Here is a 72,089-nt window from a genome sequence, read left to right as displayed (position 1 = left end):
GAAATGAAAGATTTACTCCCCATGGTGCCATCTCGCTTAGGCATATGATGAGGGTATTTTCAATCTTTGAGTCCAGGCTTGTAATTACAAATACTTATTTAAAAAAAAAAGGGACATTTAGAGCTACCTAGGGGATTGATCCAAAGCTCATCGAAGTTAGTGGAAAGACTCCAGTTGACTTAAGTGGAGTTTAGATCTGGTTGCTCTAGATTTATGTGCCAAACTGTATGCCCTCAGGTTTGGATATGTTCCCCTTAGAGTTTTCTAATAGCTCGACATAAACTTTTAAAAATTACTTCAGTCTAAAGTCTTCTGACTTCATTTTGTGGGTTACTGGGCCGTATGGGACTTGCAGTTTTTGCCTTGAATTCTCAGTAAATTTTCATATATAAATAGTCTGTATTTAGTGTGATATAAAGTTCCATTTGTTTTGTTTTTATTTGTAGTCTACATCCTAGAGTGAGAAACACTAGGCACATGTGTTAAGTGCATTCAAAATCAACTTTAGTTGGAATAGTGAGTGAGCAAAACAGTGTTTCATTCACATTTTGTTCATGTTCACAAACTCTTTTAAATAGTGGGGCATTATTTTAATTCAGTTATCCTGCATGCTGCAGTCACTATACATACATGGACACTGTCCTGCTGAGCTGAGCTTACCATCTAAGGCCCTGATGTCCCAAAGGGCTCCAGGGAGACATATCCTAGTATTCTCAGGGACTTCCATTGATTTTAATGGGATTCTGCATACTCATTAGGGTTTAACTTTGTAGATCTCTTTGGAAGATCAGGCTCTAAATTTAGATATGTGATTAGTGAAGGAAGCAAACAGTATGGGGAAGATTAGCGTGAACTGCTTTTCAGAGTGAAAACCAGGACACTTGCATTGGGAGAGATAGGCAGTTCAGAGGATATTTTTTGTACTGTCATGGAATTAAACCTTGGAGGATTTTAACAGCAGTGGAAGGGTTAAAGTTGTACTGATGAGGAAGACATAGGGTTGTCTGGGAGGATGTGGTGGCAACATGTGATAGGCCTGCACATGTGCTTAGTCAGCCTGCTGTCAACTTAACCAGAAACATAGTGACAAATGGTAAGCAACAAAAATGATCGAGGGATGGAGGGAATGATTTATGAAAAAAAGAACTAAATAAGCATACGCTAGCTCATTGTGGAGGGAAGGAACATAACGTCTGAATGAAAAGGAAAATAGGGAAAATAGGGCTATGGTCTTCACTTTTGTGGCCACGAGATTGAAGGAGTGTTGGAAGCCCTGGTAACATAGAACCACCCAGGGCTCACCAGATCTAAAACTAGACATTTTCTAGATACTTGTCCTGTAATGCAGTCTGGAAGGTGTGAAGAGTGCTCACTGACAGAACAGTTTGCTGAGGCAGGAGCTCTCTACTCAGCTGTGCTCTCAGTAATTCCTGGAGAGAAAGTGTTCTCATTTTGGGATGCTGATTTGACTCAGCTCTGACAAGGAAAGTAAAATTGGAGGATAAGGAAAGTAAGAATGAGGAATAATTCAACAAGTAGAGAAAGGGAGGCCTCATATGGTTGAAGTGTTCTGCTCTGAAGCACTAATGGTACAGAAAAAGACTCTGATTAAAAGGACAGCTCATTTTATTACATGGACAATGATTTTGGCCTGAAGACTCACTAGTTGTTTGACATCATTACAGAACTGGTGTTCTCATGTTTGTTTTATGGTTTATGTTTAATATGTCACTTAATGGACCCACTGATTATACTTATATGGAGCACATAAAGTTATCTTATGTGTATTGAAGTGCTTTATGGCCACTTACTAGCACTTAGCAGTATTAGTTGCTTGCACTATTAGTGGTTATATCCTTTGACTTCAGGTTGTGAAGTACTGAACAATTGCCAAGCTCTTCTTCCCCCATAATGAAGAGCAATCTGGTTGACACTTTGATTTCCTTGTGTCAATTTGAAGTGACAATTCAACTTTGCTCTGCCTTACTGCCCCCGGGGGGAGGAGGTGCCCGATATTATAAAAGACATTTACGTTCACTTTTATATGTAGTGTTGGAGAGGATTTAGTATTATCTTTAGTTTTCTGCATGGATAAAACATGACTATTAGTTCTAATTCTAAGCTGGAGATGAGTCTCATGTATCTATAAGGCCATCTTGATGGCCAGTTTTCCATCTGACTCGGATTCCAACCAGAAAAATTCAGAGGCAGATCATCCAGATGCAAACCCATAAGCTTATTTTGCAAATCTTTAGCATTTAACTGCAGCATTTGAATTTCAAGGAATGCTTTATCCAGGCTTAATTCTTTTAATAATAATAAAAAAAGGTTTGTAATCTATGTACTGCAGTGTCAAGTAGCAGTTTTATGTATAGCTGCAGGTTATGTGTTCTATTATAAGAGAATTGAGATATGATAGCATAAAAGATTATATAGCATATTGTATCAATAAAAGGATACTGAGGGCAGAAGCCTTTCTGAGATTCCTCTTTTAAAATGCAGTTTTATTACAAAAACTGGTTGGAACTTCATGGATTTTTCCTTCACTAGAGTAGCTGAGATCCTTTTAGACAGATATGTGTGTCCATTTGTCTGGAGTCTTTTGAAAATAAGCAATTTAGAACATCCCAAGAAAACCCTGCACAGATAATTTCTCTGTGTTTCTGTGCCTCACACAACAGACCTACTTTAAAAGAAAAAAATTGCTCTTATAATAAAGTAAATAAAAAAAAACCCAAACAAAAAGCCCAGTTTTAAGTCCCTCTGACCACATGATTGCACGTTAAAAGCAGAAAAAAATAAGGCAATGAAATACATGTTTTATTTTGCCCTCAATGTTAGTAGTATAGACATAAGCAAATTGACTTTTCAAACCTTGTTTTCACGCTGGAGTTTAGCTGCAATCAAGTCCTGTATATTTTCTTCATGCGTGCATGCATCCAATTTACAAATGCACACTTCTAATTGGTGATACATAGCTGCTGGGTCAGGCAAAGGTCTCAGAAAGCAAGATACTCATTAAACAGTTATTTGATATTGTTTTCTAAGAAAGAAAAGAGGAAAAATCAGGGAAATTGCAACCTTTGTTACTTTATAGCAATGAAAATACTGGGAACAGATTACAAACAAACTGGTAAATCATGCAGAGGATTACAAGAGAAGGAGAATAAAAAGCTAATGAATGAACAAAAAAAACCCTAACTTTTACTTGAGGCTGCAGCCTGGCACCAAAAATCATATTAATTATAATCTTTAGCTTTTGTTTACTGCTTTTCATTTGTAGATCTTAGAATGCTTTTTAAAGGAGGATAAGTTAAGTATTGTTACTATTTTACAGGTGAGGAAACTAAGGCACATAGCTGCTGTGACTTGCTCATGGTCTGGGAACAGAACTCAAATCTCTGAAATATGGTCAAAATTCATAACTAATATGTTTTCCTTTTATTTAATAATGCTTTTAATAATGTTGTGGGGCCCTGCCAGCCACCCCTTTTCATTTATACCAACATGGCTACAACTCAATCATCTCTGATTTTAACTTCAGTGATTATACATATGGTTCATGACACACACAAAAGAAGTAGAAGAAAAACATAACTACTTTTTTGAGATGTTTGCCCTATTAACTCAACTATATTTCTTGAATTCCAGAACCCAACAACAACAACAACAACAACACAGAGAGAGACCAAGTAGGCAGAGAGGCGCAACTCAACCCATCTTGCTATCTGCTGGATCTTTGTAGACTACTTAAGAGGACCCAGATCATACAGTTTCCCTCAGAGACCCTGAACTTTTAAGCAGCACCAGGAAACCCCTCAGAATTTGCAGTGATAGCTGGTAGTTTTAACACAGTTTTCAATAAACTACTGTTATGATGATAGGAGCTAGGACAAAATCCTCAGTTAGGCGGGCCTATCTTAATTGATTCCCTTTCTCTCTGTCTCTCACCAGTGCACTCAGGAGTGATTTGACCATGTCACAAGTCAGGGTATTATAAAAGCATGAACAAGAGGATATACCTCCTCATAATTTCAGGCTGTTCATCCACTCTGGGTGTACGTTTTTGGTTCTAGTGAGTAGTGTTACTACAAGACAAGTCTAAAGTAGTTGCCACTTATAAGTGGAATGTATGACATGGGGGAAATCAAATCAGAATGATCTGAGGAATAATCAGAGGTCAAATAAACTGCTGCTATTGATCTCTAGTTGTTCCAGAAATGGCTTCATGTAAAATGGTAATTGAGCCTTCTGAGCCTGGAAAAATATAGGTCATGTACTAGAGGCCAGTTTCCACATCCCAACCATTCTGGACTTTTCTCCTCTCCCGCATGGTTCACTGGCCTCCTGTGTAGCTTGTGAGGGACTTTCTCTTAAGCTCCAGGAGAATCATAGTATACTAGGGTTGGCAGAGACCTCAGGAGGTCATCTAGTCCAACTCCCTGCTCAAAGCAGGACCAACACCAACTAAATCAACCCAGCCAGGGTTTTCTCAAGCCTGGCCTTAAAAACCTCTAAGGATGGAGATTTCACCACCTCCTTAGTTAACACATTCCAGTGTTTCACCACCCTCCTTTTGAAACAGTATTTGCTAATATCCCCCAACCTAAAACTCCCCCACTGCAGCTTGAGACCATTGCTTCTTGTTCTGTCATCTGCTACCACTGAGAACAGTCTATCTCCATCCTCTTTGAAACTCCCTTTTAGGTAGTTGAAGGCTGCTATCAGATTCCCCCTTTCACTCTTGTCTTCTGCAGATTAAATAAACCCAGTTCCCTCAGCCTCTCCTCATAAGTCATGTGCCCCAGCCCCCTAATCATTTTTCTTGCCCTCCACTGGACTGTCTTCAATTTATTCATATCCCTTTTGTAGTGAGGGGACCAAAACTGGACACAATACACCAGGTGTGGCGTCATCAGTGCCGAATAGAGGGGAATAATTACTTCCCTTGATCTGCTGGCAATGCTCCTACTAATACAGGCTAATCTGCTGTTGGCTTTCTTGGCAAAAAGAGCACACTACTGACTCATAGGATTGAAAGGGACCTCAGGAGGTCATCTACTCCAACCCCCTGCTCAAAGCAGGACCAATCCCCAGATTTTTAATCCCAGTTCCCCAAATGGCCCCCTCAAGGATTAAACTCACAACTGTGGGTTTAGGAAGCTAATGCTCAAACCACTGAGCTATCTGTCCCCCATATCCAGCATTTCATCCACTGTAATACCCAAGTCCTTTTCTGCAGAACTGCTGCTTATCTGGTCAGTTCCCAGCCTATAGTGGTGCATGGGATTCTTCCTTCCTAAGTGCAGGACTCTGCACTTGTCCTTGTTGAACCTCATGAGATTTATTTTGGTCCAATCCTCCAATTTATGTAGGTCACTCTGGACTCTATCCCTATCCTCCAGCATATCTACCTCTCTCCCTAGCTTAGTGTCATCTGCAAACTTGCTGAGGGTGCAAGTTAACCCATCATCTAGGTCATTAATAAGATGTTGAACAAAACCGGCACCAGTACCGACCCCTGGGGCACTCTGCTTGATACCGGCTGCCAACTAGACATTGAGCCATTGGTCACTACCCATTGAGCCCAATGATCTAGCCAGCTTTCTATCCACCTTATAGCCCATTCATTCAATCCATACTTCTTTAACTTGCTGGCAAGAATACTGTGGGAGACCATATCAAAAGCTTTGCTAAAGTCAAGATATATCAAATCCACTGCTTTCCCCATATCCTCAGAGCCAGTTATCTCATCATAGAAGGCAATCAGATTGGTCAGGCATGACTTGCCCTTGGTGAATCCATGTTGACTGTTCCTGTTCACCTTCCTCTCCTCCAAGTGATTCAAAATGGATTCCTTGAGGACCTGCTCCATGATTTTGCCAGGTACTGAAGTTAGACTGATCAGTCTGTAGTTCCCTAGGTTCTCTTTCTTCCCTTTTTAAATATAGGCACTATATTTGCCTTTTTCCAGTCGTCCAGGGCCTCCCCAGATTGCCACAAATTTTCAAAGATAATAGCCAATGGCTCTGCAATCATATCAGCCAGCTCCCTCAGCACCCTCGGATGCATTAGGACCCATGAACGTGAGCATGTCCAGCTTTTCTAAATAGTCCTTAACCTGTTCTTTCACCACTGAGGGCTGCTCACATCCTCCCCATACTTTGTTGCCCAGTGCAGCAGTCTGGGAGCGGACCTTGTCTGTGAAGACTGAGGCAAAAAAAACCATTGAGTACTTCAGTTTTTTCCACATCATCTGTTACTAAGTTGCCTCCTCAATTCAATAAGGGGCCAGCACTTTCCCTGACCTTCTTCTTGTTGCTAACATACCTGTAGAAACCCTTCTTGTTATCCTTCACATCCCTTACTAGCTGCAACTCCAGTTGTGCCTTGGCCCTCCTGATTACACCTCTGCATGCTCTAGCAATAGTTTTATGCTTCTCCTAGTCATCTGTCCAAATTTCCATTTCTTGTGAGCTTCCCTTTTGAATTTAAGCTCACCAAAGATTTCACTGTTAAGCCAAGCTGGTCACCTGCCATATTTGCTGTTCTTTCTGCATATTGGAATGGTTTGTTCCTGTGCTCTAAATAAGACTTTTTTAAAATACAGCCTGCTCTCCTGTACTCCTTTTGCCCTCATATTAGCCTCCCAGGGGATCCTGCCCATCAGTTCCTAAGAGAGTCCAAGAATGCTTTTCTGAAGTCCAGAGTCCATATTTACATGACACCAAAGGAAGTAATAAGGCAAAGAACCCTCTTGGTTAGAAAATCTTTTAGTCCCAAGGCTCCTGAATTTTATCTGAGATCTATGTACTGAATATCAACCTGGTCACAGACATGACTTGTCCATCATAAGCCCTTTAGTCATCAAAAACTTTTCATTACTACTGTTATCATAAATGTCAAATGCTAGAATCCTACCAAACTGGTAAAATTCCTTTATTAACAATGCAATTATTCCTGATTTATTATAATTAGAAAGTAGGTGTGCATAAATATATAACTGATGATATCTGTGGACCCATTATTTAGTTTCTGCTGCTAACACAAAAGACCTTTTCTCATGCAGTTGAAATCCAGGGTCAATTACATTTTCATCAGAATAATAAAAAATGTTTTCTTTCCACAGTGGCCACTAACAGTCTGTACGTAGTTATCCCCATCACCTAGTGGACTAAATACACTGTGGACTAGATTCACAAAAGGACTGAGGCATTGCAACACTGAGCTTCCTAGTCAATGAGTGGATGAACATAGGAACCTCAGAATGGGATTCACAAAAGCCAACATGTTAGGGGGTCCACACCTAAGCCAGTCAGTGAGAGATACCAAGGAGAGAGGTGTGTCCTAAGCCTTGTCTCTCTTAGGGTGTTTGGCACCTAAGTGTGGGCTGGAGGGAGGTGTCTATCTCTACTTGGGATGCTCAGCTGCAAATCCTCTCTTGGAGTCAGGCACAGGGGGCGGGGGTGTGTGGTATGAGAATAGCCTCTCCCCGATAACTCTTAGCCCAGTGGTTAAGGTACTCACCTGGTATGTGAGAGTCCCCCAGTTCAACTTCCCCAACACCAGGGGAGGAGAGAGAAGGGATTAGAATAGGGATCTGCCACCACTGAGGTGAGTGCCCTTGCCTGAGTCAGGGCAGATCCCTATTCGTATCTATTGACCAATGGGCTATTCTGATGTGGGATTCCAACAGTCTTTCCTGCTGAAGCAGTTGCACTTATCATTAAATAATTAGAGTTGTTAGGTCATTAGAAAAGGAAAGCGCAAATGACGATGACTCCATAACCTGGTAATAAGAGCCCTCCTCTTGGATGTGGAAGATCCAGAATCCAGTCCCCCTTCAAATCTCTCTCTCAGTTTTTTGAAGGAAGTGTCTTATGTGCCTGATGCCAAAGAGGGTTCACAGCTGACAATCCTAAGAAAAGATAGGTGCCTCTTTTTACCTCAGACGTAGGCCCTGAATTCATTGGGAGGGATACACAGAAGTCAGGCAGAGCAATGACTCTTCCCCTGGTTTGTGCATCACATTGGGATGTAGTCATCCAGAAGTCTAGAGTGGAGTGGCAGTGCAGAAACATAGGTGCCTAGTAAGCTTTTACTGGGAAAACTTAAGGCATCAAGTGAGTTTAGGTGCCTATATCATTTGGTGTTGGGAATGCCAGTGGTGCCTGATTTGGGGATTTAGGCAATTAAATTGGCAGTTATTTGCCTAAAATTACCTAAATTAACACTAGTGGAAATTATTCTTTCATTCAGTTGATTTGTGTTTTAACATCAACTCTCTCTCATGCATATGATCATGGGAAATTGAGTGGTTCTTTTACATGCATGCCTTTTTAAAATGGGGATCAAAGACAGTACTTTTCATTTCTTTCATGGGAATCCAGCTGAGGTATATGCTGATAATTTATTTGCTATTTCTGCCCACCACCTACACTAGGAAGTACTAGAAAATTGCAGTTTTATTTTTGCAGTTTTCCTCCGGCTCTGGAATACACTTGAAAACATTTCAGAAATGAGTGTGATATTTCTAGACATTACCAATTGACACACTGTAACAGGCCATTACAAAAAACTGACTCACTAGAAGAAACAGTTTCCTCCTCAGATCTTTGACAGGAGTCTCTGCAAGCTAAGTCTACCTGAAATTTAAAAATTTATTCTCAGTTTGTGAGATCTATATATAGTTTCAGGAGTGATTAAAGATTCCCAAATGATACAATATAATATTTAAAAAACTGTTGTTATCCTAACAAAGTTAAATCTAATTATAAAAACAGGGTTATCAGTGCCATACAAAAGTTGCTTTGCACAAAGGAGCGAGGCTGGCCCACATAAAATTTATACTTAACTATGTTAGTGTAAAGTGTGTAACATTGATTCATTCATTTTAATTGATCAATTATTGATACCAAGTTTCTCACTGAATTTCAGATACCGTGAGCTAAAAAGTACAGACTCAACATTTATAAATCATTGTTTTATTAACTGAATTTAAAAATATATAAGAAATTCCATAAAAATGGATTATGATAAATTGTATAAAGTTCAATCATATGAATTGAACATACGATGTAAACACATTTTATTACCATTATTTATTATTTCAGGAGTGTCTAAACCATCAGTCAGCATTCGGAGCCTTATTGTGCTGGATACTTGTGACGGCCCTTGCTCAGAGTTGGCTGGTAGCGGAGCACTGAGTAGTGGTTAGGGGTTAGGCCAGTGACTTTCAGAGGGTTTGTTGGTAGGCCAGTGACTTTCAGAGGGTTTGTTGGTAGGGGAGCCAGGGCCCTCCCATTTCACCAGGCTCTGAATAAGAGCCGTTTGAGGACTATCAGTTCTTTGCCAGCTAGGGAGGATTAAGTCCCAGTGTTGCAGTCTGGAGTGAATCAGCATGAGGGCTCCTCCTGGGGTATGGCTCAGTCTCCTGGGCCAGCTCAGTCCAAAGCTTTCCCCTGCTGGGGTAGTCCAAACAAAAATAAAGGGGCTCAATCCAGTCCAGAGTTCATATGAGAGGGAATACTTTCCTCTCAGGCGTCTCTGCAGCAGGCCCTCCCTTCCCTCAGGGAGGGGCCTTTGGGCACTTGTTTTGGGAGAGATTCTGCACTCCCTCAGTTCATCTCCCTGGAACTGCTGATAGCACATCTACTCTCCTCCCTGGTCTGCCCTCAAATAAGCTGCTCTCCTGCCTGTTAGCTTCTTCTCCAGTTGGTGCATTTGTTACAGGTTTTGGTGGTGTGGGGCTGGATCAGCCCAGAGTAATTCCTTAACCCCTTGTTACTCAGTGTGGGGTTTATACGCCCCATCACAGTACTGTACATGCACATAATGATCCCTTATCCCAAAAATTTACAGTCTTAGGCCCTAATCCTGCAAATAATGAACATGTGCGTAAACTTTACAAACTGAATCTTAACTGAAGGTTAAGACACATCACATCCTGGATATTTTACAGGAGGGGAGTTCCTTTGGGTTTTAGTCTTAGAACCCTAAAAGTTCTGTGTATGGCCCCATAGGTATGTCCTGTATTGCCTGATAGGTACGTCCTGAAGAGACCAGTTATGTCCATTCAACTTTACAGAGTAAGATTTCTCAAAGTAGTCAAATTGGTTAATCTTAACACATCCAGGAAATGTCTGACAGGGGAGATCATGGTCCTTCAAGTAACAAAGTGTAGTATTTTAGTAACAAATAATTCTGCTCTGGAGGGTGTCTGAGGTAAGAGCCCTTCCCATCACAAAGCCCTATTATATTTTTTACTGAAGTAATATAGTCTCATATACTTCACCAAATTTATCCCTGAACTTAATTTGGATTTTCATAGATCTTAATATCTCATCCCGCCTTCTTTTTGTCCTAATCCAAAGCCTCTCTTAGAATATAAGTGACATAATTTAGCTGTTCCTACAAACTAAAGTATGCAAAGTCTATTGCTATTCATTGCTAGATGTTGGGGTAAGATGTTTCTAAGGGTATATCTACACTACCCTCTGGATCGGTGGGCAGAGATCAATTCAGCAGGGATCGATTTATCATGTCTAGTCTACTCCTGTGCTGCACCATGTAAGGCGCAGGCAGAGTTGACAGAGGAGTGGCAGCAGTCCACTGACCATGATGAAGACACCACGGTAAGTCGATCTAAGTACGTTGACTTCTGCTACGTTATTCACATAGCTGAAGTTGCGTAACTTAAATCGATTCCCCCCTCACCTTGTCGACCAAGGCTAAAGCTACAATCGTGGGATGGATGAAGGCCTACTTATCTAAATCATACAAGCCTCTTTTATGGCTTTCCACAAGAGAGTTTTAGGGTTAATTCTATGTAGTGCAGAGCTGTTTTATGTTTGTACATCTGTTCTTTTACTAGGTCCCATAAATTGGATCTCTCTTCTTCAGCTGAAGCCACCTTTGGGAGGACACTGTTACAGGTAGGAAGAGAAAGCTAAGTAGAGAAAATATTTCTTTATTTATTTTTTTCCTGTCCCTCCCCTCAGTAGTTATTAGAGCTTTGGAAATGATAGTTCTGGAGAATTCTTGCTAGAGGTATCTGTCTGCATGGTCCACCCTCACAAACAAACTTTATAAATCCGCCCATCTGGAGGTGGAAGGCTACTTCTCTATTATGAGGACTAGTAGTTATGAATTTTATGGTTTAGAGAAATTGGCAGGTAAAAGGACATTTCCTTTTATTCTACATTATTCCAGCAAGGTGATTTTGGCACTGGCATGGATCTCTCAATTCTTTATACAGATCCATTCTCAATTTTCTATTCATTCTTGGTCAATGAAGAGATTGGGGCTGTCAGTGGCAGTTCAACCAAAAACAATCCTAAAACTTGACATTTAGAAGTGTAAATAATTAGTTGGCGACATATTATTTTAATTCTTAAATACCTTACCCACTAATTTCTTGCTAAAGCAATTTTCACACAGCTGCGCACAAATGACACACATTAAACCCAAAATATCCATTTAATGGCTCAGAGTGACTTGTTATGTGTGTATATATATATATATATATATATATACATAAAAACCTCATCAGTAGGTGTAACGACAACTAATTTGTAAACCTAATATTAGTTTACATTTATGTTTTCCTACCCAAAAACTTAAATGATGACTCCTTAGCTTATAATGTAAAATTAGTTAATTCAAGCCTTTTTTTCCATGAGACGCTGTCAGTTTCATGCAACATCACAAATGCTGTGTTATGTGAAAATGCAAGCATGCCTAGAGATTTTTCACATATAATCTCCTGCATGTAAACATGGATTTTTCCTAAAATAGTGCTTTGCTGAAAACATAATAAGTGTTCCAGTCTCAACACTGATTTTTTTTTTCCGCAAGATCATCTATAATTACTTGGGATGAAACTTTTTGATAAAACACAAATAGGTGCTTTGTAATTAACTCATATTCAACTTTTTTATAACTTGAGTATGTACTCTTTGAGAAGCAGTAAACTAAAAATGATCAAACATGAACTGGGAAAAAGGAAATATGCAACTCCTCAGATGGATCTAGCAGTTAGGTAGATTTCTCCATCTTGGTTTGCATGGTCCCTCTCAAAACTGATGGAAATTTCCATTTATCTAAAAATGCTATTATTATAGTATTATAATAGTATATTATATTATTATAATAGTATAGTATATTTATTATATGGGAGGGAAGGATAGCTCAGGGGTTTGAGCATTGGCCTACTAAACCCAGGGTTGTGAGTTCAATCCCTGAGGGGGCCATTAAGGGAACTGGGGTAAAAATCTGGGGATGGTCCTGCTTGGAGCAGGGGGTTGGACTAGATGACCTCCTGAGGTCCCTTCTAACCCTAATAGTCTATGATTCTATGATAGTAGTCTCCTTGCTCTGATATCAGCACTGTCTTCCCTTAGAGTCCAAAACATCTTATTGTCACTCTTTCTTCTTTATCTCGATAAGTCTTTGTTACCAGTGGAAGGTGCCCTTAGTTTTCAGCAAAGTAGACCAGTTCTTGATCTCTTATCCTGTCCTAGTGTTTTCAGCCTGGAGGAATCCATTAATTGAAGGATTCTTTTATTCATCTTTGGTGGGTGGTCCATTGCCTGGTTCCCTTTTATTAAATGGTGATTGCAACCAACTAGAATACCAATTCCACTTCAAGAGAAGAGCTTCTAAGGACCCAATGGAACAAAAGTGATGCTTCATGCATAATCTTTTCACAGTCCAATAAAGAATCAAGACATTTCAATTGTGACTTTATATTTTGAAACTTATAGTTACTGTAGCTTAAATTCCCAAAACCTGAGGTCACAAACTTTGCACATGCTATTGAGTTAAATCATATAAATTCTCTTTTTGGGATTTTACAACTCAATTAACAAATGGAAGCATCTGCTGGATTTTTCTGGGTATGCCTTATTTTGGCATCCACAGCTTCCCAGTCTGTGTAACTTGCGTATAATTAATTAAGAGTTCTGTAGGCCCCACAGCATTCTGTAACGACCCCAACTAACATGATGCAACCCTTTGCTTTTTCTTATATTGTAGTATTTCCTCTTTGCAATGTTCATTTTGAAGACTTCTGGTGTTATGTGTAAAATCTCTCCATATTCATACCCTGATGATTTTATAAATTTATCAAATCAGTCCATTATACAAGTAATATAAATTCACTTGAGTCATATCTGGTTAATATCTTTTTATACCTTTGCTTATGTTCTGGAATCACTTGTCTGTATACATTTAATCAAGCACATAACTAGATTCTCTAGCCTTTCACCTCCTTTTTACATCCTTAACTTGGATTTACCTTGGGTATTTTCACTTCAGATTGGCTTTGCTACAAAATTAATTAAGAATTTCATCTGGTCTTTAATATAACATACGCGATAGTTTTGATACCTTTGTTCATTATGTCTCAAGGATGTTCATTAATTAACATTTAATATTACACAGGCTATCTTGTTATGGTTACTTAGCAACAAAACTGTGTCTTAAATTCTGTCACCGTCACATCACAGAATCTGTGCTCAGAATAATTTAAATAGCCATAAACCTGTAAATGTGTTAAGTCTTTATAAAACATTTCAGATGCAGCAATACTTTGAATCAATCCTATCCTATCCAGGTTCTTATGCTGTTTATACTGCCCTCACCACCAGTATCTGAGTTTCATCCTGTGCATTAAGCAGTTGTGACTAACATCTGTCATGTTTGGTTCATTAGTTGTCTCATCGTCTCCCCCTGGGGAGAGTTGTGTGTGCAGAGTAGGGCTTTGTTTTATTAAGGCTTTTTTTCTTTTAATTTCTTATATGTACACAGTACTATGTATTTATATTAGAGAAGATAGGTTGAAGAAATCCACCTTGCACTTGGAACGGAAGGTGGTGAGGCTTTACCATGGTCTTTAGTTCCAGCCATCCTGAAGAAAAAAATATGGCAATATCTTTTGCAGCTGTGTTCCTACTGGGCCTGGTCTCATATATTAATTACCATGGATTATTATGTTATTATTAGTGTTTATTTTGAGAATATTCCTGTCACCTTTGTACCAAACAAACAAAAAACAAAACAAAAAACTATTGTAAAGCTTAGGCGCACACATTTATTCATCTAAATCTTTCAGCAGGCATCATACAGATTAATGTCACTCATTTTTGGACACCATTTTTCCACAGAAATATGGAAGACTTTCAGAGCTGGAGATCTGCCCTTTGGAGAAAATGAATGTAGATCAGGAATTAGATCAGTTCCCAATTAATTGCTAAGACTGAAGTCAGTCCTTCATATGCACAGCTCAGTCAAAATGTTGGTGATCCACAGCATAGGTTTTTAGATAGCATGTGAATCTAAGGGACAGATTTTCAAAATTACACCCACAAAATATATGCATACATTTACTGTACACAGAGAATCAATATGGCACAGACATGTTTTTTGTGGCTTACCTATAATTTTTATGAAAGAAAAGCTAAGTTTGTTTTTTTTAATATGTGCTTCCTCATATTTTTATTCCTTTGGCTCCAAGTGGTGCTCTAAGTATCTAAAACTAAAATATACATCTCCATTACTCGTGTGGTTTCATTTGTCTTTCACTATGGAACATATTGGCAAAAATTACAAACTGGAGCTATTAAAGCAAGGACTGTCAATGTATTAAAGAAAAATTGGGATCAGCTTTCAGATACTAGAGAAAACAATATTAGGAGAAATGGGAAAACAAGAAAGAGAGAGGGAGTCTGGAACAACAGCCCTTGGTCTTCTTTTTTTCCTGTTTCATGTTCTTATTTTCTACTGAGAGTTAAATTCATGAATTCATATTTGTCAGAATTCACATTAGGCCGTTGACACTATATGTCAGCTTTCATAATTCCATTTTTCTGATATCTCTTGTAACGTGCACCCCATTGCTTTTTGGACAGAGATTAAGACAGAAATACCTCATACCTACCTATTGGAACATTGCCAGATAGTGTTTCCTAGTCATATGGCTAAATTAGTTACTGAAAGACTTGCAAGTACCGAGGAATGGAAAACCTGCCTTATGAAAGGAGACTCAAAGAGCTTGCCTTGTTTAGCCTAACCAAAAGAAGGCTGAGGGGGGATATGCTTGCTCTTTATAAATATATCAGAGGGATTAATATTAGAGAGAGAGAGGAATTATTTAAGCTTAGTACCAGTATAGACACAAGAACAAATGGGTATAAACTGGACACTAGGAAGTTTAGACTTGAAATTAGACGAAGGTTTCTAAGCATTAGAGGAGTGAAGTTCTGGAACAGCCTTCCAAGGGGAGTAGTGGGGGCAAAAGACATAACTGGCTTTAAGACTAAGCTTGATAGGTTTATGGAAGGGATGGTATGATGGGATAGCTTAATTCTGGAAATTGATCTTTGATTATCAGCAGGTAAGTATGCCCAGTGGTCTGTGATGGGATGTTAGATGGGATGGGATCTGAGTTACTGCAGAGAATTCTTTCCTGAGTGCTGGCTGGTGAGTCTTGCCCACATGCTCAGAGTTTAGCTGATCGCCATATTTGGGATCAGGATGGAATTTTCCTCCAGGGCAGATTGTCAGAGGCCCTGGAGGTTTTTCGCTTTCCTCTGCAGCGTGGGGCATGGGTCACTTGCTGGTGGATTCTCTGCAGCTTGAGGTCTTCAAACCACAATTTGGAGACTTCAATAACTCAGACATAGGTTAGGGGTTTGTTATAGAAGTGGATGGGTAGGGTTCTGTGGCCTGCTTTATGCAGGAGGTCAGACTAGATGATCATATTGGTCCCTTCTGACCCTAAAGTCTATGAGTCTATGAGTCTAAGGGAATACACCGTAGTTACATTTTTTTAAAAGAGCTGGTATACATTTTTCAAAATCACCTAAGGCCAGGTCTAGTGTAGAAAAATGGTGCATGTTGACATTCTGAAAACATTTTTCTTGGTGTAGACATGGCCTAACTGACTTAGGAGCCTAAGTCCATAGACTTCAGTATTCTAGAAAAATATTACCCCATGCATGATTACCACAGAGATGAGGTAGATGCCAGTGGGGCTGGTATGCCTGCTGGTAGGGCTAACTCCACCCCTCTGGCCCTGAATCTTGTATGATAAGGGAGACAGTTTTTAAAAGGAAGGAAGTTGCAATAATCAGGGTCGAGGAGGAACAGGATTGCCCTAAGTGACACACTTTAGGAATGACTCTTGAAGCCATGGAGGGAATTCTTAGCCAGGGAGACTTTCACACTGACCCTGAGGAAAGTACAGTGGTCTTCCAAGTGAGCCTGACTTAGAGGCTCAGCCAGAGGGATTTCCCCAACCACTCCCTTTGTTGGTGTTGGATTGAGACTTCCTGCCCCCTTCTTTGCTGGGGCAACAGAGGAGTATCTCCAAATATAATGGGGTTTGTGATTTTCATTTTGATCCCCCATCTGAACAGACTTAAGAAGGCCCACAAAGCACCTCCCTTGCATATAGCAAGGAAGTGGGGCCTGTGCTGGGGCCACATAGTGTAGATAACTGGGTGTGCTCAAGTCCTCCTCTTGCCGGCACAGAGTGCCCGAGGGTGGCAACGGTTGGGTCCGTTGTCCGGTGTGCTTCGCAACCAATAGAACACACCAGGGTGGAGAAGTGACCAAACTTTATTTGAGCTCAAATAAGATGCCTGGAGCCACACAGGACTCAGATCAAGCATGCCAAACAAACAGGCACTAACTATTTATACTGGAACCAAAACTGATACACATTATAACATGATCTGTCACTCACACAGTCCCCACCCAAGGCTAAGTCTGCCTAGTAACAGTTCAGTTTCCCGCCCAAAGGTTAAATCTGCCCAGCAACTGAGGGAGTAGGAGTAGCCCCTCCCAACAAGGGCAACCTGAGGTTGGAGTAAAACTCAAAATGGAGAAGCTGGTGCACTATGGCTCAGAACAAGAGAACTTCATCGGCTTTCATGGGCTTCCATTCTCCCGAATTACCTGGGTTATACCAAGTGCGTCCCCAACACTCCCACCCTCTCACTATTACCCCTATGTGTTTTAAAAACTAATTTAAAAACTTGGGTGAGGGGCACTAGTAATAGTGCCTTTTCCCTTCCTTGTATATGGTTTCTTTGTGTATTGCCGGAACCCTTCTTTTTTAAAAAGATATTGACACAAAACTTGGGTGTGGCTGAGCCTTCTTTTGGGGTAGGATATGAAGAGGAGGCAAAGACATCTTTGTAATTCCCTGAGCTTAGCTCCAGTGCAATTCAGAACAGCAGCAGAAGGAATGACATGGCCCAGAGTTGTATTAAAGCAAATGAATAATGTGCATTTTAAATATTTAAAAGCCTACCATGGTGGTGTACAAGAACATTTTTGTATTCATACTAGAACTATATGAATCTAGTACTTCCAGTCTTCCACAATACTTCCAAAGATTGCTGCTGATAGTATTTATCCAATATGACCCTAACTCTGGACTGTGCCTTAAATGTTTTGTATGGCACATATAATGTTGCAGAAGGAAAACATACATTGAAGAATATATAGGGATTTGAAAAATTACACTGCAGTCTAAAATGACTCTGCAAAATAAAGTCCAATGTATTTACCATAAAAGAGAATAATGAATCAATCTATAGTATAGCATATAATTTATCAACATTAGCCTTGGACAGTGCATCAAGCACAGTATGATTGATTTAAGTGTGTAGATTTTTAACATTTTGAACAGGTGGCCAACTTATAACAACAGTTTAAACTTTTATAGCATCTTTTCATGCTGAGGTAGCTCACAGTGTTTTAAAATTACATTAAAATTAAAATGTAATCTATCCTGCAGAGATAATAGTTAGCTGACGTCAGTGAAAAGTCAGTGAAAGCTAATCAGTCTTAAGTGTAGACTTAAATAAGGGAGAAATAGGGACATCATGGCAATGAGTTTCCTCCAAGCAGATGCAAGGTAGTTGAAAGAGCAAACACCTTGAGTGACATTTCAGGAGCGACGATTCAGAAGCCCATATTAGTTGACCTCTTCTACCTTCCAGTAAGGAGACTCAAACACAGGCTTTGTCCTTGTTTGCATAGGGATGAGGAGTTTGAAACACGTTTGGAAAGCTAATTGTGGCCTGGGCTGTCCTAAAATGCAGCCAACAGCTGCCTGTTCCCTTTCCCTTTAGTGAAGAGAGATAATAGACTGAAGAGGAAGGATAGTCCTTCAGTTAGGGTGCTTGCTTAGGCTGTGGGGCATGTGGATTCAATTCCCTACTTCGTACCAAACTTGCCCCTGGCCAAGTCACTTCCCCTCTCTGTGCTTCAGTTCCCTATCTGAAAAAAGGGGGAATCTTTTTCTTCTTAGCGTATGCACAACGTGCCTCAGCTGGTATGTAACCAGGATTCATCACCAAATGTGGTCCACTGATTGGATCAGTAGCTTATCTGACCTGGCCTCCAAAACGAGGATAATTATACTGGAGCGTTGTGAGCGTATATACCATAGAGAAGAGAGTTCTGATGAATAAACTTGCTTTTGTCTAGCAAAGAGACAAGCAGAAGAGAATCTTATGGTTTTGTGCATTTATTATTGGGGAAAAATATGTAAATGTACATGCAGATGAAGTATAGCCCTCCGGTTCTTGTCAAGCTGCCAATGTGGGCATTCGTGTTGCAAAGTTTGGGCACCCTGTAGGGCTTTTATGTCAGCCTAAGCACCTTGTTAATATTATAAAACTTGACTGATAATAAGTGCAATTAGGTCAAGATTGAGGCCACACCAGTGAACTGCCTAGCGCCAGGATTCTTGACTATAGAGAATGCTATACACAGAACGATCAAAGAAGAACAAGAATGTATTATTAGAGAGATGATTGAACCAGCAATCAACACTTAAAAATTCTGGGACATTTGTACTTCTGTCATCAAGACAGAACAGCAGAAGCAGAGCAGGGTTTATCTTCAAATCATACATTGAAAGAGAGTCAAAAGAGGCAGAAATACTATTCATTTTCCTGGTTTGAATACAAAAGTGTTCATGCATCACCTCTGTGATAGGTTTTAAAATATTTCAAATGCACATTATCCATTTGCTTTAATAACTTGTCTTTGGTTACATATACATTAAATAACTATAAGTGTTTTTTAATAACTGCATCATGTAAGAAATAAATGTGGGTGCCCTGTACATGCTAATCACAATGACAGAACGGCAGATAACATGTTAAACTGGGTAAAACTGTTTGTATCAATTTTGTCTTTTGAAAAGCATTTATAGCAAGTTAAATTAAAATACTTATTAAATGTCAGAAGTTCTAATAAGTGACTGATATCTAATTAATGTGCCATGTGATAATTTTAAAATGTTAATTAATGCCTCAAAACTCAATAAGTGGTACTTGACCTGTTGATTTATATCAGAAAAAAAATACAATAATTGTCTCCTAAATAAAATGCTTATAGCACTTCATTTAAAGTGTTAGCATATAGTGTTGACATAGTGGCAGGCTGATTTAACAGAAGGCCTTAATGTAGGGATAAACTATGAACTTTTGCTTCCTGGCTTGATGGAGAATAAGCATTCTAGCTTTCTTGTTTTCTTCTAAAGTTATATGGGGAGTTCATGATTTTGAGTGGACGGAATTATAATCACAGGCTAGAGCATTCTGTAATTCAGGCAGTCAATATGCAAATGTATTCATAGAGCTCTGCCAATGCACATCAGACCTAAATTGCAATATGCCCACTGTCTCTGTACTGAGTATCCCTTGGGTAGATTGACAATGATGATGTGATGGGGATGAATTTCTGTTGCTTACTGAATCAGACCACCAAAGTATTGGCTAGAAAAGAAGACTAGTCCAGAGATAGCATATTATACTTAAACGTGGGCTGACTTGGATTCAAATTCCCTCTCTACCACTGCCTTCCTGCGTGACTTTAGACAAATCACTTACTTTATCTGAGCCTTGGATCCTACACCTCTAAAATGGGGATTATTCATAGATTCATAGATTCTGGGATTGGAAGGGACCTCGAGAGGTCATTGAGTCCAGTCCTCTGCCCTCATGGCAGGACCAAATACTGCCTATACCATCCCTGACAGACGTTATCTAACCTACTATTAAATATTTCCAGAGATGGTGTCATGTTATAATTCCCCACTCTGAACCTTAGCGTCCAACAGATGGGGTACCAGCATTAATTCCTCTAAGCTCAATTACCACCTTAGAACCTGTAGCGCTGCCACCAACCAGGAATTCCAGTGCTTGGTACACTCTGGTCCCCCCAAAACCTTGCCCGGGGACCCCCAAGACCCAGACCCTCTGGATCTTAACACAAGGAAAGTAAACCCTTTCCCTCAGAGTTGCCTCTCCCAGGCTTCCCCTCCCTGGGTTACCCTGGAAGATCACTGTGATTCAAGCTCCTTGAATCTTAAAACAGAGACGAAAATGCACCTTCCCCCCCTTCTCTCTTCCCCTCTCAGATTCCCCCTGAGAGAGAAAGTAATCCTAACACTGAGAGAAATTAGCCTCTCTCTCCCCCTTCTCTCCTTTCTCCCCACCAATTCCCTGGTGAATCCAGACCCAGTCCCCTGAGGTCTCACCAGAATAAAAAAAAAAAAAACCAATCAGGTTCTTAAACAAGAAACTTTTATTTAAAGAGAGAAAAACAGTAAAAATTATCTTTGTAAATTTAAAAAATGGAATAGGTACAGGGTCTTTCAGCTATAGACATTGGGAATACCCTCCCAGCCTAAGTACACAAGTACAAATTAAAATCTTTTCAGCAAAATACCAATTTGAACTCCTTTCAGCCAAATACACATTTGAACTCCTTCCAACCAAATACACATTTGGAAATAAAAAAAAACAACCATAAGCCTAACTCGCTTTATCTACCTAGTACTCACTAGTGTGAACTTATAAAAGCCTGTATCGGAGAGATTGGAGAGAAATCTGTTGCACGTCTGGTCCTCTGAGCCCCCAGAGGAACAACAACCAAAAACTCACAGCACACACAAAAACTTCCCTCCCTCAAGATTTGAAAGTATCCTTCCCTCCCTCAAGATTTGATTGGTCCTCTGGTCAGGTGACAGCCAGGTTCACTGTTCTTGTTAACCCTTTCCAGGCAAAAGAGATACAAAGTACTTCTGTTCCATTAACTTTTAACTATCCGTTTATGACAGATGGAGATTCCGCAGCCAAGCCTTCCCTCTTCACAGGGGCATTCTGAAGATAAATATATTAAAATTGCCTGGTGCTCAGATACTGTCATAATGGCGGCTGTATAAGGTCTCAGATGTCCATTTGTAACTAGAGATGAGTGACATTATTCGTTGTGAAGAATTACCTTTTTGTCCTTGCAGAGTAGTCACACAAAGTTTATTATTTCCTCAGATTGATCTCTTACCGTCATTGAGTAATTTTATTGCACTTTTTTATTTTATGGATTAATTACTAGCAGTTTGATGTCAGTATTCAGTACCAGAAACCCTTTATTTAATGAACGCTGATTTTTATACAACTTCCTGTTTATCTAGAGTTATTGTTTTTTTCTCCTCTAGTCCAATAGTTGGTTATTGTATTTCCCATTATTATGAGAAACTCTCATTTTACAAATTTTTGGTCCTCTCCTGAAACTTTTGTAAAATCAAGACTATCAGAATTTTGTTCTGTGTTGCTTAGTTATGATTGTGTGATGGGGTGTACTCCTTACACTGACTCTCCAAGGACCAAGTTAGGCCAAGTGGGGTCCCATATCAGCCCAGTTATGGGGAGATTCAGGCTGGAGAAAGGCTAATTAGAAGAAATCTCACCTGTGAGGGTAAGGGAGAAGGGCAGCGGGAGAAGAAACATGGTAGGAAGAATCCAGGGGTGAGAGCAGTAGGGCTGGTTGAGATGAAGATCTTAAACTTTTCACTACAAGGCCTTGAACTGGAACTCAGAGTACAGGGTGAGCTTGGGTTTCCCTACCAGCCCCTGCAAAGTGATGTTATTAAGGAAAGGTGGATATGAAGACTGCTGCAGTCCCTGCTGGAATGAAATATTCAGGGCAGCAAGCATAGGATTGCCAGATGCTGCTTGTGGAAAGAAGCTTTGAAAGATGATTTCGAAGGGGAAAACACTGAATGACCTGGCCAGATGGCTGAGTCACAAAGAGGAAACTTGCAGCTTTTGGTGTGGGCAAGGGCCACAGTATGAAAAAGAGACAAAGTGACAGAGTGCAACTGCAGAAAGGGGGTGGTGTCTGGCAGAGCTAATCCTCAGAACCACCAGGAGGAGTTGCCATTCAGCAGTGAATAGGGCAGCCCCATCACAAATTGATTGACATGTACTGTTTCTTTTTCATTATGGGATCCCTCCTGCCCGTAAGCATATTCACATGTGCACATTTTCAAATCTGGCTTCTTTGAATATCTTGCTCATGTGAGTTTTCAGGTTCATTTTTCCAAGAACATTTAAGTTGGAATTTGGACTCAAAGGTCTGTGTCCAGTCCTTACTTAAAGAAACCGTTTGTTTTTTCCCTGGGTTTTATATAACATGAAGCTTATATAGTTTCTCAGTATGAGCCTAATTCTATACTATGCTGCGTACTTGTTACATAGGTAGTTCCACTGAAGCCTTCATAGTAAGGCTCTACTTAAGATGAGTAGGGGTATGAGAATCAGGCCCTATCTGAATGTTCTGAATGAATGGCGAGCTACAGCATAATCAGTGCAGCTCATTTTAAGTTGAACAGTACAACCTAATTACAGAAGCACCATATAAAAGGAATTTTCTAAGTTAAGGATCTTTATTAACCTTATTATGACAGTATGAGACACGTTCCAAGTTCCTATCCCTATTGGAAACATTCTCTTTCCTGGAGTGCTAATGTGTGTTGGCTCCCACACAAAATTCCCTATAATTTCCCTTTTTTTTTTAATAATTACCCTTGATACAACACCTCTGAACATTCAGAATGCTTGATTGCCAAACAAAATATTGTAAAAAGGATTCACTTGTAAAATGCAGTAGGCTTTCTCAGCTACAAAATATCATAACTGAAGTCAATGGAGTTACTTGGGCATAAAAAAGGTGTAAAGAAGCAGGGAATTAGGCCCTCAGGTAGCGTTATACATGTTAAGAAATAACTGCTCTGAACAACTTTGCACTGTTTGAGTCACTAGAGGATCAGCTTTTTAGAGACAACAATAAAATTAATTCCTGGCAGAGATATGTGCCATGATCATAACTTCCACAATTATAGCAAACAATGGTTGTTTCGCCTGGATTGATGTCCTTGGAGTTATGACCTTGTGTCACTGAGAGAAGCATTCAGCAGTGTCAATGACTGACACTGGCAGGCCTCCCCTGTAAGGAATCCTAAATAGTACAGCCACCAGCAGCAACAGCTACTAATGGAAAAAAATGCAGAAAAGAAACAATCTCACCACTGCCCCCCAGTCACTAAAGGAAAAATGGAACATTCATTTAATTTAGTTCTAAAGTTCCTGAATCAACTGTTGGTTACGCTGGTGTAAATCAGGAGTAACTTCCTTGAAATTACTGGTATATTATTGGTATAAATAAGATGAGAATTAGGACTAAAAGACCCAGATCCTCAAAGGCATTAGGAACCTAACTCTCATTGAAATCAATGGATGTTAGGCACCTATAACCTTGAGGATCTGGGCTTAAGTATTTATTTTTGGTATCTTTTGCATCAATAACTAAGTTTCCCCCACCACCTGCAGGAATCTTTCTAAAACAAAAGATATGGATTAATCATCTATTTTTTTTCCTATTTGTTAGTAGGAACTTGTATTACAACTCTAATTCAAACCCTTCTAGACTTTTCCTTTCTCAAGCAAGATGTGGATGGGAGTTACATTAATTCACGTAGGTATGAGCAAATACTAAAAATGCGAGCCTCAGGCTGGCAACTTTCCTGAGGCTTGCAGGAAAGAGTTAATCCTTTTGTCTGAGAAGGAGCACAGTTGGTTGCAATTAGTGAAAAGATGTTCCGTGCAAAGATATTCAGTGAGGGTGAGGGATCTGAGACTAGCTGTGGAGACTATATAAAGTTATGTGTAGGGTTGGTCTGAGAGTGACTAGGAAAGACCTGAGAGGAGTGTTTCTGCAGATACTAACCAAAAAAGGTAAGTGCTTGGCAAAGAGAAGAGTCCAACACTCTGGAATGGAGTTTCCTACTCAGAGACAGTTGTGGCAGGAGCAAAATTAATGGGAAGTCTTGTTAGGGAGATGCTGCAAAGCCCTGATTCAAGGGCGGTTATGGGAAGCTTGGAAACAAGAGTGAATACTTTATTGTTTAATACCAATAAACCAGACCCTGGAGGAAGAGACTTCAGATAAAGCAGCATAAGCTGTGTAGTAAGAATAATAAAAATGGCGACACTAGAAACTGGCTTCTTTCTTCTTCCTCCTACTCTCCACTTCCTGTGCCATGACTGCTCCTGGATAAATCTGCTGCTAGAACTGTTTGATAATTTTTCAACTTTTGTTATGGGAAAAATTCCTTTTCAAAGATAAAAAGAACTCTCATGGAAAATACTTGTTTCCTTTGACACTTTTTTGTTGGAAAATCAGAAAAATACTTGGGTTATATTTTTATCTTACTTTACAAAAACTGAGTTTATTTTTCTTAAAATTGAATTTGTATTGAATTACTGGGTTTGGAAAAAAAACTTTATTGCTGAAAAAGTGTGAGAAATAATTTTTTTTTAAAATCACAGTAGTAATTGGTGCTACCAAGTAGAGCAACCGGCCGCTGAGCCTGCTCCCTTCTGTGTTATTGGATATAGGAGATTCTTGGCATGAGCTACTGTGCTGCAGTAAGCTTAGGGCAATTCTTATGATTAATGTTTTTGGGTTGCTTGGTTTTACATGAATTGTGGTTACATTCAATGTCACCATGGCAATTTACGCCAGCCGAGGTGCTGGCCCATGTGATTAGTGACATCTGAACTAATCAAAGAATCTTTCTATTTAGACATATTATGCTTATCTATTGGCAATTACTAAGTGTACTAGAACCTTTCCCCAAAAGAAACTGGCTTGTATTGAAGGAGACTGAGGAAATGGTTGTGGTGTTCTAATACCTGCAATGGAGGCTGGCAGCTGTGGAGGCAAGTCTCACAAACAAAGTTGAAGGGGGAGGAAAGCAAAGTTGGAACATGAAGAATTGGTTGGAATTTCAAGTGGAGCTCCTGGAAGATGAGAAGATAGGGTTTGATACAGGGATGGGAGCCCTTCAGTATGAAAGAAACTTCTACTGAAGAAGTGGAATGCAAAGAATGAGAACCTGGACAAGGATGCACACTATACCCCCAGGCTGACACTGTCTTGAGGGGGAGGGCTTGTGATGGGGTGTGTAAACCCCACACTGGTTAAGCATAGTTTTAACAGGACCCTCAGTCCAGTTAGGCTGACAGGGGTGGCACCTGGAGGATTGTGAGGCATAAATAGTGATCAACCCCAGCTAGAGAGGACCTGGGTCTAGGTAAAAGATAACAGGGACATGGAAGAGAGGCAAGAAAGAGACCCAAGAGACCCAAGTGAGAGATAGCTGGGCATTTCCTCTCTTGGGCTAAAGGCTGAGAGAAGCCTGGGAGATTTTGAGCCAGAACTAAGGGGCCTGAGCCAAGAGAAAGCCTGTGAAACATTAAAATAAGAGCAAGAAAGATCTTGAAAGCATGAACTGATCTCCAGCAAAAAGCCCTGAGGAAGGAGGGGCTGCCTGGGACCTGCAAAAGAAGCTAACGGTTTTCAATGAAGGCCTGCTAGAGGAAGGGAAAAAGCTGGGTGCACACAGGTTTTATGGTAAAGGCTACAAGAGATGATGATTTTTACTTAGGCAGGGGCCCAAAAGAGGGTTCAGTACAGATCTCCGAATGAGATAAGTAGCAGAGATGGGAAGTGCTCAATACAGCAAGCCCAAGATAGGGATGTGGTAAAGTAGTGGACATTGAGTGAATTAGAAGTACTTGAAATTTTTTGAGTGGCAAAAAAAATTGAAGATCCCTACTACTGAACTTTGGGCATTGTTTAGGTGAACTTGGGGCCGTATTACTTCAAAAGGAGTGTAGAAACTAATCCATGACCTGGCTGTAGGACTGAACTGAGAGAAGAGGTAAGACCACCTGAAGGACCAGAGTAACCTCTAACAGGGTGACCCTAGAAGGAAATTTCTACTATGCTATGCCCAGCCACAAAGGGTGAGTCTATTCTTCTGTGCCACACTAAAGTGGACTTAGGGTCAGATTGTAAGAACCCTTTCAGATGCTAGTGAGCATTTCATGGTGAGTAAGTGCTTGCTACCTGGGTGACATTCATCCACCTGTAAAGACTACTAGGATAAGCCTGGTGTACCAGTTAAGTGCCATGCTAAGCCTCGCCTTGTGTTGGTCCTTTGTGCAGGAATGAATTTCACCCTAATGTAAGTAGAGGAGTTCAGTTTTAGCCTTGAACTACTCTCTCTCCTCCTCTCTCTCCAGAAAGCAATTGGGTTTAGGAACTACTGCAGCCTGATTTGATGTTCTAGATCATAAAACATTAGTGTTTTTCTTTCTCTCTCAGCTATAACACAAACGGCTTATAACTGAAGGAAACATTTTACTTCCTGTCAGGGTTAGTGAATTAATGCAGGACTTTAAGTTGCTTTTATAAGAACATAAGAACATAAGAACCGCCATACCGGGGTCAGACCAAAGGTCCATCTAGCCCAGTATCTCTCTACGACAGTGGCCAATGCCAGGTGCCCCAGAGGGAGTGAACCTAACAGGCAATGATCATGTTGATCTCTCTCCTGCCATCCATCTCCATCCTCTGACAAACAAAGGCTAGGGACACCATTCCTTACCCACCCTGGCTAATAGCCATTTATGGACTTAACCACCATGAATTTATCCAGTTTTCTTTTTGCCATGCAAATAAATAGTGCTGACCGTCACACATTATCCAACATTTTGCCATGAAAATGTTGGATAATGTGTGATGGTCAGCACTATTTATTTTCCAACCTTGGTCAAAACCATTACACAGAAAAAATAAGCAAATAGTTTAACATCTCTACTTTTAACTTGGGACTGGAACACATAAATGTATTTTAAAATAACGGCAGCTATTTTATGATAAATGCTAAAAATGTGACTTCCTCTTAGCTCGTGACTATTAAGACAGACACTTAATGGATAGATATATGTTTTATTTTTATTGTGAATACTGTTTTACATTGTGGATTTCTTGTTGAGATTGCCACTGTTCACTGTTCTTGCTCAATGCCACTTTAGAGTTTATCATTTTGCAGTCATGGGCTCTGATAAGAATGCTTTCCAAGCCTTGTCTGTATATGCATGCAACTTTAATATTTTGAAAATAAGTCACAGTAGTTGTGATAAGATGTATGAACCCATCCTGGAAGTGAAGGAGTTAAGAAGCGACTTTGGGACCAGGTGACCCTGCCAGCCCCACCTACAGAGCATGCTCTAGCTGGAGGTGGAGCTTAAAAGGGAGCCAGAGAGCTCAAAGGGAGACCTATCTTGAGATCTCTGAAGAAAAGTGCAGCAGATACCTTTCTCCTGGTAGAAAGCCTGCCTGCTGAGCCTGGAGGGAGGGCATGTGAAAGTTCAATTTTGCTGTTACTGCTTTGAGGCAAACTATATGACTTTAGCAAGAGAGTGGGTGGTAGAAAATGGCCCAGGGAGATAGCCTGAGTGCTGTACATTGGTACCTCTCACAGAGCTCTGGGCCAGAGCCTAGTCAAGTGGGAAGGCCTGAGTTTTTCTACCAGCCCTCCTCCTCAGGAGTTCATGAGAACCCTCACTTCCAGACTCTCCCTTGGGGAAGAAAGGAGAGACGAAAGATCTTTAGACCCCTGCAGCTGGGATTGGAGACCCGCAGAGCTCAGTAGACTGACTGAAAGTGCCCCCCCATCAGGAGGACGGGGTTTGGGGGGGAAGGCATATCTTTCTGTGGACTCTGTCACCTGGAAAAGGATTAGACTAATTGGTGACTTGACTGGTGGGTTGAGTCTATACCCAACAAAAGGCAGACTGCCATGGGACGTGACTGTGGCCTGGGGGAAATACTGGAGGCAGGCTGAGCAGAGGCTTAGTCCCCTAACTGCTAAGTGATACCACCAGCAAACACTGCTCATCACAGTAGTAATGTTGTTCTGATGATGGCCTCTGAGTACGGTGATAGGTACGAATCACTTTGGTAGTTCCCATTTTGAATACCAGTTGAGTTATTTGTTTAACAGCCAGTTCAGATAATCCAATTTGAAGCTGGCATAACCAGTGAGGAGAACAGGTGTGATTGAGCTTGTTGAGGCATTTATAGCAGACACTTGACCCCTTAGCCTTAGCTATAGCCAAGGAGCACACATCTAACTTGCGAAGAAGTGGCAGTGCAAAGCTGTCTTTAGACTTGCTCAGGCCAACTGTATGCTTGTCCAGCCCTCCGGTATAAACAACAGCAGCTTGAAGGTTATAATAGAACAGTGATTATTGCTTTTCTTGGTCAAATGATGGCACTATATAAAGTATTAAGAGTGCTGAACAGAAGCCAGTGTGCTAAGACAACTCTCTGCACTCAGGGGAATCACAACCTCCTATTGCAGTGAAGGAAGTGAACAGAAGCAGGATACAAATGATACTAGCATAGCTAAGAGACCTACCGGAGGTGGAGAGGCAATGCCCCTGAGAGGGTTAGCCATGTCTTTCTGATTGTATTAACTGGCCAATAGGGTTATATGGACCAGGGTCAAGTTGTGCTGTATAGTAGATTTTGACTAGGGCTGGGAAAATATAAACTTCCCTGGCTGCTTTCTTTTGTTCTGACTGAACCCAAACTTTTCAAGTCTGAGTTTGCAGACATCATATCTCAACACAAACATCATGTGGTGATGGCCAAATGCAATGCCTGGGCATCTTATTTCTAAAACTTGAGGCTTTGGTTACAGATATCTTAATTTTGTTAGTGCTTCTGTGTTTTTTTTCAGAACAGTATTGATCTATCTGGAGTTCTGTAATATATGAACAATAAGCATGAATATGAGCAAAACATTGCGAACAGTGATACTTTAGCACTAAAGGTCACTGAACTGTAGTTATACATGTGCTCTTTGAATTGTGTGGGCACTAGAGGTAACATAATTAATCCGATTTAAGTTAGAATACTGTGGATCCCTTTGGTAACCTTAATTTATGTACCAAACAGGAGTATAACCTTTCTGAAATCATGAAATGTTTTGATAATTTATTCCTAACCTTTTATTATTGATTTATTATTTTTCTTCAAATTCCGTATGGAAACAAAACTTGGGAATCAAAATAAACAAGTGATTCTGTTTTTTGGAAGACTTTAATTCCCGTTTTGTACTCATGTGGGGTTTTTTCAGGGCCAAACTTTCAAAAGAGCTTCTGACCCAGGAGCTCCGAGTTAGGCTCCTGAAAGTATTAATGGCAATTTTTTTCAAACAAAAGTCAGCATTTGGCAGTTCCCATTAGTCTCATTTCTGGGAGCACTCTTCAAAAATCTGGCCTCTGAGGAAGTGTCTAAACTTTGCTTGTCTGAACTAGTATACTTCCTTAATATTCACATGCATGATATTTGGGGCGGGGGGAATATAGGGGACTGAGAGGAGTAGTAAAGCAGTCTTTAAACAGTGATTATGAAAACAAAATATTCATTACAATTAAAAACTCCAAAAATATCTGCTTGTTTCATTGTGAAATATATAGCTGTGCTGATTTATGTCATGTGATTTTACTTTACCGTATCGTATATAATGCATTTTAAGAAGTGGAAAACCTGCTTTGACGCACCTGTTTTGAGTCTCAATTCTGAGCCTACTTGCAGATCACCAGATGTTCTGGTATTTCATTGCTTGCGTGTCTCTACGTGTATTTTATTGTGTTTACTAAAGAAAATGCTTTCAATAAAGTTACTGAAGACATTTATTTCCCTGCTGAGTGACAAACCAGTTTAGAGATTCTCACAAGATGTTCATGATACTCTGTTTTGCAACTGCCAGTAAAGGAAGAAGTTCATATAAATAAGTGGCTTAATGTGTCAGTGCTGTATGCACTATAATGAGGACAATTTACTGAGGTTGTGTAGCTTGCTAAAATTTGTGTCTTCTGTCCCTTGTATAAAAGAAGCCAATAAAATAAGTAAAATAAAACTGTTATGGAACTTACATGCTTAAAGTATGATATGAATTCACTTCCCAAAGAATTTATTCTAACAATCAAAAGGAAAAAAAATGAAGAAATTTCTGAATGAAAATGGATAATAAAAATAGTGTTCATTAAGGAGAATCTTTGGAGCACTAGAAAAACTTGTATGCCTAACTGGGTCTTTCCAACATAATTGGAGTTTACTAAGGTGCTGAGGATCACTCTTTAAAAAAACCCAACACACTCCAATTTCATATATCTTAAAGAGGAGATAAATTATCCAATCACATTTAAAATTCAAAAAAATTGTTGTAAAACACAAAACAAGTATATTAAACAGAGAAATGTACAAATGGTGATGGGGTTTTGTTTTGTTTTTCAAAACACAAGCAGAGAGGTCCAGATTTGTATTCATTATTTCCCATTAGTATGTTGGCTCACTATACACCACCACAAGATACTGAACTATTTTTGTTCATTTTCTCCTATCCCTCTACCCTTTTGTAATGAATACAACAGAAGAGTGGGCACTGTTGCTCTACATTACTACTGCACCTTCCCATTCAGAGTTCTTCATTAGGAGTCTATAAATACAGAGTGGGTTAAGAGATCCTGGAGGAAGCCACCTGTCTAACTTAAGACTGGTGCTACAGAAAATAGTGTTTAATTGCAGTAGTATTGTTATTGTAAATCAGATGCTTGAGTTTTGTTTACAAATTGATTGAGGAGTCCTGGACATTGAATGAACATTCCACTGTCATGTATGCATCAGATGTGTTTGTCGTGTCTAGCCCTAGGCAATAAGGCCCAATGCCTTTTGCTGTTCCTTTTTTTTTTTTCTTAGCATCGATCACTTGTTCAACTAGTCTGAAATTGTTCTGTCGGTAACTTCAGTTCCCGTTGCTACGAATAATTAATAGAGGGATTTATTTTGTGGATGTTGCATAGTTGGTATCTGACAAATGTACTTGAAGTGTCTGTTGCCAATTTATTTTGTTGTTATTTCTGCATTACCATGCTGTTTCAGTCAGCATGCTGACAAGAAAAATAACTTGAGCTTTATTGTGATGGGGAAAAAAATAAAAGAAATGAACATCCTAATGTAGCAGAAGCACAAAAGAAAACAGGACACTATCACTCTAGGTGGTGATGAGAGTGAAACTACAGTGGTATTTCCAGAAATGGAGCTTCTCCCTGTTTTCAAAAACTACTCCATCAAACATTGGGGATTTTATTAAGCAGCGTCAAAGTTATTCTTAAACTCTACTGTACTCATAGACTCATAGACTCTAGGACTGGAAGGGACCTCGAGAGGTCATCGAGTCCAGTCCCCTGCCCTCATGGCAGGACTAAATACTGTCTAGACCATCCCTAATAGACATTTATCTAACCTACTCTTAAATATCTCCAGAGATGGAGATTCCACAACTTCCCTAGGCAATCTATTCCAGTGTTTAACTACCCTGACAGTTAGGAACTTTTTCCTAATGTCCAACCTAAATCTCCCTTGCTGCAGTTTAAGCCCATTGCTTCTTGTTCTATCATTAGAGGCTAAGGTGAACAAGTTTTCTCCCTCCTCCTGATGACACCCTTTTAGATACCTGAAAACTGCTATCATGTCCCCTCTCAGTCTTCTCTTTTCCAAGCTAAACAAACCCAATTCCTTCAGCCTTCCTTCATAGGTCATGTTCTCAAGACCTTTAATCATTCTTGTTGCTCTTCTCTGGACCCTCTCCAATTTCTCCACATCTTTCTTGAAATGCGGTGCCCAGAACTGGACACAATATTCCAGTTGAGGCCTAACCAGCGCAGAGTAAAGCGGAAGAATGACTTCTCGTGTCTTGTTTACAACACACCTGTTAATGCATCCCAGAATCACGTTTGCTTTTTTTGCAACAGTATCACACTGTTGACTCATATTAAGCTTGTGGTCTGCTATGACCCCTAGATTTCTTTCTGCCATACTCCTTCCTAGACAGCCTTTCCCATTCTATATGTGTGAAACTGATTGTTCCTTCCTAAGTGGAGCACTTTGCATTTATCTTTATTGAACTTCATCCTGTTTACCTCAGACCATTTCTCCAATTTGTCCAGATCATTTTGAATTTTGACCCTGTCCTCCAAAGCAGTTGCAATCCCTCCCAGTTTGGTATCGTCTGCAAACTTAATAAGCGTACTTTCTATGCCAACATCTAAATCGTTGATGAAGATATTGAACAGAGCCGGTCCTAAAACAGACCCCTGCGGAACCCCACTTGTTATACCTTTCCAGCATGATTGGGAGCCATTAAAAACTACTCTCTGAGTACGGTTATCCAGCCAGTTATGCACCCACCTTATAGTAGCCCCATCTAAATTGTACAGTGTTACCCTCTGCAGAATCCCATCGCTGATGCAGGCTGGTCATTTCTTTATCAGAAAACACTGTTGCGCTGCAGATTTAAGACTTAGCACCTAGATCTGGTCATCAGTGATTTCGGCTGTAGAGGTCACTTAGCCAAACCAAAGATTCTCAGTTGAGTTTAATCACCTCTGTCTCTAAACAGTTGAGTAGGGGAGGCTCAAATCATGTCTAGGACTCTTTAAGTAGAACCAACACTACCAGGTACAAGCGCCTGTCTCCATCCTCTCTTCCCTTTCACTCGGATTTGGCATCCCTACCCCTTGCTTAGCTACTGCAGTTCAGTTGAGGGTGACCCTCTCCACCAGGGCAGGCCAAATACAGCCCTGTCATCCTCCCTTCTCACTCTCTCTCTCTCTCTCTCTCTCACACACACACACCAGGACAACAACTTTTCATCACCCCTGCACCCAACATCAAAAGGACTCACATTTCAACACTAGCCAAAAGTCATAATTTGGGCAAAGCAGCTCTTTCATGCTGCACACCTAGGCGGAGTAAGTGTGTCTGTGCAAACTAGGTCAGTTCTTGAATTTTTTCCCCCCATCTCATCTCTTGCTGTCAGGGGAGAGCTAATCCAGACCCTACTACATCCTCTCCCTAGCTGAGAATCTGTCATACTGGCAAATCGCACTCCATATTATATCAAGTCCATCTCCATTCCAACAACTGTGGGCAACAGGAAATCATGTGGAAGAGACTTTGAGGGAATAGACAATTTAGATGAAAATTTGAAAAAATAGGCTATGTTGGAAAAGGAAAAGTGAAGGACAGAATGATGAAAGTTGGGAGGAGGGAACGGGATCTAAACTTAGGGAATAGGCAAAAGGAACAGGGAATGAACAGAAGGCAAAGAAACTAAAAGCAGAAAGTCTTAGACATCATGAAAACTGGAAGGAGAGTGAAGAGAAAAAGTGTAGTAAAAGATGTAAAAAAGGACAAAGGTATCCTAATGCTTAGTAATATGTCCATGTGACAAAGCTTTCAATCTAAATAGACAAAGTAGACTAAGAGGAATGGGGGAGGGAGGGGAACAAATTCGTGAAGTGAATGTAATCCAAGTCTTTTGACACCTAGTCCAGTGCCCTATCCATTACAATGCTGCCTCCAAAGACCAGTCCAAGCCCTTAGGAATAGTGTAGGAAATACAATAGAAGGACTTAGACTGGAAATAAGCAATAACAGGAAAGATTAATATTATTTTTCTCTAGCCTATCCTATTTCTCTTTTACCCAGTTTTTCCCTTTGAAAATAATTATCCTGGGGAGAGTGTCAGGCTCAGGAGTGAGACATAACCTTTCCCTTCACTCCTGGTTAAACTGCTCCACAGCCAAAATGCTTCTGAAATAAATGTAGTCCAACTTTACTAATTCTGGGTCACTGAGAACGAAAATGATGCTTAAAATTGTTGATTGGCTCTAGTTTTCAAGATATGCTATTGGGTCAGTTTATAAGACCCTTGACTTGGGAATGGCAGAGGATAAGTGAGTTATAAAGGAAAGGGATCTCAATTTAAACCAGAAATGACTAAAATACATCTTTGACTGGATCTATGAATAAATCTATGACTGGGTTTGGACAGTACTTGCTTTTGAGGCAAAACAATGAATGATGCAATCTGAAGCTGGTATTGCGTCATACATGATATGAATTGCATCATGTTCTTACTAGAAGTCATGGATGATGCAATCATAACGAAGCTTACATCACTCTGCTGAACAAATTGCCCTATATCAGCTCTAGAAATCATATAGTGTCGTGCGCTCTTATTTGTCAGTGTTTGATTTTGCAAAGGGACACAGTTCTGTTTAGCCAAAGTGAGCAGAAATGCCTCGTACTTGTGTGAACAGTGCAGATAACTTCTGCTATGTTTGTGGTGAAGTGACTTTTGCATCACAAAAGTGCAGTATAATCACCTGGTTAAGAAAGCCTATCACCTTTATTTTGGCTGCAAAATTGGAGATCAGGACAAGAGGTGGGCCCCACACGTATGCTGCAACACTTGTGCAACAAATCTTCGCCAGTTGTTGAACAGGAAAAGGAAATCTATGCCTTTTGTAGTGCCAATGATTTGGAGAGAGCCAACAGATCATACCAGCAATTGTTACTTCTGCATGGTACCTCCAGTTGGGAAAGGTGTGTCAAAGAAGAAAAAGTGGACTGTGCATTATCGAAACATTCCATCAGCTATATGCCCAGTACCCCAGAGAGCAGGACTGCTGGTTCCTGATGCACCAGAATCATTCTCCCTTGAGTCAGATGAGGAAGAGGAAGAGGATGAAACTTCTGGTTCTGAACCATCAATGTCACAGGACCCACATTTTCTCCCATCCTCCTCCTCTGAACCATACCTCATAACACAAGGTGAATTGAATGACCTTGTCAGGGATTTGGAACTACCCAAGAGTAAGCTGTTGGGCTCCAGACTACAGCAGGCTATCAGGGCAAATGGCAGGCTATCAGGGCAAATGGAGCCCATCAATGCTTGCAGACTATTGCTGGACAGTGACAAGAGATGCTCCATTTAATGAATACAAGAGACAAACCAAGAAGAGCCGAGTAGACACTGAATAGGACTAAACTATGTACATAATAGTTTTTTGCCTTTTGTTTCATAATAAATTTTATTTATAGAACCCTTTTTCTGATTTTTAAAGTATTACATAAACAGGACAGGTGAAATATTATCATATAAAGCAACCATAAACACATGAAAAGACCTAGGTTTACAATTTATGATTAAAACTCTACTATCTACACAATATACATAGACATAAAATGTAAAAGCTTAAATATCTTAGAAACAGTAGCCAGTTGTTTTAACTGTCATATTTGAATTCAGCACATCAAAATACATAATAAATATCACATTTTATCTCTGAAGCAGACGACTTCTCAAAAATTGTAGACCAGTGTTATTAAAGTCCTCTTGCATATATAAACTTCAGGTGGGCTAGAATTCACTTTATCAGCCCTCTCCTAGTACTTCTATATAATTCCTAGAGAAAAGCACACGGAAAACCAGTCATTCGGGGATTTCCACAAAGGATTGCACAGGGTCAACCTCCCTACAATAAAGTCCAAAAAGAATTAACTTAATTCTTAATTATCAGCTTAATACAATATTATAATGATAATATAGCTTAATTTCTACTAAATATCAAGACTACTTCATAATCCACATACCTTGTCTTCAGTTTTACATATAAACAGAAGAAACAAATTAAATCTGAACAATGAGGTTATAAACACACAGTGAAAAGTAACTCAGAGTTCCAAAAGCTTGAAGTGAGCTCACTGAGTCTGTTAGTCTTTGTTCATCAGCTCGATCCAGTTTGCTAAATCAAAAGCACTGCAATAATATCTTGCCACCTCTTGCTTGCAGAAATCTCCAGTTGGAACCCACGATGAGGGGTTGGACTGTGACTTGGCTATATAAATTAGAAAATTCATCAATATAACTATTTAGGTTTTTTAAATCAAATTACACAACCACAATAGAAAATAACACACTAAATTATTGGCTTGGGAAGGTGACTTTTGTTTACATTTTTTACTAAGAATCCCTCATAAGAGTGCCTCACTTGTGCCAACTTGTTATCAGTTCCAGTGTTGCTAACACGACAGAGGGGGAAAAAATCCTAAACTAGATCACAAAACAATATGGTCAGTTACTTACATTCCAGCTCACCAAGATCTTCTTTCCAATAGCTCTATAGTAGTAAAGCCTTTTGTCGGACTATACCAAAGAATTTCTGTATGATTTCTGTATTCTGTATGATTTCTGTATTAATGCCATAAGGAGATGTATGATAGATAGATTGAATGTACCCCTCCCTACCCCGGCACACACACACACACATAGTTTAGAGATCCAAAAGTGGTGTTAATTAGAAGGTCTTTTTCTTCTTCTCCCTGTGAGCAGTTTACAAGACCAAACTGCTAATTGTGTCAGCACATCCTGGAACAGAGAGTCTGCTCTCAGAAAAGCTAAGACCTTGCAGAAACAACTGTTCCTCGGAACAGCACACAGAGACTTCCACCCTTCTCGTGTTCTTTATCTTGCTTGTTATGTATGTTATATGGTAAGGGGGTTAAGCAGTTTTATTACACCCTAAGAGTGGTTAAAGTCAAAAGAGATATATGTTGAAATTAAGGTAGGGTATGCATGTGAATGGATGTTGTGTGTGAACAGAAGGTGAATGTCAAAGCAGCAACGAATCCTGTGGCACCTTATAGACTAACAGACGTTTTGGAGCATGAGCTTTCGTGGGTGAATACCCACTTCCTCAGATGCATGTAATGGAAATATCCAGGGGCAGGTATATATATGTGTGCTAGCAAGCAAGCTAGAGATAACGAGGTCAGTTCAATCAGGGAGGATGAGGCCCTGTTCTAGCAGTAGAGGTGTGAAAACCAAGAGAGGAGAAACTGGTTCTGTAATTGGCAAGCCATTCACAGTCTTTGTTCAATCCTGAGCTGATGGTGTCAGATTTGCAGATGAACTGAAGCTCAGCAGTTTCTCTTTGAAGTCTGGTCCTGAAGTTTTTTTGCTGCAGGATGGCCACCTTAAGGTCTGCTATAGTGTGGCCAAGGAGGTTGAAGTGCTCTCCTACAGGTTTTTGTATATTGCCATTCCTAATGTCTGATTTGTGTCCATTTATCCTTTTCCGTAGAGACTGTCCAGTTTGGCCGATGTACATAGCAGAGGGGCATTGCTGGCATATGATGGCGTATATTACATTGGTGGATGTGCAGGTGAATGAACCAGTGATGGTGTGGTTGATCTGGTTAGGTCCTGTGATGGTGTCGCTGGTGTAGATATGTGGGCAGAGTTGGCATCGAGGTTTGTTGCATGGATTGGTTCCTGAGCTAGAGTTATTATGGTGTGGTGTGCAGTTACTGGTGAGAATATGTTTCAGGTTGGCAGGTTGTCTGTGGGCAAGGATTGGCCTGCCACCCAAGGCCTGTGAAAGTGTGGGATCATTGTCCAGGATGGGTTGTAGATCCTTGATGATGCGTTGGAGGGGTTTTAGCTGGGGGCTGTATGTGATGGCCAGTGGAGTCCTGTTGGTTTCTCTCTTGGGTTTGTCTTGCAGTAGGAGGCTTCTGGGTACACGTCTGGCTCTGTTGATCTGTTTCCTTATTTCCTCATGCGGGTATTGTAGTTTTGAGAATGCTTGGTGGAGATTTTGTAGGTGTTGGTCTCTGTCTGAGGGGTTAGAGCAGATGCGGTTGTACCTCAGTGCTTGGCTGTAGACAATGGATCGTGTGATGTGCCCGGGATGGAAGCTGGAGGCATGAAGGTAGGCATAGCGGTCGGTGGGTTTTCGATATAGGGTGGTGTTAATGTGACCATCACTTATTTGCACCGTGGTGTCAAGAAAGTGGACCTCCCGTGTAGATTGGTCCAGGCTGAGGTTGATGGTGGGGTGGAAGCTGTTGAAATCATGGTGGAATTTTTCCAGAGTCTCCTTCCCATGGGTCCAGATGATGAAGATGTCATCAATGTAGCGTAGATAGAGAAGGGGTGTGAGTGGACGAGAGCTGAGGAAGCGTTGTTTCAGGTCGGCCATGAAGATATTGGCATATTGTGGGGCCATGCGGGTGCCCATAGCAGTGCCACTGATCTGGAGATATATATTGTCATCAAATTTGAAATAGTTGTGTGTAAGTATAAAGGCACAGAGCTCAGCAGCCAGTTGTGCTGTGGCATCATCAGGGATGGTGTTCTTGACAGCTTGTATTCCATCTGTGTGTGGGATGTTTGTGTAGAGAGCCTCTACATCCATGGTGGCTAGGATGGTGTTTTCTGGGAGGTCACCAATGCATTGTAGTTTCCTCAGGAAATCAGTGGTGTCGCGGAGATAGCTGGGAGTGCTGGTGGCATAGGGTCTGAGTAGAGAGTCCATATATCCAGACAGTCCTTCAGTGAGAGTGCCAATGCCCGAGATGATGGGGCGTCCAGGATTTCCGGGTTTGTGGATCTTGGGTAGTAGATAGAATAACCCTGGTCGGGGCTCTAGGGGTATGTTGATTTCTTCTGGTGTTAGTGTAGGGAGTGTCCTGAGTAGATGCTGTAGTTTCTTAGTGTATTCCTCAGTGGGATCTGAGGGAAGTGGCCTGTAGAATTTGGTATTGGAGAGTTGTCTGGCTGCCTCCTTTTGATAGTCAGACCTGTTCATGATGACAACAGCACCTCCTTTATCAGCCTCTTTGATGATAATGTCAGGGTGGTTTCTGAGGCTGTGGATGGCATTGCGTTCTGCACGGCTTAGGTTGTGAGGCAAGCGATGTTGTTGTTCCACGATTTCTGCCTGTGCACGCCGGCGGAAGCATTCAATGTATAGGTCCAGGCTGTCATTTCGACCCTCAGGAGGAGTCCATGTGGAGTTCTTTTTCTTGTGCTGTTGGTGGGAGGGCACCCGTGTATCAGTGCACTGTTCAGTGTTGTCCTGGAAGTATTCTTTGAGTCGGAGACGGCGAAAGTAGGCTTCCAGATCACCACAGAACTGTATCATGTTGGTGGGGGTGGCAGGGCAGAAAGAGAGTCCCCGAGATAGGACAGACTTTTCTTCTGGGCTGAGTGTGTAGTTGGATAGATTGACGATATTGCTGGGTGGGTTAGGGGTACCACTGTTGTGGCCCCATGTGGCAGGTGAATGGTTAGGAGTGCCAGTCTAGGCGTTGCAACTTCAGTATGGATTGGCTGAAGAATGTGCTAAGTGGAGATAACTGCATGATCCCCAGAGGGCAGACTGGAATCCACTCAACAGCCCCAAGGATGGGGGAACCAAAGAACAAGATAATATCTGGCAGCTGTCAGGGAGCCATCATGAATGTGCCATCTGTTGACTGATTCAGCAGCAGCATGATGAAGCCACCTTCCTAGACTGGCATAGGAATAAACTCCTATAAAAATAGACCCTAAAAACGAAGGACTTTGAGTCTGGTTCTGCAACCACCCTCCAGGAGCGTCGGATGCACATATGACAAAGGCTCAGCTCCACCCTTGCGCCCAGGTTACCTGGCCAGTAACTTGGCATGAGCAACCTCTAGGCTGATAACTATATAGCAACTTTGCAGAACTTGTATGTGTATGTGTGTGTGAGTGAATGAAATGTAGTAAATATAACTGTCTACTTGCTTTCTTCTTTTAGTATTTTGTGTGAGTACATGGGATAGAATATTTATGATTACTTGTTTATTGTGCTTCTTTCTGTATTCACAACAAACGTGACATTTTGCCTCATCCCCTTTTAAAAAATCCTGTTGGTTTTTATTGTATTGGTACAACACTTTTAACCTATTTCCCAATGAATGATATCAGTCCTAGGATCTGACTAACACACCTAACTTCCTGTAATAAACTCCTATATTTATGATAGACTGAGTGCAGTACAAGAAGCTTGCACACTTTCTTATTTTATGCCTGTATACACTTAGAACTTGAAAGGCAGTATGAAACATTATGGTAGACAGGTGTGCAGTTCTACAATCTTATTTAACAACAGTAACTTGTTCAATTTCAAAGCTACTTTACAGCAATCTTGATTGAAATCATTACAAAACAAAGACACACTGTACCTCTAACAACCCTTGAAACGCATATACAGGCATGTACACTTCCTTACTAGTTGGCTACGCAGTTTCAGAAAGCTGATGTGAGTTGCCACCCAAACAAAAGTCTATGTTACTTATCACCAGATCTTTGCTCAGCCATCAGGTTTCAGCTCAGTTACTGTTCACAGCAGGAGTTGACACTGCAAACACAGGTGAAGCAAAGGATGGACATGACTATAGTCTTTTTCTCTAGTGCTAGCAGGCAACTTGAATTGCTGGAAAATACAGACAGTTACAGGTGCCTGTCTGAGATAGATACCTGATGTCCCCAAGTGGTTTACCCAAGACTTCAGTCTTTTCCCTTCCAGGTGTCTTTGGCTTTCACACTGTAAATCTTCCATTTCTGTTCTCCTTGTTTTAATAACAGTGGTAGGACCTTCATATGTATGGCTGTGCTGAGTCTGTGCATTATTAAACAGGTGATTTCTGATTATTCCTCCGTGTTATCAAGTGTCCTTATAAACATGTTGTTTGGTTTCAGTTCCTTTTTTTTTTTGCTGCTTTCAGCACTGAAATATTTCACTAACTTGATAGCATAAGTTTGCTTAATTGCAAACATTAGCTTTACTTCTTCACTTTATCACTTAAACTAAAAGTAATCAGTAAGAATGCAACCTCTTTCTTTCCTAACAACATTGCCCATGAGATAAACCCTGTCATTAATGTGTAGAATATTTTCCCCAAAGCTGTATCACTTACAATTGACTTTCCTTTTGTACACATTTTAATTATAATATTAGTTTCCATTAAGCTGCTCCTTTTACTGCTGCATCTAGCACATCATATAGTACCAATGATTGATATTAATGTAATATTTTTAATTCATTTGTTCATAGACATGGATAAAGAGGAAGTCTCTTTCACCACACAAGTGGTACACTCTTGAAAAAGTCTGCAGCAACTCTTGAGTTTCTTCAGACTATTGAGCAATCTAACCGTTGTCTAATGGTTTTTATTCTCTCAGCCCTCTATTCTCTCTTTTACTAAAAAGCCTTGACATCTGGGAAATTCTTAAATAGTAATAACTTATAATTTTGGAAACGTAGGCCTCTTATTATTTTGTCTACACATGCAGGCCACGCCTTACCATTTCCTTCTCTGATTAGATGACTTTTGGCCCAGCTGTCACTTCTTTTTCATTGTTACCAAAACCAAAAGGAAAACAAGTTTGTCCTGTGACATAACCAAAGTTTTTGCCCACTAATTGTACCCTCCGCACAATATTCTAGAGAACATACTGATCCAAAATATGCAGCTCACAATGGTGGTACTGCAATGTCCAGTCCTGGACAGAATCTATATTGAGTTCACCATCCAGCAGCTAAGGTTAGAGAAAGGGGAGAGTCCCACTATTGAATCATCACTACATCCATCAGGTAGATCTTTGCTTTTCAGATTTAAACCAAAAAACTAAGTTCCCCGAAACCTGTAAAGATTTTGGCTTGTGCATAACTTTCTCACTTGCTTTGAAGCCACTGGGATTATTCATATGAATAAAGTGACATCTATGAAGGATAATACGGGTCTAAGAACTCAGTCTTTCCCTTTCCTCCCACCCCCCCAACCCTCTGGAGTTATTACACTCTGAGTGTAGTAAGACCCACCACCTGGTCTCAGGGATAGTGTCTTTAATATGCAGGAGAGGAGGAAGATAATTCATATACATGCTTCTGCATCAGAGATTGTTCCCCTCCCATTCCTGCAGACACCATGCCTATTTTGTGGAGCAGCTGTCATTGTCACGCAAGGATATGGGGTAGCTGAGAACAAAGGTCATCTATTTTAGACTGGTTCTGACTGCTGGCAGCTGCAGGCTGCTGCCATCAGCAGGATCTCATTGCTGTTTCAGAGTTATGTAATGTTGAAATAAACATAAGTGCCTTACAAGCTTTCTGTGCCTTAATAAGCAAAACACAATCCCTTCACCAGTGTCCAGCCTGCTGGGTTTGCCTGACTTGTACTGCCACAAAGTGATTTCAGGATATGTCCAACAGTGTTTTCGACCACAAGTACAGGGGTGTTTCCCTAGTCTTCTGAAATGTTCTGTGCTCATGTGGAAACATCCTCTGGACATGAATCTTCAATTAAAAAAAAATTTGCAAAATTTACCAGAGTTAAGAAAATGTAATACCACCAAAAATCTAGTGAACTCCCAGGATATTTCTAAATGCCTTCCCTGTTGTTCCTCCGGGTGCTGAAATGGTAATATAATATAGCAACTGGAAGAAAAAAAAATCCTTCCTTATTAATATGGAAAAATATTCCCCAGTGTCTCAGATACTTTTTCAAATGCTGAGACCCATCTCTTTGTGAAATGTATTAATACTGTATAATCAAAAGACCTTTTTTCTTTTTCTTTTTTGCTATATTATGTATTCCTTCATTGTTTGTTGGCTGTATTGGTAGCACATCTCAGAGTAGCAGAGGAATTTTATTAGGCAATACAATGGTTAGAAAGGAAGGTTTTCAACTGGCCTCTGTTTGCTTTTTCTTCCTTTCATCCGATTTAGCTGAGATTATCACATTTTATTTCCTCGGATCCCCTTCAGGTTGGCAGAGGAAGAAAACTAAACTCTTTATCTAATTTCTCTTGTGCCTTGCACTATTCTGACTTGGTAGCATTGTAGATACACTGTGTGCAGATGACTCCCCTTAGTACAAAGCAGTCTAGAACCACTATCTGCACTACAGATTTGGCTGTGTGAGGGGTACAGCTAACTCAGTTTTGTGTTGCTAGTAGGGAATAAGCCCATTCTATTAAACTATTTTATGAATGATTTATAGGGTTAGGGTCACAAAGCAGCTGGAGCATAGAGGTGAATCTGACCCTTTGTTATGTACAGATTGAAGAAAACACAAATAGCTTTGTTCTGCTTCCCCGTCAATTGTTGAGATTAACACTTCCCATGTCTCTACAATTTAACACAATCCATGTTCCTTTTATTTTTGACCTTTTTTCTTTAGCATCCCATCCAAACATTTCCAGTTCTTTCACATGTCTGTTACTCATATCTTCAAGAAGGGATCCCACTAACTACAAACAAGTTAGCTGAGAGAGACTTCTTATCATCCTAACAGCTGCCTAGTGAGTTAAGGAGATTTACCCTACAACGTTCTTTTTTCCCTCCTTTGTGAACATCTGGGAGATTATAACTATACTAGAGGAAGCAATGGTAGAGTATCATATAGTTTATGAGTGCACTATAGGTGGAAACACCTATGTATTACACTTATGTATGGATTAAGTTCTTTCCCAATTAGTTACACGGGTGCTTCCAAACCGCTTGTATATTATATTATACATATATCATTGTCTCATCTAGTATAGTTATGAAACTTTTACTTAGAGTGTATTCCACCTTAACTAAGTGATAATTCCCACTGATTTTAAGGTCTGACGTTTGACCCTATGACTCAATATTTTGCAATATCCGCATTTGAGGACTTTATTACAGAAATGAAGTATTTTGGTTCAGTATATTTGTATGCCACTACTGTGTGCATCTCATCATTATTGAGTATCTCAGATATTATCATATAGCCAAATCCTGAAGTCCTGGAAATCAATGGGAATTATTACAGAGTAAGAATAGAGTGAAAACTATATAAATACTTGAGGAATTAGCCCACAGATGGAAAAGGACTTTTGTCAGAAATTTATTTTCAAATTTTGTCATATAATGCTTCCAAACCACTCAGCCAAAGTATCTCAGCCAAATTACGGTGAGATTCACACAATGGCATATGAATATGCTGAAAGAAAATATTGTTTTTGTAATAGTCCTGAAACACTGAAAATGCAAAGTGTTGAATCGTAAGGCCAAATCCTGAAGTTCTTGAAATAAATAGGAGTTTGTCATGAACAAAGACTAAGTAAAGACTTTAAGATTTGACGTGTGGATGGAAAAGATCTGTGAGGGTATGCTGACTAATTCATGCTCCCTCCGATGTATTTCTTACAAGTTACACCTTCTAGAGCAGTGGTGGCCAGCATGTCCCTGTGGTCTGCCGCTTGCCACAGCTCCCATTGGCTGGGAACAGCGAACAGTGGCCACTAGGAACTGCCGGGGGTTGTGGCTGCAGTCAACGTCAGCAAAATGTCTTGCAGCCCATAATCAGGTTATGCTGATGAGCTGCATGTGGCCTGCAGGCTGCATGTTTACCACCACTGTTCTAGAGCTTTGTCTAATCCAGTTTTACATTTCTCCATGGCCTGAATTTCCACCAATTCATCTGGACATCAGTTTTCTAGTTGTTACTGTCAAGAAGCTTTTAATTATTATTATTTTTTTTAATGTCTGGACAGCTCATATAAGATGGCATCAGAGCATTACATGAAATGGCCCAGCAGACTATTGTGAGGGTAGAGGTACTCCAAGGTGTATATATAGCATCGGAGAATTAGTGACAGCAGAGAAAACTGCAAAGGACAAGCAAACTAGCCATGAAAATAAAAGACTAAAAGTCAATCTCCCTCAGTTAGCTCTTTGTGAGGAATTTTCAGTTTGAGTTTTCCAAAAGTAAATGCAGACAATGTAATTTGAGTAACTAACAAGGGGATTCATTTTCCTATATACCAGAGTCGGCAACCTCTGGCACATGGCTCACCAGGGTAAGTACCCTGGCAGGCTGGGCCAGTTTGTTTACCTGCCACCTCCACAGGTTCAGCTGATCATGGGGCTGCGGGAGGCGGTGCAGGCCTAAGGATTTGCTGGCCTCTTCTTCCTGCCGCCCCCATTGACCTGGATCAGTGAACCGCGGCGAGTGGGAGCTGTGATCGGGAGAACCTATGGACGCGGAACTGACCTGGCCCGCCATGGTGCTTACCCTGGCAAGCCTCATGCCAGAGGTTGCCAACCCTTGTTATATACCCTTGTTTAGGTATTTCCCCTACGACTTAGGTACACCTATCAATGGGAATAATACAAATTCTACAAAATATATGAAATTGATGTACTGTTTTTTTTTTAAATAAGAGAACTCATGCTGTAACATTGAGAACTATAGCCTTCAGCTCCCTCATTAGAATTTAATGCTTCTAACTCAATTTTTAATTAGAATTTAATGTTGAGATCTAAAGCACTAGTCAAAGCCATATTGCAGCTGGATTTTCTGACCTTTAACTGAAGTGCCCCTTTCATCTGTAGATCTGGAAACTGTTTTGCTTTTAAGGAAAGAAACAAATTGCTCTGGGATAATGTGATCGCCTCTCCTGGGGCTAAATTTTCAAAACAACTTCTAAATGTGTACATGCAAAATTTACATGTGTGAAATTTGCATTTCTGCAAAGAAACAGGGATTTGCAAGTGCAAACTGGGTGGGTAAATGTGCAATTAACCAATTTATACACTCAAATGTGGAAGGGTATGGTGGGCCGGGCCCATTAATGCATGATTCTGGCTTGGTACAATCTTGTTCAAGAAGAAATTCATTACTAAGAGAAATGCAATGCTGAGAAAGGATATAAAAAACAGCCTTTCTGCCAGTAAAAAGGAGAAGATATCAAACCTGTATTGAGCCTCTGCATGGGAGAGGAAAGAAGGAGGGAACTTGAAGGGAACAGGGCCTGCTTTGAAGTTTGTGTGATCAAGAAGCCTGGAAAGGAGTCAGAGAGGAGACCTAGTTACAGACTCCAGAAAAGGGTGAATACAATGACCTTGTGAGATAGGTGCCAGCTTCCTGCAAAAGGAAGGAGGGAAGAAGTCCCCGCTGCAGTTGGGAGGGAGTTTAGAACACTGGCAGAGAGCCTAGGACTCAGAGTGACCAGAGAACTGTTCAGGTACAGCCTAATTTAAATCCCAAGAACCAAAGGGAGAAGAGCTCTGGGGAGCTTTTGCTACTAAGACATGAAAGTCTTAGTAGCAAACATGTAAAGAGGAACTGTGGCCTGGGCTGGGTAAAGGTCTGTTCTAATTTGCACTTTTGTTAACTAGAAAGGGCTAGATTTTTTTACCAGCTTATTTGAAGGGCTAATCTAACCAATCGAGAGGGAGCCTGCCTAACCTAGAAGTTTGGAAACAGGCTGCAGCTGCACCTCATGCTGCAGAGGTCAGCCACCCTGGGACTTGGAGCTTGCATGCATGTAGGTTTGTGGGCTAGGTATGTGCAACGGGATGGAACTCACTATCTGCTTCCAGAACTTGGGGAATTGTCTGAGTCTATAGTCCTCTTTATTTGAGTCATTCTTAACAGAGATTACTATACCCTATTCAGACCTAATCAACTGATTTCTTCTTCTTCTTCTTCTTCTTCTTCTTCTAAACGATGTATGTTTGGCTAGTGTTATACCATCTGCTTTCCTTACTTCTTCTCATATCCTTCTAAAAGCATAATTACACCTATTTCCCCTAAATAGCTGTTCTTGTCTTTCTTCAGTATGTCTCCTGATGTCTGGTAGGAACTCCGAACATTTTGTAGAATTTTTCTCTTTTTATTATACTGTTAAGGTTTTTTACGTTAGTGGAGATTAATGTAATGAGGTTATTCATAGTCACCAGTCTTCCTTATTCAGGTATATCTTGATATATGTTGTAATAAAGTATAATCCTATTTCTTTCAATAGAGTGCATTGGTAAAATCATACTTCTGCTGTACCATTGTCAAAAGATTAACAATTACTGAGACTGCCTAGGACTCATGTTTTGTACTAATGCCATTTCTTAACATATCTACTTCTCACAGGCTTTAAGGTTTTTATTCTTAATGATCTTAATCACTGTATCCAATGTCTGCCCTCTTAACACAAGTCTGTTTTCCCAGGTAATGTTCTCAAACACACCCATTCTGTTTTTTTTTTCTTTCATAGACTCTAATTGCCTCACTTATTGTAGAAGGGACCTGCTCCTGCAACCATATCTCCAATAGTTGGAAACAGGGCCGGCTTTAGCAAGTGCGAGGCCCAATTCGAACAGTTTCGATGGGGCCCGGCAGGGATGACTTAAAAAAAAAACGCAACACCTTTCATTTCTTCCATATATTATTTACTTTCCATGACTGTATACATAATAACAAAATTATATATTACATACATTACATCATATTGTATATGGTTCTTTTCTTACTCCCACTTGGGTACTTTCTACTAATATCTCTTGATTTCTTGCCCATATTGATAGAAGTCACCACATTCTAAAAGAATATTAATTATAGATTTTCACTTTCATATTAGGAAAATAATTTATGTTTCGATAGTTGTACAACTGATTTTCTTCAATAATGTTTATTTTATGCCCCCTCTTTCCCCTCAGCACCGCCCGCCTCACAGAAACAAGCCCTCCTTCCTCAGTGCCACCCTGTCGAAACAGCTGTGGGCCAAAGAGGAAGGTTGGGGTGGAGGGGAGAGAAACGGCACACAGAGGCAGAAAGAAGTATTCTATTCTATTCATCCGAAGAAGTGGTCTGTAGCCCATGAAAGTTTATATTGAAATAAATGTTAGTCTCTAAGATGCCACAATTACTCCTGTTCTTTTTGCAGATACAGACTAACACGGCTGCTACTCTGAAACCTGGCACACATAGGGTGACCAGAAAACAGCAGTAAAATAGGACCCACCCCCTCCCCACTCGGCCACACCTTCACACCCCTCTTCACCCCCTAGTCCCCCGCTGACTTGCTGCGTTCCTCCTAGTCAGTCCCCAACCCACCACTCGCCTCCTTTCACTTTCTCCCTCCCCTGCTAGAAACCCCCATGCCTGCCCCTAGAACCCCTGCTGGCTCACTGCTTGCCTCTTTGCCCACCTGCTGCTTGCCCACCCGCTTGCCCCCGACTCACTGCTGCACCGCTCCCCCCTCCCCCGAGTATATAGCCTCATTCAGAGACCCAGGGGTCACTATATTACTGCACACAGCAGTCAATGCAGTTGTAGATAAATCTCTGCATTATGCATTTTTGTATAACTTTTACATGACTGGTAATATGTTATAGCGGACCCCTAAGGTAATATATAAAGTAAAAGAAAAATGTCCTTTTGCTAGAAGTAGAATAAGATCTTTCCTCCACTTTGTAATCAATTGCCCTATTGAATGAATGAGGTGTGAATCAGGAAGGTGTGGAAGGCAGGCACCTCCAGACAGCTGCAACCCTTGGAGAGGGGCTGGGAGCCAGACCAAGGAGCTTTGCCAGGGCTGAGTGGGATGGAATTTGGGTGCTGGGTGCAGGCTCCGGGCTGCGGCACGGGGTGGGGTGCAGGAAGGGTGGAGGGGTGCAGGCTCTTGGAGGGAGTGTGGAGGGGTGGGTGCAGGCTTTGGGAAAGAGTTTGGGGGCTGGAGGGAGGTGCTGGGGGGAAGGGACTGCCATGTGGCTTCCTTCTTCCCCTGATGCCCCTCACCATAGCCTCAGTGGAGGATGGAGCTGCCCCTTCCCCAGTGTTTTTGCAGGAGTGGTGGCTGGGGGGAAACCCAGTCAAACTCTGGTTTTACTCCTTTGCTGATGGGTCACTTAAACCCCTTACAAACTCCTTCCCACCTCTCTCACTCTTCTTTTCTACTGGGCTTGTTTGATCTTTTCGGTGGAGCCAGATGAAAACCACAAACTCCAGTGAGAGCAACAGGCTGGAAGACTAGACTGAACCCACCACCCAGCCTAGTCCATCTCAGAGCCCAGGACTGAGGGCAATGTCCCCCCACCCCCAGGCCACCTGCTTCCACTCCTGGCCTCTCCCAGTGCTGCCAGTGATTCTGTGTGGCTGCATCGGGTGGGATTTCAAGCAGACCCCTCAACCCCCTGCTAAATTCATCCATTTTGCAACCATTCTGCACCAAGAGCACCTTCCTTCCCTGCTTTAGAGCTGCTGGATGGCTAGAAAGCTGAGCTGGGCATTTGATTGATCTAGAATATTATCATGCCCCCACCCAAAAAACCTTAATATCCACACAGTTTGGGGGGGGCTATTCGCCCCCCTCCGGTCTATTTTATAGTTGCAGGGCAAATGAAGGAGCCATAGTTTATTGGAAATATTCAGCCCCTACAGCGGTCTTGCAGCAGGGAAAACAGAGTTGATGGGAAGGGAACTGGTTTGGATAGGAGCCCCAGTCCCCTTCCTTTGCAAAATAATTTGGAGAGGGAATCAGATCACGCTGTGCCTCAGTTTCCCCTGCTGCAGGGAGATGAGGGGGAGATAAAAGTCTCAGACTACCGTGCCATGTAGCAGACCTTTCGCATTCTCCTCTCTTGCTGTATTTGATTTCCTTCTCCAAACCTCCCTCTCTCTCTCACCTGGAGTTCACAGCACTAAGTACTGGCTGGGGGCTTTTTTCCTGGGTTACATGACATGATCCCAACTTTAGTTCTGAAACAGACACAGGCAGGCACAAACTCACCCTCAAACAGCAACACCACAAAAACCACAACAGCAACCCAATCTTACAAACCTGGGGGAATCACAGGGTCAAACACTTACTGTTGGAAGCCCCAGCAGCTGTTCAGGTGAGTGAGGTCCACTGCAGAGAGTCCTGTGTCTCCTACCGGACCAGAAGCTCCCTCGGCGTCTCCTCCAGGCTCCAGGTGACTGCTGGGGAGAGGGGACGGGAAGGGAGGGGAGGAAGACTGCAAGCACGTGTCCCGTCCCCTCTCCTGACCTGCAACAGCCCCGTCTGCCTCAGCCCTCTGCCGGCCAGCGTCTCTTGCTGCCTAGGAGCAACAGCTGCTACTTCCGGGAGATACAGAACTTTGCTTCCGGGAGACAGCCGGCCAGAGCGGGGCCCCTTCAAGTGCGGGGCCCGATTCGGGGGAATCGGGCAAATCAGCCTAAAGCTGGCCCTGGTTGGAAACATGAACATACAATTGTTTTGCCAGCTTCCCCCATTCTGCTGTGACTGTTACTACATCAGTGCTCCTTTTCTGTACTTTCCCCATTCTTCACTGAATGGCCTTATGTTTGGCAGGAACAAGTAAGTACCCTGTAGTTGGACAGAGCCCCATCCCACTCAGGAAAGAGTTAAAGAGGTCCTCTGGGAACAAACAGCTTGAAGCTGGTTAGCCTGCTTGGCTTGACAAGCTTAGAGTTGGGCTAGTCTTAAAAAGGGAAGATCTCTGTTCAGTGTAGGGAGGCTCTCTGAAGAAGTGGGTCTGCAGTTTAGAGCTTTCTGGCTCCTGGAAGTAGGGATTGCTGGCCAGGTAAATGGCTTGAGAGCCTTGGCCACCCAAGCCTTCTCAGAAAGGAAAAAGGCTGGTGCTTTTTTCCTGCTCCCCCCCCCTTTAGCTTTCCAAAGGCCTAGGACTTTGCTTTTGTGGGTTGCAGAAGCATATCAACTTTTTGTGTAGACTACCGTAATTCCCCCCACAAAGGGGGGGGGAGCCTCAGATTGTGCCTCAGACTCTGTCCCCAGAAGCAGTGCCCACCCTCTTCCCAAGGCAGTGTCAGAGAGGTATAGCCAGCTACATACACCTTGAGGATAAGAGCTATTAACCAACAGACACATCTGAATGACTATAGTTGAGCCTTTCACTGGGGATTTCTTGAGCTTCAAAGGTCTCATGGATGTTCCTCTATAACAAATTCACACCACCTGTATCATCTGATCTCTCCCGCACATAAAGACTTTGAATGCGCACTCTTTGGTATTGTTATTAACCCCTAAATAACAATATTATCTCACTCACCTTGTCTCTCTCTGTCATCGTTGGACCAACATGGCTACAACAACACTACAAACAAACTAGCAAAAAAACAACCACAAAATTCAGGGGCCAGATCGAAAGCCACTGTAAATTGTCCTACTTCTACTGAAGTCAATAGACTTTTGCCAATTTACACCAGTTGAGGATCTCTTCCTAGGTGTTTGTTCTGAACGTTACACTGATTTAAGACCTCTTTCAGAAGAATATTTTTGCTTGTCGCATGAGAATCTCTTTCTGCGGGTAATAATTAATTTTGACTACTGTATCTCTGGGTTTGCCACTCATTACAGACAAATGGTACAGGCCCCTGTATGCCCTTCCAATAAGCACCTCTTTTGATGGGTCTATTTTTAACAGATGCTTAATTACATTTTGTATCACACTTGACAGTTTTGCCTGTTTCCTGGCCTTCTGATATGCTCGCCCATCTTAAATTATTATGCTTCTTTCTCTTCTTGAAGACATCACTCTCATTGCATAAGTCTTTTCCATTTTGTTCTACTTCTTAAAATTTTAGTCTGCCTGTGAATGACAGTTTCAGAGGTATTTTCCAGTTCAACTTCTATGATTCCTGTTCTTTCTCCTAGATCAGTTATTTTGTTTTTAATTGCTGTTAACTTCCATGTGTACAACATCAAATCTTATACCTTCAATTTCAAACAGATGCTCTCTCACATTAGATTTTAATTCAGACAAGGACTTAGTTTGCTTTTCCTTCTTTTGGTACAATCTAGAGTTCCTTGTCTGGCTTGGGCAGTTTTACCAAAGACTCTCAATCTTTGTATTTCTTAAGGAAATAATCTTTAAATCTCTGGGGGTTTTAGATTTTTGCCATGAGAAACTTTTTGTTATGCTTTTGTCTGGTGCAGAGTGATAGTTCACTGGATGCTAATGGGATATTACTAGCAGAAACAGACTCCACTGACTTGTTTCCTTGTGTATGGATGTAGGGGAGCGATGAAGAGGGATGCTGTTGCTGTCATCTCCAAGCTCTGAGCAAAGTCGATCATTCTTGCTGGGTGATGACACCTCCCCCTCTTGCAGCTTTTTGAGGTGAGTGATTACATATGAATACAGTGTACTACAGTAATCTAATCTGGAGGTCACAAAAGTATGGCTCATCACTGCTAAATCCAAATCCAGTACGTAGGAGTGTGTTCTTCATGCCAGCTGTATATGGAAAGTCTGCCTTCCATCCCCTCCCCTGGGTCACAGCAATTTGAGTTTCTGAAAGCAGCAAGGATTCAGGTAAATTTTAAGCCTAATGTCTTAACAGTATGAGGGCAAATACCCTCACTGGAGGGTGAGATTAAGAAGTGACGATTTCTATGAAGAGTTTTCCTCTTCCACCAACATCACTTTAGTTTTTTCATCTTCAATCATACAGCTACTCTACATACAGTTGCCAATTACAGTCAAGCCCACAGGTGACTGAATGATGAGTTGTTTGCATCTGATGTAAATGTGATGTAGAGCTGAGCATTATTTGTATACTTTGCTGGCTTTTGAATTCTTGCTGTTTAACTAAGTCAGTAGAACTGCTTTATTTTGGATAAAATTGTGTTTCATAGGCTCTATAATCCTAATAGTGAATGGAGACTCAGTACCTTGAGTGGTGGATACTTGTGTTTAAGGAGCAATAGGATCTGAATTCTCTCCTCAGTGTCACTGAAGTTTCAAGTGATCCTGGTAATCATCATAGTAATCACCATGAATTTCCAGATCTGTTACAAGATTAACCTCATTTGAAATTAGCTAGAATTAACCCCTGAAGTTTTGTGAAAAGTGCCACAGAAGCTTTAATGACCATTAGCGACCGGGACTTCCATTTTATACTATATCCTACAGTGTCCCCTAATACCATTCTGGACATTCATTCTAGACTGACTCAGAGTAGAGTCCCAAGTTCTGAATCACAGAGATATGCCATCAACTGCTGCTCTGGCTTCACCCTGTTTATCTTGCACTGATGGGAATGCAACAAAAGGTGCTATATCTGCAATTGATAAAGGCACTAATGTTTGTGCTCAGACTATGATAATGGGAGTTTTGTAAATATCTAGATAGAAGCACCCTCTAAATTCCTGGTGAGGGCAGGGAGGGAGTACAATTTCTGTGCTTTTAGGCACACTCCAATTTGGAGGTGACCAAAATTTGCTATCTGATTTGGTACATCTCTTCTATACACTTGCTAGTCACTGTGATAAACTCAGGACAAATGGCTGAGCGGTGGGGGTGGGGTGGATGGAGGGGATTGAAAACAGTCTCAGAAGGTTAAAAAGCCCTCCTCCCTATCAAATTGGGGAGGGGTGACTACAAGTTAATCAGGTTCAGTTGAGAAGGGGTTACCAGAGATCAATTAGGATCAGCTGAGAGAGAATTACCTGAGGTCAGTTAGGATCAGTTGATTCCAACTAAGGGCTGCCTGAGACCTTTTTAAACCCTCCCCTGTGGTGAGAAAGGGGGGGGAGGAGAGAAAAAAAAGTCAAGCTACCACTAGGCAAATAGCAGCAAGGGGGCAAGCCTCTTCTGGAGGGGAGGCTGCATTCTCTCCCATAGGGGAGAAAAACAAGCCCAAAACACTGGCTGAGAGGATGGACTGCCCAGTACTGGCACCAGGGTTTCTCGCACCCTAGGCACACGGCCATTTTGCTCCCCCCCGCGCTGATCCCGCTGCTCTAGTGGAGCTGCCGCAGGCATCCTGCGGGAGGTCCACCAGAGCCGTGGGAGCAGGAGACCGTTTGCAGGCATGACTGTGGCAGGTCAACCGGAGCCGCCTGCCGCCCCCCCGGCAAAATGCCGCCCCCTCAATAATCCTGGCGCCTTAGGCGATTGCCTAGGCTACCTAAATGGTAGCGCCAGCCCTGGGACTGCCCCTGTGAAGAAAAGAGGGACTGTTTTACCCCAAGTCTGTCTCACCAAAACTAAAAACAGCACAGGCTGGTGAGACCGAGAAGGTGCCTTGCCACATCACAAATAGGGTTAAGTAGAGGAAATTCTTACTGCTTCTTGGTTCATGAATGTTTTTAGAACTGAACCACAAAGCTATTTTTTATTTTACTTGTCAATGTTTCATTGCTGTATGCATTGTGGATGAATGATACCATATTTACATCAGAATAATGATTTGCTGTCTATCTACTAGTATGATTTAAAGAGTTTGAGGTGGAGTAAATTTGAAGTATAATTAAATTATCTCACTTTGGTTCCCTGGGAACCTCAATTAGGAGAGTGACATGTTACTGTTGCAAATTAAGCATATTTTGTAGATGTGTAGGAGACAGAAGAACAAAGATGGAAGGGAATAATTTGGTGGCACGTAGAGGGGGAAAATCTATTGCAGATGCATTGGAGAATTCTATATCAAGTAGAGAGTATTAATGTCTCAAATAATGGCTGTAATATACATAATCCCCAAGAATGACTATTATGGCTAGTGTATTAAGAAGTAATAAATTAATAACACTTTAATTCCTTCAAGCACTTCTGTTGCTCCTTACCTTATTTTTGAACTATCACATAATATTGATGGGATGAGTCACAGATTATAGTGATGAATAGCTCCCAGCAGGAGATCTAGCATAAGAGAATCCTTTCTCTTTCAAAGTGGGATCATTTGTCCTTTTCTTTTCATTCCATTAATACAATTATTACAATAGCTAATGCCAAAGAGGAAACAAACTATTATTGAGTTCAAATAAATTTAAAAACACAACTTCCAAATCTAAAGGTGTTTTGGAGACCTAGGAGAAAGTTGAGTATTTGCCCAACTTTGAAACTTATGGCAGTCACTGGCAAATCAAGCATTAATCTTGCCCATAAACGCTGCCAACTTTTCTTGTGTTCATTTGGAGCCTTGTGTGTGTGTGAGAGAGAGAAAAAAACACCTACAAGGGAACCTGTATAATGACGTAAGATGGTTCACTTAATTAAATGGTGCGGTAATTAATGGAAGACTTGCATGTGAAACAGACAAGTAATTCTGGGGATGAATATTATTATGGATACATCATTACAACAGTGATTTTTCACATCTATTCTGGTAATGTACAGTCAAGGTGCAATCTTAGCTCTACTGAAGTCAATGTCAAAATTACCATTGACTTCAATAGAGCCAGGATTTCACCCTCAATGTCTGACTAGGGAAAGCTCAAGCAAAAACACTAAATACAAACAGCCTGGAACTTCAAGGGATTTTCAAAATCTGAGTCCAGGTCTGCATCTGATTTATGTTATTTTATTTTACAAATTGATCTCTTAGCTCTGTTATGAGCTGAACCAGACATCTGGACCTTAACATCCTGTGGATAAAAACTGGATAATACCCGCTGATTCTTGCACATGACTAGTTCGCAATGTCATTATCTGCCATGACTATAAATTTGAGTTTGTAATTTCTTGATTCCAAGACAGAAGGTGCATTCTAAGTCCTGTAGCAAAATCCACTGCACTCTTGTAGTAAAACCTTTTATGATTTGAGCACTATATAGTTAATGTGTTTATTAAAGTGTTTGTTAGCATTTTTGGTGGGTTATACTGCTAGAGTGATGATTGTGAGCATTTCCTTTACAAACCCCTTTTTAAAAAACTGAGCTATAAAAGTTTGTTCTCGGCTGAAACTTGGGCATACTTGCAGCAGCTATGGACTGTGAGGTCAAACATGCATTACAGCACAAGTACCTAAATATAGCATACACTTAATGTTAGACTGTCTGTGAAGTATCAGGAGATTGTTAATTTTGTTCATTATTGACTTGATAACCTGAAGTAGCATCCCTTTGGAGCCATTACAGAATATCATGTTAATGCAGTGTGATGTACATGTGCACTAAAAAGCCTTCATCAATTTGTTTTTCTTGACTGGTTCAGAGAGTTCATAGATTCCAAGGCCAGAAAGGACCATTGTGATCATATAGTCAGATCTCTTGTACACTGCATGGCATAAAAGTTCCCCAAAATAATTTCTAGAACATATATTTTGGGACAACATTTAATCTTGATTTTAAAATGGCCAGAGATGGAGAATCCACCAGAACCCTTGGTAAATTGTTCCAGTGGTTAATAACTCTCATTATTAAAAATGTATGCCTTATTTCCAGTCTGAATTTGTGTAGCTTCAACCATAGGCAACCAACTTTTCCCAGCACTGGAGGGTGCTCAACCCACCCCTGGCCCGGCCCTGCCCTGACTCTGCCCCTGTCCCGCCTCCATTCCAACCTCTTCCTCAAAGTCCCTGCTCCAACTCTGCCTCCTTCCTACCCCTATTGAATTCTTCCCCAAATCCTAGCCCCAGCCCCGGCCCCGCCTCCTCCCCATGTCCCTCCCAATGCTTGCCACCACAAAACAGCTGTTTCATGGTGGCAAACACTGGGAGTTAGAGGGAGAAGTGGAGCTCCGGCATGCTCAGGGGAGGAGGCGGAGGTGAGCTGGGGAGGGGAGCTGCCAGTGGGTGCAGAGCACCCACCAATTTTTCCCCATGGGTGCTCCAGCCCCGGAACACCCATTGAGTTGACATCTATGACTTCAACTTCTCACCATTGGATCATTTTATATCTTTCATTACTAGATTGAAGATTCCATTATCAAATATTTTCCCATGTAGGTATTCATAGACTATGAAAGTTGCCCCTTAAGCTTCTCTTTCTTAAGTTAAATAGGTTGAGCTCCTGTAGTCTATCAATATAAGGCATGTTTTCTAATCCTTTAGTCATTCTCATAGCTCTTATTTGAACCCTCTCCAATTTATTAACAACCTTTTTGAATTGCAGATGTGACCCACACACCTTCTGGGTGTGGTGTTCTGTCCCATTTAGTGGCACAGAGACCACTTAGAGAGAGAGACAGAGAGATTAATGAGTCTGCTCTATAGCCTTAGCTAACAGTCAGCTGGCTTTTAGCTCATGCAAGTGAGCAGGGGTCAGCAAACTTTGGCATGCTGCTCACCAGAATAAGCACCCTGGCAGACCGGGCCCATTTGTTTATCTGCCATGTCGACAAGTTCAGTGGACCGTGGCTCCCACTGGCTGTGGGTCACCACTACAGGCCAATGGGGTCTGTGGTAAGTGGGGTTGGCTGAGAGATGTGCTGGCCACAGATTTCCGCAACCCTCTTTGGCCTGGAACGGTGAACCATGGCCAGTGGGAGCCGTGATTTGCCTAACCTGCGGACGCTGCAGGTACTCAAACCATCCTGGCCAAAGGTTGCCGATCCTCGTTCTATAAGTATGACCTACCTTCTTTATTCCTAGTTGTATATATTTAACCATTTTAAAATGTACATTTTTTACTTGTTGCCAGCTTACCAATCAATTCAGATCATTTGGAATCAGTGCCCTGTCCACTTCATTATTTGCCACTCCTCCAATTTTTTTTGTCATCTGCAAACTTTATTAGTGACGATTTTGTGTTTCCTTCCACATAACTGATAAAAACGTTAAATAGCATAGGGCCAACAACTACACTACAAACACACTCCTTTGATGTTTATTCCCTGTTTAGAGTTACATTTTGAGATCTATTAGTTAACCAGGTTTAATCCATTTCATGTATGCCATGTTGATTTTATATAATTATTGTTTTTTAATCAAAATGTCATGCAGTGCAAAATGAAAACATCTAAGTATATAATTCCATGTATTATATTTTGTTAATAGTACATTTGCTACTTTTAAGTGGTTCTTTCATTGAGAAAATCCACGGCCCTGTGAAAATTAGCAGTACAATACCTTTTGAAACATGGGGTGCAATTTTTTTTCGTGTGCTCAGCACCCACAATTGGGTCCAGATTTCCAAAGGAGTTCAGTTCCTGCTGTGACACTTAGGGCCAGATTTTGAAAAAAACTCAACATCCAACATGCTGAGCTCTTCTGAATATCTGTCACTTAATTTGGTGCTGGCTGGGGTCTGAACTCTTCTGAGAGTGCTGACCATTCTGTTCAGTCTAGAAAGACTAGAGTAGATTATTACTAGAAATACCAGTATTTCAATTTTAAGGCAAGAGGGACTCTCTCAGCTCTTCTCTCCTCCCAACCGCCTGGTCTTTTCAAAATAATCAAAGGAGTATAAATAACAGTAAAAAAAATAGAAACACTAAGATTATGATAAAAGACAGGCTATTTGCCTTCCTCCCCGCCCAATCTGTCCCGAATCCTGGTGTGAAAATCAATTTTATCTCCTGAAACTAAGACCATGAAACTCCCCAATTCATTTTTTTCCTCAGTTACCATCTCCCTCTTCGTGTTCAAGCCCCTTGTCCTCCCCAACCAGGCTGTGCTTTCATTTCTGCTTACTGTACTTCCTTTTCTGAACCCGAGACTCCACTCAAGCTTCCCACTTTGACGGTCCCTTCATATGCTTTTTCCACTTTCATCTTTGTACTTTGTTCCATACTGACACTTAAGGCTGAAACAGTCTCTCTCTTCTTGGCTGAAATTCACTTTTATGCAGAAGATTGATATGGTGCTTATATATAATCCACTGTTGTGAATTCATCTCTCAGCTGTCACAGATGATGAGAGTCTGTTACAGCCCCCATTGATGTGATGACTACCATCTTGGCTGACCCACTGGGAATCTCCAGATCTGAAAGTTATGGAGCCATGTGCTGAAGCTGGGGATGAAATAGACTCTCATTCTCTATGGTTCAGGCACAGAGAGGGATATGTAACACACTGACCAGTTGATTACATACACACCACTTAAGCCCTTAAATAAATGGCATATAAACATTGCATTCAGGAAGGTTAGCGTGGGTAACAGACGTGGCACTCCACATTAAAGACACCATTATCTTTTTGTACAGTTATTGATAACTGAGAACCACAGGATCTTTGATTCATATGCATTCATGTACTAAGTCCAGGAGGGGCTACTAGTGGGTATCTGTTACAGACCACTGAACCATACCAGGGAAGAGGATAAGTTATTCAAACACTTGTGTGGAAGGAGCAACTGTACTTTCATGGGGTACTTTAATTTGGAAAGAGGGGGGAGTTGTGCAGCCACTAGTAAAACATCATTACAGTTTCTAAATATTATAGATGATTATTTTCTAACACAAAAGGTATTGCACCTAACATGAGGTAACTCTATTTTGGATCTCCTTGTGATGGATAAAGATGAATTAATCAGTGGACCAGAAGTTGGTGGTTGCCAAAGGACTAGTGATCATGACCTGATTATGTTCAATCTGGGCAAACAGAGGACAGTCCAAATTAGGGAGAGAGAGAGAGAGAGAGAGAGAGAGATGTGTATTCAAAAGGGTTTATTTCTCAAACCTGAGGAAAGTTGTAAATTAAAGCAGTGGCGGGCAACCTGTGGCCTGTCAGGGTAATCCACTGGCGGCCCATGAGACAGTTTGTTTACATTGGCCATCTGCAGCTCCTAGTGGCTGTAGTTTGCCATTCCTGGCCAATGAGAGCTGTGGCAAGCAGCGCAGGCCACAGGGACATGCTGGCTGTTGCTTCCTGCAGCTCTCATTGGCCAGGAACAGCAAACCACAGCCACTGGGAGCTGCGGGTGGCTGTGCCTGCAGACAGCCAATGTAAACAAACTGTCTCGTGGCCCGCCAGCAATTTACCCTGATGGGCCACATGAAGCCTGTGAGCTGCAGGTTGCCCACCTCTGAGTTAAAGTGATTTAAAGTTTAGACATTAAAATGAATGCAAATGTGGACTGCTTAAAGAAGAGTTGCAGATGGCCAAAAAAACATGCTTCTACAATCAAGAAAGAGAACAACTTTCTCTAAAAGCCCATCCTGGTGCATTGGGGAAGGGAAGACAGAAATTAGAAATAAAAAGGCAATGTATAAGAAATGAAACAAAAGGGGATATAGATATCAATCAATATAGACTAGAAGTTGGCAAGTTCAGAAAATTGATGAGCAAAGTTAAGAACTTCAGGGAAAAATCCATGGTTGGCCAGGCTAAGAACAATAAGGAGTTTTTAAAAAATATTAGGCTAGATACCATTTCTAGGATTTCTTTTGTTCCTTACTGCACATTAATAATAATGCAGATAAAGCAGGCATTCAAAATACTCAATGCTCATTGGAGGTTTTTAAGAAAAGTTTGGAGAAACACCCAATAGGGATGGTCTAATAGGTTTACTGGGCCCTGCTTTAGTGCATGGGGCTGGATTTAATGACCCCTTGAGGTCTCTTCTGGCCCTACATTTTTATGATTTCATGAGTCCATGATTGGGGAGATGAATACTACATTCAGTTTTGTTGTCCTCATCTTAAGAAGTATGTTGGAAAAACTGGACAAGATACCAAATTGAGCCCTAAAAATGATTTGAAGGCTGGAAAAAATGCCTTACAGTGAGAGACTTAAAGAGCTCAATCTATTTAGTTTATCAAAAAGAGAATTGAGGTGTTACTTACAGTGTAAATACCTTCAGGAGGAGAAAATGCTGGGCGCTAAGGAGCTCTTTAGTCTAGTGCAGAAAGGTGTAAGAGGAACCAGTGGCTGGGAGCTGAAGCCAGATGAATTCAAATTAGAAGTTAGCCAGAATTTATTAACATTGAAGATGGCTAAACATTGTAACAAATTCCCAAGGGAAGTAGTTGATTCTTCATCTCTTGATATCTTAAAATCAAGACTGGAAAATATGTTTTAGTCAAATACACGGGTTTGGGCTCAACACTGGGATATCTTGGTGAAATTTAATGTCTGAAATATACAGAAGATCATACTAGATGATCTAATGATTCCTTCTGGCCTTAAACTGTATAAAACATCACTGGGTCCATGTTAACATACAACTGCTCAGGATGTGGTCTGGTATCTGTAAAATGAAACAAAATTCCTTTAATTATAATAGAAGAGAAATAAATCTTTTGATAATTTTTCACTATTTGTTTACTTGTTTTGGCAACAAAAATAAATTAGCCAGTTTCACTTTTCCTATTGTCAGGTTTTTAGTGAATTTTGCTTTCATGTTCTAATGCACTAGTACAAGGGTCAGCAACCTCTGGCATAGCTTTGAGCTATTGGATTATATATGTCCCCTGTAGCTGCTTTTAAGAAGAAAGATAAAATTTATTTTTTTTTAAAGGGACCAAATTTGATCCAAAATTTAGACTTTGTAGAAATGGCTTTTATCATATTTTAATATTTCTTGATCCAACAGGAATAAGCTGTTTTTGTTAAGATAAATAGCACATAAAGCATTTGTGAACCAATATTGTAGCATTGTGCTAGTGCAGGGGTGTCATAACCTTAGTCCCAGATTTGGACCTTAGCGTCCAGAATATGGGGGTTAGCATGAAAACCTCCAAGCTTAGTTACCAGCTTGGACCTGGTACTTGCTGCCACCACCCAAAAAATTAGAGTGTTTTGGGGCACTCTGGTCCCCCTGAAAAACCTTCCCTGGGGACCCCAAGACCCAAATCCCTTGAGTCTCACAACAAAGGGAAATAATCCTTTTTCCCTTCCCCCTCCAGGTGCTCCTGGAGAGATACACAGACACAAGCTCTGTGAATCCAAACAGAGTGACTCCCCCTCTCCGTTCCCAGTCCTGGAAACAAAAAAGACTTTCCTGTTCCCCCAGAGGGAATGCAAAATCAGGCTAGCAAATTCAACACACACACAGATATCTCCCCTGATTTCTTCCTCCCACCAATTCCCTGGTGAGTACAGACTCAATTTTCCTGAAATTTCCCAGTAAAGAAAACTTCAACAGGTCTTAAAAGAAAGCTTTATATAAAAAGAAAGAAAAATACATACAAATGGTCTCTCTGTATTAAGGTGACACAATACAGGGTTAATTGCTTAAAGAATATTGAATAAACAGCCTTATTCAAAAAGAATACAAATCAAAGCACTCCAGCACTTATATTCATGCAAATACCAAAGAAAAGAAACCATATAACTTACTATCTGATCTCTTTGTCCTTACACTTAGAAACAGAAGATTAGAAAACAGAACTACTTCTCCAAAGCTCAGAGAAAGCAGGCAGACAGAAAACAAAGACCCAGACACAAACTTCCCTCCACCCAAAGTTGAAAAAATCCGGTTTTCTGATTGGTCCTCTGGTCAGGTGCTTCAGGTGAAAGAGACATTAACCCTTAGCTATCTGTTTATGACACGCCCCCCAAATTGCAGACAGTGGGGAAGCTCACTGGTGGCGATTTCCTTCTAGAACTTGAAAATAAACAGATTAATACAACACATGCACCTTTACATATACTCCTAAGTATATAACTAACAGATTTCTACATTTTAAGAACACTTTTTAACTACTGAATTCTGGGAAACTCTCATGGGAGAGTGCATCAGCTACTTTGTTAGAAGCTCCTGTGATGTGCTGAATTTCAAAATCAAAATCTTGGAGAGCTAAACTCCAACGAAGAAGTTTCTTGTTGTTCCCCTTGGCAGTATGAAGCCACTTTAGTGCAGCATGGTCAGTTTGTAGTTGGAACCGCCGTCCCCAAACATATGGGCGCAGCTTTTCCAGGGCGTACACAATGGCATAGCATTCCTTTTCACTGACTGACCAGTGACTTTCCCTCTCAGACAGTTTCTTGCTGAGAAACACGACAGGATGGAAGTTGTGATCTGTTGCTTCCTGCATGAGCACTGCTCCTATACCACGCTCAGATGCATCCGTGGTTACTAGGAATGGCTTGTCAAAGTCCGGGGCCCTGAGTACAGGGTCAGACATGAGCGTTGCCTTAAGCTGGGTAAAGGCTTTTTGACACCCATCAGTCCACTTAACGGCATTTGGCTGGGTCTTTTTGGTTAGGTCGGTCAATGGGGCAGCGATTTGGCTGTAGTGTGGTACAAGTCGCCTGTAGTATCCGGCCAAGCCTAAGAAGGATTGGACCTGTTTCTTTGACCTTGGGACAGGCCACTTTTGGATAGCATCCACCTTGGCCTGTAGGGGGTTTATGGTTCCTCGACCCACCTGGTGCCCCAGGTAAGTCACTCTGTTTTGGCCTATTTGACACTTTTTGGCCTTAACAGTTAGTCCTGCCTGCCTGATGCGCTCAAAGACCTTTTCCAGGTGGAGTAGGTGTTCGGGCCAGGAGTCTGAAAAAATGGCCACATCATCGAGGTAGGCAACTGCAAATTCTCCCAGTCCAGCTAGTAGACCATCTACCAGCCTCTGGAAGGTGGCGGGTGCATTTCGAAGGCCGAAAGGAAGGACATTGAATTCATACACCCCGGCATGGGTGACGAATGCTGACCTCTCCTTGGCAGGTTCATCTAGCGGTACTTGCCAGTACCCCTTGGTTAAGTCTATTGTAGAGATGAACTGGGCACGTCCCAACTTCTCCAATAGCTCATCGGTGCGTGGCATTGGATAGTTGTCCGGACGAGTTACAGCATTTAGCTTACGGTAGTCCACGCAAAAGCGTATTTCCCCATCTGGTTTGGGTACCAGAACCACTGGAGATGCCCATGCACTGGTAGATGAGCGGATTATACCCATCTGTAGCATGTTCTGGATCTCCCGTTCTATAGCAGCTTGGGCATGAGGAGACACCCTGTAGAGTGGGGTTCTGATTGGGTGAGCATTACCTGTATCAATGGAGTGGTATGCCCGTTCAGTTCGTCCTGGGGTGGCTGAGAACAATGGGGCGAAGCTAGTGCACAGCTCCTTGATTTGTTGCCGCTGCAGACGTTCCAGGGTGGTTGAGAGGTTCACCTCTTCCACGCCACCATCTTTTTTTCCGTCGTAGTAGACACCGTCAGGCCACTCAGCATCATCTCCCTGGACTGTAAACTGACAAACCTGTAAGTCTCTGGAATAGAAAGGCTTGAGAGAATTAACATGGTACACTTTAGACTTTAGTGAGGAATTGGGAAATGCTATGAGGTAGTTTACAGTTCCCAGGCGCTCTTGGACCGTGAATGGCCCTTCCCATGATGCTTCCATCTTATGGGCCTGTTGCGCCTTCAAGACCATAACCTGGTCTCCTACCATGAAAGAACGTTTTCTGGCATGTCTGTCATACCAGGCCTTTTGCTCTTCCTGAGCATCCTTTAGGTTCTCTCTAGCAAGGGCTAAAGAGTGTTGGAGGGTGCTTTGTAGGTTGCTTACAAAGTCCAGAATGTTAGTTCCTGGAGAAGGCGTAAACCCCTCCCATTGCTGCTTCACCAACTGTAATGGCCCCTTAACCTCGTGACCATACACAAGTTTAAACGGTGAAAACCCTAAACTGGGATGTGGTACAGCCCTGTAGGCAAACAGCAACTGCTGCAACACTAGGTCCCAATTATTGGAGAATTCGTTGATGAATTTTCGTATCATGGCCCCCAAGTTCCATTGAACCTTTCCACCAGGCCATTGGTTTGATGGTGGTACGGGGTGGCAACCAAGTGATTCACCCCATGAGTTTCCCACAGTTTTTCCATGGTCCCTGCCAGGAAATTAGACCTTGAATCTGTAAGGATGTCGGAGGGCCAACCTACCCTGGCAAAGATGTCTGTTAGGGCCAGGCACACAGTGTTTGCCCTGGTGTTGCCTAGAGCTACTGCTTCTGGCCACTGGGTAGCAAAGTCCACTAAAGTCAGTACGTACTGCTTTCCTCTGGGCGTCTTTTTTGGGAAAGGGCCCAGAATATCCACAGCTACTCGCTGAAATGGGACCTCAATTATGGGGAGTGGCTGGAGAGGGGCCTTGACCTGGTCTTGAGGCTTACCCACTCTTTGGCATACCTCACAAGACCGGACATACTTGGCAACATCCTTGCCCATCTCCTTAATATTTCTTGATCCAACAGGAATAAGCTGTTTTTGTTAAGATAAATAGCACATAAAGCATTTGTGAACCAATATTGTAGCATTGTGCTAGTGCAGGGGTCGGCAACCTCTGGCATGCGATTCGCCAGGGTAAGCACCCGGGCAGGCCAGGCCAGTTTGTTTACCTGCCGTGTCGGCAGGTTTGGCCAATCATGGCTCCCACTGGCCGCGGTTCGCCATCCCACGCCAGTGGAGTCAGTGGGAAGTGGCGCGGGTGAGGGATGTGCTGGCCCCGGCTTCCCGCCACCCCCATTGACTTGAGATGGTGAACCGCAGCCAATGGGGACTGCGATCTGCTGAACCCGCTGATGCGGCAGGTAAACAAACGGGCCCGGCCCGCCTGGGTGCTTACTCTGGTGAATCGCATGCCAGAGGTTGCCGATCCCTGCACTAGCACAATACTAAAATATTGGTTCACAAACATTTTATGTGCTATTTATCTTAACAAAAACAGCTTATTCCTGTTGGATCAAGAAATATTAAAATATAATAAAAGCCAATTCTACAAAGTCTAAATTTTGGATCAAATTTGGTCCCTTTAAAAAAAATAAATTTTAACTTTCTTCTTAAAAGCAGCTACAGGGGACATATATAATCCAATAGTTCAAAGCTATGCACATTTGTCAAAGACAAAATGATGTAGTAAAATAGTATGAAAGTGCTCATATTATTTTTTTTCTTTATAGATTACTCAGTGGCAAAGTCACAAGGCAATTATCTTTTTTTTTCCCTCCAACTCTGCCCTCTTTTTCATATGCCTCTGTTCGTTATTATGCAATGTTATACAAGAAGGACGTCAGTTCCAGAACATGCTTACTTTTAAATAGATTATCAAAACACATATTAATTTCACTTTTTAAAGCCAGTCAAATCTATTTATCAAACCTATGTATGAAACAAACAGTAATCAGAAGTAAATGTTTTTTAGCTTTCATAGAATTTTTCAGTATTGTCAGCTAGTGAGACCAAGATATTGTACTGAGAAGAGAATCTAAATGTTACATTGTTTTGCAATGAAGAACACTGATCCTGTGGTCCTTTCTTATGCAAAAATTCATTTGATGTCAATGAAAGTTTTGCCCAATCAGGCCTGATTTCTGTGAAATAACACTGTAACAGAGTATCATTAAAAATAAAATTCACACAGGTGCATGAGTCTGCATGTAGCCCTCTGATACACAAGAACCACAACAGTCCTGTTCAGGTTTGGAGTGTGTTGGAGCAGCTGCTCGGGGAAGCCTACCCTGAAGTGATCAGGGTCAAAGTTTGTACTGTGGGTGGACTTGAAGAAGAATAACTGAATCCGTGCTTAAGTGGATCCAGTGTTCCTAAATTCCTACATTGAAGGTGTGAATTAGGGAGAACAGTGACTACTGCAACTCATACACTAGAATGTCACTTTCTGGGTAGTTATGTTCTGTTCAAGTTCCTACCTACAGGCTGGAGAATTAGATTTCTTTGCTGCAATCCACACAGATTTCTGAAAACAGAGCCTGGTTAGTTAGGCTTTGTTCAGGGATGGGTTAAGCTATTCTAACTGACTGTATGGAATGACACTAACTCTGTTTTTTCTCAGATGGAAAAAGAATCTTGCAAACCTGTCTCATACTGATCTCTCTTTGACATCATTGGCAAATTTTGATTTTATCGTATTTCAAATGGATTCCAAACTTGGTCCTCTGTTCGTAGTTGTGAATCACAATACAGAATCATGATCATCTGAAAGAATGGTCTGAATAGTCACCCTCTAGAACTTTTAAGCTCTATGTTAGAAATAACTGTAAAAATAATTTACTGAGAGTCTTTGGAAGTATGATTCATGCAATTCATAAAGATGTGCACCCAGCAAGGCTTCTAATTGTACATTGACATTCTCATGGGTATGTAAACACAGCAGTGGGGATGGAAGTCTCTAGCTCCTGATTTCTTAATCTCATTCCTGAAGGTATCCATTTCTCATTGGAGGTGAAGGATGAATGAGTAGCAGTAAGTGTGAGTGAGATGGTAATGGAAATCAGTAATGGTAATTAAATTACAAGAATTAACATATCCAGCATTTCCTGCTCCTCTAAGCTGATGTAACCAGTAATGAGAGGTTAATTAGTAAAGTAACTGTACTTCATGGTCTCTTCTCTCACAAGGCACAGTCTTCACCCACAGACTTTATTGGGGTAGACGTGATGTTTAACTCACTATTCTCTCTTTCTTGGTCTTCTCCCTTTCCAGTTGGAGCTAAGGGAAAAACCCTGCTATTGATCTTAGTAAGATCAGGTTTGAATTCTTCATCTATGAGGAGTATGACCTCATAATTCTAGTCACCTGTATAACATCACATGTACAGAACTAATGATACCCCGTGTGGCAAATGGCCAATGCTACTGTGGTGAGTCCCGCACTTTTGCTTGGTGTGGTGGGTCAGGGAACTGCCCCTGCCCCTATTCTTGGACTCCACTAATGCCCTGGAGAGGGAGAGAAGGGGAATGGGGGAGGGACCTAGGTTCACCCCCTCCTCTAGCCCCAGCCCCTTCAGCTTCACAGACTTCTTCCCTCTTTCCCTTTGGGCTGGGTTTCTCTCAGTCCTCCATGCTGGTGGAGTCCCTCTGCCCTTCTTGGGCAGGGTTTCCCTCTCCCTGGTACTCTGATCCTCTGTTCGACACCATTACTCCTCCAAACTGCAGTCAGCTTTCCTGTCTGACTGAAGCAGCATTATTAGGTCTCGGATGGGACCTTAATCAGCTCCAGGTGCTCTAATTACCCTGTAGTAACTTCTCCTTAGTCCAGAGGAAATAAGTCTCTGATCAACCTGAGGCTTATACACCTCCCACTCTCCTGCTGCCCTCCACCTCTGCTGTATCACACCATGAATTGAAATAAGGGCAGGAAAATATTTAATTCCTTCCCCTCTTCTGAATGGTGCCATATCCTTTGGCTGAGTGATTTTTCCAGAAATGATCATCTCTTTGATTGCAGTCTAGAAATGATATTGCAGTGCTGAAAATGCTATTTTTTACGTTCCATATGTAAGACTGCAATACAGCAGATTGATGAATAAGATGGGATGTACATAGGTACACAAGTGAACCTAATTCTCCACTGCCTTCATTTTGCATAGGGCTTAGTTCAGCAAAGATTTAAGTACCTGATGAAGTTCCATTGGCTGAGGTGGGACTTACAATTTGTGTACTTAGACAACTCCATTCTCTTTAATTATGCTGGTATTATTAAAATAATACAACCCTTCTTAGTGTAGATGCAGCTATACTGGTATAAATGTGCTTATATGTTAGTTGTTTGGCACACTTGCAGTGTTATTGTAGCTGTGTTGGTTCTAGGATATGATGATCAATACCCCCCCCTCACCTTTCAAGATCCATGGGTTCTACACATGCTATCACAACATATGGCATATATCATCCAGTGCACTAAATGCCCCAATAACAACTACTCTATTGAATGAATTCACACAGAAAAATGATAAAAGACAAAAATACCATATCACCAGTGGATGAACACTTTTCCTAAAAGAATACTTTCACATATATGACCTCTCAGTCTTTGTACTCAAAGGAAATCTGCACAACACTTTCAAAAGATGAGCTGGAAAGCTTAAATTTATTACTTTGCTAGACACTAAAAATCGTGGTCTTAATAAAGACACTGGATTTATGGTTTATTATAACAATCTGTAACTCATTAACTCCTCACCTCTTTTGTGTGTTTTGACTACAAAGTTAACTTGCCACTTCACCTTGAATGGTCTCTTACAATATTTTTTAACTACTTATGCTAAACAATCTGTTCCATCTTGTATTTAGTTGCAACACTCTGAGTTCCTTTCAATGCAGATGATAGTCAGTTACTTGTTGGAGCCAGAGGAGGACAGGTGGTGCTTTTGGCTGGCCAAAAGGAACTGCAGTACCATGGACAACTCAGTGCTGATAGGGATCAGGGGAGCAAGAGCTGTTGGCTTGCTGCTGAGCCTGAATATAGAAGAGCCCTGAGCTAAGAGTGAAGCACCAGTGATGGCTGGGACCATGGGGGAGTGGCTATGGGAACTGAAAGCAATTTTGCTAAAGGAACATGATGGCATATGCCTACTATTATTAGGGTCCTTGGGCTGGGACCCAGAGTAATGGGTGGACCCAGGTCCATCCCTGTATTGGTCACTGAGGAAGTAGCCTATAATCAGCCCTGGAAGGAGAACTGAACAGTTAAGGGGCCCAGCTAGAGAGTTGGGGCCAGAACAGACCAAGAAGGCAAAACCATTGCCTCCAGGAAAGAAGCTCGGGGGATGGTCTGATACCAGGACCAGGACTGTTTAAAGACTGTAGGCACACCCAAGCTGAAGGGGCAGTCATGAGAGGTGGGTGCCATGCTTTTACACAAACCCATTAGCAGTGAATCTCAGAGTTGGGTCAACTGACTTGGGCTCGCAGGGCTCACACTATGGAGCTAAATAATAGCAGTATAAATGTTCCCACTTGGGCTTCAGCCCTTGCTCTGCAATCTGATGAGGGGCGTGGGTCTCAGAGCCCAGGCTTCAATCCAAGCAGAAATGTGTATTTTGCTATTTTTAACCTCTAGTGAAAGTCATGAACCCGAGTCAGTTGACCGAGGCTCTGAGAGTCATTGCTGCACCTTTTGTTTACTGTATAGACTAGGGATTGGCAGCCTTTGAAACGCAGCCTGTTAGGGAAATCTACTGGCAGACCGGGATGGTTTGTTTACCTGCAGTGTCCACAGGTTTGGATGATTACAACTCCCACTGGCCCCAGTTCACTGTTCCAGGCCAATGGTGGCTGCGAAAAGTGGCGCGGGCCAAGGGATGTGCTGGTTTCTGCTTCCTGCTGACCCCATTGGCCTGGAATGGTGAACCGTGGCCAGTGGGAGCTGTGATAGGCTGAACCTGTGGACACTGCAAGTAAACAAATCATCCCAGCCTACCAGCGGATTTCCAATCCCTGGTATAGATGTACCGTTCATTAGCTGCCTGAGGCAACATACAAACTTTCCATCTTTACAATCCTGTTATGTGTACTCTTCAGAATCTCAACTAAGGGCTTATCTATACAGTGCGTTAGTCTGCATTCTAGGTGTTTAAATTCTGGTTTTCACCAGCATTAGCTGGCTCATTTGCTGGCACACATGAAAAGTTTCCTACTGTGCATTAATGTGCTGTTTGAAACAGGGTTACATTAATCTACACTAGGGAGCTTTTAGTGCATGCAAGTAGGATCCACCAAGGCCAGTTAGTGTGTGACATGTGTGACAAAGTTCTTCCTCTACTTTGGTGGGTCCTGCGCTTATTGGCGGATTTGCTCACCTCAGTGATCTTCCCCATCTGGGTCAACTCCTCCTGTGTGTGATCAGGAGTTGGGAGGTTTGAGTGGAACTCGGGCCCACCCCCTACTCCGGGTTCCAGCCCAGGGCGCTGTGAATCACAGCTGTCTATAGTGCCTCCTGTAACAGTTGCATAACAGCTCTAATCTCCCTGGGCTACTTCCCCATGGCCTCCTCCAAACACCTTCTTTATCCTCACCACAGGATCTTCCTCCTGGTGTCTGATAATGCTTGTAGTCCTCAGTCCTCCAGCAGCACACCCTCTCCGTTTCCCTCTCCCTGTCCCTTTCCCACCTCTCCCTCTCCCTCTCAGCTCTTTGCACCTCTTGCTCCCAGCTCACATGCGCACCTCACTGACTAACTGGGAGGCTTTTAACTAGTTCCAGCCAGCCCTTGATTGGCTTCAAGTGTCTCAGTCAATGTAGCTATCTCCACTGCCTTCTAGAAAGATCTTAATTGGCCCTGGGTGTCTTGATTAACCTGGAGCAACTGCCCTTTGGTTACCATGGGACCAAGGATTTGTTTAGCCTGGGGCTAACATACCTGTTCCTCACTACTTTACTGTAGCCATCTGGCCTTGCCCCATCACACATGCTAGTCCAGACTGGAATTTGCACCCCTCAAGTGATGACTAATGTACCATGTAGATGAGCCCTTACTGAAGATATATCAGAATGAGCTATCTGTTTCTGAATGCACTGGGTGATGCAGTACAGTTTAGCCCTGGTCTACACTATACGGTTAGGTGAAATTTAGCCACGTTAGGTTGATTTAAAAATGACTGCGTCCACACAACCATCCCCTTTCTGTCGACCTAAAGGGCTCTTAAAATTGACTTCTGTACTCCTCCCTGACGAGGGGAGTAGTGCTAAAATCAACCTTACTGGGTCGAATTTCGGGTAATGCAGATGCAAATCGACAGTATTGGCCTCTGGGAGCTATCTCAGAGTGCTCCATTGTGACTACTCTGGACAGCACTTTGAACTCGATGCACTATCCAGGTACACAGGAAAATGCCTGGGAACTTTTGAAATTAATTTCCTGGTTGGTTAGCATGGCGCACTCAGCAGCACAGATGACCATGCACTCCCCCCAGAATCATAGAGCATAGAATGTTTCTACACTCCTCCTATCATCTCCGTCCCTGAGGTTATCGCAGATTAGAAAGCAAAAAAAAATGCAGTTGGAATTACATATTTTCTGAGCTCATGCAGTTTTCCCTTTCTGATAGGGCATAGCTTAATGCACGGAGGCATTCAGTGGCAGAAGCTGTAGAGAAGCCAACAAGAGCATAGACCCCCGCTGCATCCACTGTATAACCGCCTCCCCTCCTCCCCATGTTCCATAGTCTCCTCACCCAGATGCCCAAGAACGAGGGTGGGGGGAGACACTCGGCACCCAGCCACTCCACTGCAGAGGATTGCCCAAGCAACAGAAGGCTATCATTCAAACAGTTTGATTTTTAGTGTGTCTACAATAAGCAGTGTGTCGTTGTCCTTCCCTCCTCCCCCACCCCACCTGGGCTACCTTGTAAGTTATCTCATTTTTTTTAATTAATAAAGAAAAATGCAAGATTACTTTATCTGGAAGTGGGGAGGGTGGTTGGCTTACAGGGAATTAAAATCAACAAAAGTGGTGGGTTTGCATCAAGGTGAAACACACACAACTATCACACTGAAGCCTGGCCAGTTATGAAACTGGTTTTCTCTGATGCACAGTGTGCTTTGCTGTGCTCTTCTATTTGCCCTGGTGTCTGGCTGCTCAAAATTGGATGCCAGGCTACTTTCCACAACCTCCCACCCCACCATAAATGTCTCTTCCTTACTCTCACAGATATTATGGAGCATGCAATAAGCAGCAATAAAAATGGGAATGTTGGTTGTGCTGAGGTCTGACCTACTCAGCAAACAGTGCCAGCGAGCTTTTAAACATCCAAAGGCACATTCTATCATCATTCTGCACTTGTTCAACCAATAGTTGAACTGCTTCTTTCTACTGTCCAGGCTTCATGAGCCGTAGGAGCAAGGGCTAGGCTGGGGTAGGTGTGACCACGTGGTGCTGCCGGCTGGGAGAGCAGCCTGAGGCAAAAGCCTCTCGCTCACATGCTATTCCAGGCAGGACTGAATCTCCATGAGATGAAACTTAAGGAAGAAAATGACCTGGAGTCTCTGGCTCCCATTCAGTGCTCTAAGAGGAGGATGGCCATGTCTGTCCA

At 41.7% G+C, this 72,089-nt stretch overlaps 1 long non-coding RNA gene and 1 pseudogene across 1 annotated transcript; one reads left to right on the top strand and one right to left on the bottom strand.

The window, feature by feature from the left end:
- Positions 1 to 35,390: 35,390 nt before the first annotated feature.
- Positions 35,391 to 49,779, bottom strand: LOC115645988. The gene is made up of 3 exons (XR_003998892.1): positions 49,567 to 49,779; positions 49,303 to 49,455; positions 35,391 to 35,975 (listed from the first exon to the last, which is right to left on the bottom strand). It is a non-coding gene; the product is annotated as an uncharacterized LOC115645988 (long non-coding RNA).
- A 22,149-nt stretch (positions 49,780 to 71,928) lies between these two features.
- LOC115645981 overlaps positions 71,929 to 72,089 on the top strand; it is a 1,151-nt pseudogene continuing 990 nt past the window's right edge.

The sequence above is a fragment of the Gopherus evgoodei genome, chromosome 1, assembly GCF_007399415.2.
Source record: "Gopherus evgoodei ecotype Sinaloan lineage chromosome 1, rGopEvg1_v1.p, whole genome shotgun sequence".
NCBI lineage: Eukaryota > Metazoa > Chordata > Testudines > Testudinidae > Gopherus > Gopherus evgoodei.
This window is presented reverse-complemented; position numbering and strand designations above follow the sequence as displayed.